This window comes from Polyodon spathula, chromosome 7 (assembly GCF_017654505.1).
Source record: "Polyodon spathula isolate WHYD16114869_AA chromosome 7, ASM1765450v1, whole genome shotgun sequence".
Classification (NCBI taxonomy): Eukaryota; Metazoa; Chordata; class Actinopteri; order Acipenseriformes; family Polyodontidae; genus Polyodon; species Polyodon spathula.
Window position 1 is genome coordinate 46,405,649 of NC_054540.1, and position 72,089 is coordinate 46,477,737.

The window sequence follows — 72,089 nt, forward strand, 5'->3', positions numbered from 1 at the left end:
GGTTGTAAGGCAACAAAATAGGAAAAATGCCAAGGGGGGTCAATACTTTTGCAAGCCACTGTATACTTCTGTTGTATGTACTGTAATAGAGTTATTTTTTTACAGTGTTCAAATAGTTTGAAATTTGTATCATTTATACATATATTTTGTTTTTAGGTATAGTATAAGATTTTACAGACCCTGTGTAAACCAGCACCCTGTATAATTCCTGTATGTTTAAAGAACAACTTGGTACAGATATCAAATATCATAGTTATTTTAATGAATGTATTCTTCTGCTTGTTTAGATTCATTTTATATTTTATTTTCCATTTCCATTTCAATCATCAAGACGTTTAAAGCACCGCTGTTCATCAGATAGCCTCTGAAGCATGTCTTCTCTCACAGTCCAGCTGGTAAACCACAGTAACCTAGACTGCATGGTTCCCTGTGTCACTAAGTTTATAAGGCAAGGTAAATGTCCCAGAAGAGAACTTCTGATAGGTCTAAAGAAACTGGTGAAAGTTATGGGAAGAGGACTGTGATGTCTGAAAGGCATCGATATATGCACAAAATAACCCAGAGTCTGAATTAAGGTGGTGAGCAAGCTTTATTGACTAAAATATTGGACAGTATATAAAGTAAATAAGTGCTGCTATACTAAGTTTTCAAATGCCTTGGTCAAAATAAAATCACATAATTTCTACAGGCGAGAACTACACGATTATAACCACTGTCAACAATATAGGTCTTCCATTATGAATTTGCCCTTTATAATTTACTGCGCAAGAGCACTGCCCTCTATTACACCTTTCCACCAGCAGAGGTCAGTGTTACACAGAGGCTAAAGCACCTCAGCAAAGGTATTATAGGTATCATTAAATAATTAACTAATGAAGAGAGCTGGAAAGAGGTTAAATGGGTGCAGAACAGTAACTGAGGGTGCAGGCGGAACAAAGACCAGAAATTGTGCTCCCCTGATATAAAGTATTTAAAAAAAAAAAACTTCCTATGAAGTCATTTTTAGATCGCATTTCTCTAAAGCTTTTCGAAAACACCAACCGAAGTGTGTGTGTGTGTGTCGGGGGGGGGGGGGGGGGGGGGGGGGGGGGGGGGGCTGTCTTTGTGGCCAGGTCTTACTTGTAAAAGAGATTTAATTATATGTAAAATGTATTGTGAGACTTAAATAATGCATTTGCGATTGAGAAAACAAATAGGTTACTAAATAAATAACAATAAACAAGTCGCCTCTTTAATGATTTACAGATTGAAACAGAGAGACCTGCTCCACTTCAGACACTGTGGGAATGGGCTCTGCCTCTGACTGTGGGAACTTGAACTAGAACAGAAAGAGCAATGTGAAATAAAACAGTGCCAGCTACGACAGGAAACACTGATAAACAAATGCATGTTGCCATTTCTGTTTGTTTTAGTTTGGTTAAAGATAACAATGTGCCATATCTGCCTGATGGTACTTGAATAAAAAACTAATCATTCTGTCCAAAACTGACTATAATAGTTTATCTGGCAGGAGGAATGGAACATTTTGTTTTTTTTTAATGTGTAAATCTACAGCTCAAGAAAAGTGGCACTGGCTACAATGTTGAAGTTAGAAGGAGTTGTGGACTCTGAGGTGGACTCAATACAACATGAAACTATCTGCTGTGTCATCACCAATACCAGCACGGCTGTTTTAATTTCTGACTTTTTAGAGCCCCACGGAAATCTGATTATTAGTGACTGCAAGCAGGGTTTTGCTATGGTCAAAGCTATGCATAGTTAAGGGAAATATTGTCATACAATCCTAAAGTCCATTTCTAATTATTAACTAATGACATGGTGGGCAGAGCAGAATATAGCTTACGCATGTAAAAAAGATTGAAATGTATACATGTATTATGTAAAGAAATGCTGTTTCTCAGATATTATACATTTTTTTACAGTACAGATAAATGAGAAAAGGTACATACATATACAGTACATATATGATATTATGTATACTGTTTTTAGGTTACATTTATTTATTTTGATTTAAATAGAAATTCATATAAACAGGAAAGTTTAGTTTTTTTTCAATATAGATTTTTTGTGTTCTAAAACCTAAAAGTTTTAAACAGCCTATACATTAGTATGGAGCTGTCCAACCTTTTGTCTAAAACAGCCTTACAGACAACCAGAAAGTTTGTACAGAGCCATACAAAAGTTTAAATTACTAAAAAGCTGACACTCTAAAACACTGCTTTAGTAGTTTAAAACACAGCACCCCTATGGTGCATTTTGACTGTACTTGCTTCTAAAACTACAGTTTTGCAGTCTTTTCGAACTTAAAAATCTCAAATCAGATTATTCAAAAGAACGAAATATATAGCTCAAGAGTCATACTTTTGACAATCTTGCATTAGTCGTTTCTCGTTGTCAATCAACAAATTAATTTTTAAAAATACAGTACATAAATGATAAATATTCTCAAAACTTAGCTTAGTTCACATCACAGAACCATTTGTCCCGTAACTGAAAGTTTAAGTCATGATTAAGGTACGCTCACTAACAGAATTGTGAGGGGAAGCACACGTCAAAAATAAAGGTTCTGGTTAAACCCCCCAAAAAGACTGATTTAAAATGTTAAACCCATTCAAATTAAACTCTAGAACTGGAGGACAAAGAAGAACCAGGAAAATACATTACAAATACACACTGTACCAACTTATGTCAGTAAACTACAACCCCCGCCATGGCTGGAAATTCTGAATTGTAGCTATCAGTATGATGAAATACTTGATGGCCATGACATACATCAACAGTATGTATGGAAAAACTTGAAGTGTGCCATACATAGGTACGTACAAATGCCTCCACTATATCCACTTCACAGGAGGAAATAATGAGTAACATGTGGTTTTAAAATGCATAACACAGATGAACAGATGTAACCGGACAAGGAATCACAGATTAGAGAAATAGAACTGTACAAACTGTCCCTTTGAGGGCAAATAAATATACTCAGCTCTGTTTCTAACCCCTTCATCTTGTATCCAGTCTAGGCAAAATGAGACCCACTTCCTGCTTTACTGATAACACTAACAGCAGCATGTAAAATGAGTCAACATTTTAATAAGCTAAAACACTCTCAATGAAAACAGCTGGGTCATCTTTAATTGAAAAACAAAATCCTGTAGTTTTACCCCAGATGAAATGACTCAAAGCCACATGTTTTCATGCATGATTTTCCATGTACTAACACTGTTGCAAGTGGCATAAATAACACATTTCTTGAAATTCCTAAAAAATAAGAAACAGGTTTCTAAGCCTTGGTTATCCCATACTTGATTTTTAAAAACTTTTTATTCTGTAGCTCTCAGGCATATTTAAAAAACAACATTTCCCTGCATGCCAATATTTAAGGAAATATAATCAGCTTTGTAACTCTTCAAGTTTGACAAGGGCCTCTAACACCCATGGAAATGCCTGCTTCATTTTGAATTCTCTGATGTGAGTAAGACGCAGTAAAGCTTCTTTTTTTTTTTTTTTTTTTTTTTTTTTTTTTTTTAACTGTTCCCTTGCCTTTTTATGCTGTTTGCACATTATAAGTGTTTCTAATTGCAATTACTCCAACACTGAGTCTGTGTTAAGGTGCTTTAATTTGAATCCAGAAGCTGTTCTTTAGTTGCCTGCCATATATATATATATATATATATATATATATATATATATATATGGGTAGCCAAAGTCTTTGTAGAAGTAAAATCTGAGCCATCTAGTGATCTTCCACTTTGGAAACTGTGTGCTAGATGCTTCTGGCACTTACTAATGTGTGTTACTAACATACAGCAGATTCCCGCTAATCCGAACATAGTGAGGATTGACCAATAATTCAATGCGACATTTGTTTACCCAGCAATTATATGTTTTGCACGCTAGAAGGCGCTATGTTGCCAGAAACTGGGTTTCAAAAATTATAGTTGAAATACATCTGTTCACCAGCAGATGTCTGATGCTGATCATGTTACTATGGAAGCGGATCTATAGCAGGCCATAGGGGTCAAAAACAAATGTATTCAGGCATGGTCTGACATATATTTAGAACGTGTTCGAAATCGAATAACCACATATTCTACTTTGATCAAAGCAACGAAGTAGATGTCAACCACTATTTCAATGCACTAGCTGTGCTATACCAAAACGGTGAGAACATTTCCCAGTCAGAAAGTTCATCGTTGAACTTCTAAATCCATACAGCTTATTTCAAATTTGCTTTACTGAATGCATTGAGATATACAATTCCATATCATATTATGGACAAATGACTTATAGGACATGGAGTCGGAATAGAATCAATTAAAAACAAGCCACTTTAATCTTAAAACTCCTAGCTGGATGTCTCAGTTTTAAGCAGAAGAGCAGCTTTACATTAAAAAGCAAATCCTTAGCCCCGAGCCAGGATGTACACACCCTGGAAATTAAGTTAACTGAACAGAACTGGTTGAAAATGTTCAAAGCTGAGGCAGGCCACAAAACACACTGCAAGCAAAACATTCATACAGCATCCAAGAGCTGAAAGGAAATTCAGATATAAAATGCATTTTAATCTACTACTAGTTAATACTGTATAATAACTGAGACTGTGACCTGGGAACATTTAGGACTGCAGACTGTCACCATAAATAGTGCTATAGATAGCATTCAGTAGACGTCCTCTCTCAAAAATACAGTGCCTGGCACTTTTTAAAATTTAAGAAACAAAACAGAAAATACTTCAGAAAACACAAAATGTTTTCTGAGAAACAGTTAACAGCCCCCACACATAGTAATGTTAAATGTGCACAGAAACTTGACCCCTTCTCTTTTAAAACTCCCACTGCAGTTCATTAAGGAAACAGCTGATCAGTCAGTTTTGAAATCATAACAGAGATGATCTTGCTGAGAAGTACCAAATGTTAATCTGGGGGTGTCCTATCCAATACATTGAGAACAATAACCACTGCCGCAACAGCAGTACCAGTGGTGTAGAACACTAACCCAGTCAAACCTGCTTAACATTATTCCTTTACTCCTGTGAAACTGTGCTTATTACCACCTCATGAAAACACTCAGAATATAATGGGAGTCAATGGGGACAACCTCTCAATGATATCACCGTGGTTATATGAATCACATTTATCAGCTACACAGCATGATTAAAGGGACCCAGAACCCCCTACAGTGTTTACAAGAAACACATTACTTTACTTTCGCTGTAACACGTGTTGTCTATATGGCAGCGATATATTTTTCAATATAATCTTGTTTGGATATTTTTATTCACACATAGGTAAATCAACCAGGGGATTATTTGTATTTCTTTCACCGGGAAAGCAAAATGATTTCTCTTATGAGCACCCTGGTGTATCCAGTGCATGCTCCCTCTTGCAACAATGCTGGTGCTCTGATTGAAATTGTGGGAACAGAAAACCTCCATTGTTGCAGGAGGAAGCATGATCTGGATGCACTACGACGCTTAAAAGATTTATTTTTTTTCTCCTGGAGAACATAATTAAAAATGTCATAAGAGTCGGCAATATGTTAAAAAATATAACGCTGCGATTGGGACAAGGGCTTAACCAAACATGACATCTAGCCCCCAGACCATTTTATTTTTAGCACATTTTAGTACATTACGCACAAAATACTACATAAGTTTCCTACACAAATTCAGTACATAATTCATAACTAAAAAAAATATATATTGTTTTATCATTGGATATCATTTCTGAATGTAATTTCTACTTGAACCAGATACTGTTAACAGCACATATCTTCCAGTGTATGTACTGGGCAGGCTCCAGGAAGAGATCTACTGTTGGTTGGAGGTTTGGGAAAAAAAGTACAAAAGCTTACCTGGTTAAGATAAATGGCTGCCATGTGTTGCAATTTGGTGCCAAAGAACACATTTGTTTCATTAAAATTCCATGATCTGTTTTCAAGAGTATAGTGTTTGGTGGACAAAGGGAACTGTGACAGGAGGAGATCTGTGCTGGCTATTGGGTTCATGTGTGATCCTGTGGGGGGGAGGCCATAGCCGGATACCATCCAGCGGTAGCTCTGGCCGTAGAACTGGAATAAACAGAAAGCGAAAGTCTACAGACCAGGAAAAAGAAAGAAAGAAACTGCCGGTGCCTGATAAAGCCTAGGTTCCCATAATGGTAAAAATTCAGTCCCTGTGAAGTTATTCATTTGAGCTCGAGGATCTGGGCGACCCCATAAAAGTGTGCTGAGGGAGCAGAACAGTGTCCTTGTAGACCCTGCTTAAAACAGCACTTATTTGTAGTTCTAATTAAAGTGTTTGTTTTTCCCATTTTATTTCTCCTTTTGATTCTGAACTATTATTTCTACACGTACAGTACCTAAGGGCAATACCATTGATGGTAGCAACCATGATCGTGTCAAATAATTACAGACAGTGTTAATAATAAATCCTGTGAACCTGTGTGGTGTCTCAAGACATTTCTGACTCCTGTGTAAATCAGTGAATCTCGCACACACCCTCTCACAGGATCATATACAGCACTGACATGGTATTATATTCCTGACATTATATAGTAACGTGCAGTTTCTTGTAAACTATGCAATAATACAGCCATTATCACAGACAAACTCAATGCTCTGCCTATGGTCTGTTTATATATGTGTACACAGCAACTACAACTCAGTTCCAAAAGCAATGCACAGAAAGCAGTCTTGAAAAATTTGTGTGTATTGACAGCTGTTTTAATCTTTATGTCATCTTGACTGAGATAACCCCCCCCCCCATGAATCCACTGAAATGTGAAATTGCATACTCCTTTTATTCTACTCGCAGCTACCTCATACATTAGGCACCTGTACTTTGGTTTTACATATACCTAGAGAACTTTTTATCCAGTTTTGACTAAACTTTATTTTGGACATTCACAAGTTTTTTAAAGTATTCCAATTGGGGGGGGGGGGGGTGTATGATGAGGTGTCTGAACTTCTATTTTTTTTTATCTAGAGATATGCCTATCCAATTGTGATTAAACTTGGTTGGGACATTATTTCCCACCAGTCTTGAGAGTATCAGTATATCAGAGGTATGTGAAAGGAGGCTGCCCCTCTGTCTGTATGGCACACATTCATTTTTACAGGTGTATACAGTGGATGTGGGTACACCAGAAACAACCACCGGTATAGTTAGTATTTTATTGTTTGTAATTTTCTCCCCAATTTGGTAAGCCCAAATATTGTTTATTTCAACCCGGCTCACCACTGCCACCCCCGCGCTGACTCAGGAGGGACGAAGACAGACACGAGCGTCCTCCGAAACGTGTGCTGTCAGCCTTCCGCTTATTTTCACTCTGCAGGCCCACATTGCAGCCACCTCAGAGCTACAGCGTTGGAGGACCACGCAGCTCTGGGCAACTTACAGGCAGGCCTGCAGGCGCCCATCTACAGGGGTCGCTGATGCGTGGTGAGCTGAGGACACCCTGGCCGACCTAAGCCCCCCCCTCGGTGGCGCTCGGCCAATTGTGTGCCGCCCCCTGGGAACTCCCGTTCATGGTCAGCAGTGGAATAGCCTAGACTCGAACCGGCAACCTCCAGGCTATAGGGCGCATCCTGCACTCCACGCAGCGTGCCTTATAGTGGTTTGTTTAAGTAAATGGAAAGCTAACTAACTGGTGTTGATGATTGTTGTTTTTTTTTTGGCCAAAAAAAAAAAAACATCATTAATGCAGCATATTTGTTATTGGTATTTTTCGTTCTAAATAAAAACGGTCTAATTTATTCCACATCAGATGGATTCCCAGCATCCCTGTTGATAATTTATTATTCACTCTAATGAATCACATAATAATTCCAAATATATTTCTATAAAAACACAGGCAAAGTTCTGCTTTTCAACAAAATGATTTAACTGAGTAAACCTTTGGTTCAGTTAAAGCCGCTGCTTGCAGCTTATGGAAAGTACAGAAAACATTTTTTGCATGGAAACAGAATTTATCAGTCCATGAAATAAAGTGCGCCATCATTCAATCTGCCTTCTTTAAACTAGAAACGTGAGGTTTTAATAGATTCCGACATTGAAAACAGTTATAATTTATGATCACTTTCATTTCTGAGTTTGCATACACTTAAAAGGCAATGCAGCAGCACCTCAGAAAATAACCCAGATATTTGTATCTTTTTCAAAACATGTTTCATTCATTGTTCAACATGGTCTACCATTTCCAGGCAATATATATGTTATCTGTCACCACAGACAAATCATATGCATTAGCATCGCCAGACCAATTAGTTCCACAACCAGTCTTTGCTATGAGTGACCATGAATCAATCCTAGTCAACAATGGTTACCTATGGTTACCTAATATCTATGTTAGGTAATTCCAAATGACAATGTATTTGATTACTCCATTCAAGCCTTTATATCCAAAAGTCCATCAAATCTTCAAAAAATGCTCTATAAGCTGTAGCTCCTAAAAGAGGGAAGTGTTGGTCAAAGTGGGGTGTTGGATGATTTTGCTTTGGAGGACAGGACTTGCCTGAAGCGTCTTTTAAGATCCTGCATGTTGGGTGATTTGGGCCTGACCAGGTGCAGCCCTCTCCTCTTCTCTCCGTTGCTGCTGCCAATGGCCCGACTCACCTCCAGGCACATGTGATGGAAAGCGTCCGACACGCCGTCGTAGTTCTCCCTGGCGGATGCCTCAAAGTGCGCGCCCCCCAGTTCGTTGGCTAGCTGGGCCCCCTCGTTGGTGGCCACTTGCCGTGCCCGCAGCAGGTCTGTTTTGTTGCCCACTAAGATGATGGGTATGTTGCCGCTGGGGTGGATCTTGCGTACGTGCTGGTAGAGTGGTTTGATTGTTCTGTAGCTGCTGTGGTCCGTGATGGAGTAGACAAAGACGTAGCCATCAGCCCAGTAGATGGCGCGGTTGATTTGTTCCTGGCAACTGAGGACTTCGGTATCCTCCTGTTGCAGTGTAAGAAAAGGAACTGTTCAATAGATAATAGATCAACTGAATAAACCCAGCTGAACTGGGTACAGGCAGAACTGATCTAAAAAACACATGATCTTCAACAAAACAAAAAGTAACGGGTGACGTTGTCAGTATTTTAAAATCATTTGATATCTATGGTCCAGACTGCATTGCAAATCTATTAAATGCAGATTAATTTAAAAAAAATAACACATTCAGTTTCTACATGTCATCTGTAGAAACTGGCCAGTATATGTATAGTACGGTGCAGGTCATTTTGAAATATATATATTCAAAATAAACAAACAACTAACTAACTATGATACCATAAGAATGGAGGCCCAAGTTTTCTTTACTCCCGAGTAACCCATAAAGAAACAGTGTGTTGCTGTGGGGAGCCTGAACTCAAAGAGAACCCATTATTGTGCCATGCTTACAACAGGTTTCTTGGCCATTGAAATACAAAAAAGAAACATGCTTTGTAAGGTGAGTAGTATAAAGCTACACAACATAAACTTGATTCTATTGAGTTCTGTTAATTCATCATGATTTAACAACATTTAGGTTCCCCTTTCCCCTCCATCCATTCCTAATGAATTCACAGTTTATTCTTCACTAATTCATAAACTCTTCCTCGCCAACCTGGGGATTGTGAGAAGTGTTCATTCATGCATGATTGCATGCCTTATACGTGTGATCAACAGCAAATGCTACAAAGGAACATTGAATGAATTATGGGTAATTAAACCCACATGAATTAACAGGGTTGAATTCAAAATGAATGACTTCAGAACTCAGAGGAAGTGCATGAGCTATTCAGGAGTTATTCCTGAGGGATTCAGTCAGAATTCATAATGGATTTGCGACCGGTATTTTAAAGTGTTACCAAGACTGATAACAGTAAAAGAGGGAAGGGATGGAGTTGCAGGCACTGCACCCCTAGCAGACCACAGTGAATGGAGCCCACCACGGGCCACACATTTTTCACTGAAGCATGTTCCTGCAATACATGCAAATTGTCATCTGACTGACAGTAAGGTAGAAGTTTTTTGTTGTTACACAACGTAAAATCAAAAATGTCAGCAAATATCACATTCTTGATACACAGAGACACTGTCTCTATTTTTAATTATAGTGGGACTATCCTTATACCATGTTTTTTTTTTTTTTTTTTTTTTTTAAGTATCAAAATAACAAAAACTATGATGAAGACAACAGATGGTTTGGGGCATTTTATGCAGTGTTACTGTAGCTTTAAATAACTGCTCACGGTTATCATAGATTTTTGTTATTTGGTACCTTTAAAAGTGGCTATACGGACAGCATAACCATAATTCAAATGCAACTGTAGGGAACAGCACTGAAAACGATCGGTTATTTTAAATTGACGATTTTACCTGAAGTGAGACACAGGGCGTGTCTTGTATTTGTAAAGACACCTGCTCTCCATCTATGCTGATTTTTCTTGAATACAGGGCTCCTAAAAAAATATGGACAATAGTTAAACAGACCCACCCAGGAAAACAATATACCCTCTAACAAGTACCGGACAGATGAATCACAACACCTGGGGCGTTATTTTTACCCCTTATTAAATATCTTAGTATTCTTGAGTAATCTTTAGATACATTCAAAAGATGCAATAAGCAATCTGTCCCACAGAAGTTATCCAATTAGTACCCATGTAGAACAGCTGGGCGGGACATTTGTTGTTGTTTGCACCCCCCAAATAGGAATTCAGCCTACAGTCCCACTGCTCTACAGACCCCACTAGTCAACCCATGGGAATTTCAGAACAATGCCAGTGCAGCAACACTTGAACACAGCAATGGAAGTGTACTTCAGGTCATTCATGTCCTTTTAACCTATTAAATACCATATACCTGCTTTTCTTTGAAAAAATCAGAAGCTGTATTTATGTAATTTGATACATTCTAAATTAATATTTATTCACCGTTTTTTTTTTTTTTTTTAATCCTTTGTTTTGGCTACAAACTGCTGCGTCCTATTTTGAGAACAGTCAAGTCAGATGTGCCTGTAATCAGACCAGCGAAATTTCACACTGGAAAACAAGAAGAAATTCATAATTTTTAGGTGCCATTTTATATTGAGGCATCATTAAATCACCTGAAAGGCTGTATTTGCTGAATTAACAGTTACATTTAGATGTTACTTTTGCGGTTAACAGAAAGATAAATTTACAGGACAATATAGTTAAAAAAAAAAATTAAATAACAGCTGCAAGTAAAAAAAATGCTCCAAAAATGACAAAGTAGCCTGTCCTTAAATGAAGACAATGGCACTGACTGGGTTAAAGAGCCAGACGCTTCACATGTCATTTGAATTGCTTTTGTACATTTCTCTTACTATGTTGTTTGCTATCATTCTTACTGGCTCTGGGTTCCGTTTCTTCCTTGAGTTAGAATTGTTCTTTAAATCTACTTTCACCTGCAACAACCATAAAACACATAGTAAGGGAACTATAACGTTTCAAGTTACCTATTCTTTCATTTAAGTCTCGACAAGGCTGTTTTTAACTTGACGATATTGGTGATAAGGGTTCATGTTTACAAGTGGTTGTCTTGTTTAAAATGTTTTGTTGTTTTTTTTTACTTATTATATATTTAGTGTTCATTAAAATTTATTTGAAGGACAGCACCAGCTATAGTCAGATGATACAACTCAGCATAGTCTGAGATATTCCAAATTTTACTGTGGGTTTAATTAGGCTCAACTGAACTTATGGTCTATTGTGTGCCTAATTAACTCCTGAGCACCCCCTGCCATTCAGCCCTGGGCCTCTCTCAAACAGATTGCCAATGCGTGCTGGTATGTGATGTGGACATGTGTTCACTGGTCGGATGAATGCCATGAGAGGCCAATGAATTAGCCTACTGCATCACAGAAACTCCTGTACTTATTATACTGTAATACTATTACAAATGCACTAGTGTAGAACTGTCAGATGCATAGTGTACATTATGTGTGATGTTTAAATTCAAAGAAAAATAATTTTTTTTTTTTTACAAAGCTAGAACCAAACAACTCTGGAATATAATTTCATATCTTAGTGCGTTTTGCACTAGATTGGAGACTACCAATAAGCTTATCGGGCAGTTACATTACTAATTACAATAGTCAAGCCGAGAGGTTATAAACGCATGACACAGAATCTCTGCATCCCTTTGGTTTGAGAAAGGGCAGACATGATAAAGGCACACCTAACCACAAGGCAGATATTCTTCTCCAGTCTGCAACCATATCCAGGGTGACCCCCAAATATGACTCAAACCGATTATAACTGTAGTCAGATTTTCAGCCAGTCACTAAAAATGCTACGATCACATAACCTCTGTATAATGTTACTGTTCAGAATAATAAACAGAGAGCACCTACCGGTATTTGCTTCATAGTCTCCTATGAATCTTTTGGTAAGAAATCTCACAATTAGCGCTGCATGAGAAAGAAAACATACATTCGTTATAAGGAACATTAAAAAGTAGTTGCTTCAATTACAGCATCCATTGTTGGCAGATCATTGCAGCGCTGCAAGAGCCACGGCATATTAGTGTTACTCTTTTTAACATCAGTAATATTTAAATCCCGCTTTCTGAGGCAGTTGGGCTTGGTATGCTCCATGCAGGTTATATGTATTAGATTTAGCTCTATAATTGCTCACATTTTTTCCATTTAGAGCTGTTTAGGTATTAAGCCAATATTATTCAATAGACTACACAAACACTTAGATTAACAGTGTATATGATTATGGAAAACAAACAATAAAAACTTTGTTATTTTAAGTACAAACTTTTTAGACGTCTCATTTAAAACAAATTGGGGTACCTCTTATTATGTACAGCATTGTACACTAACATTTTAATACATGCATGAAAAGACAACCCACTCCTCCATTTTGATATGAAATACCATTATTGCGGACCAGATGTGTTGGGGTGTGGACGGGATAGACTTCTGCAACTATGTCATCTGAAACTAGAACACTCGTTTAAATTAGTATTCAAATAATTTACTCACTGTTATGAGAATAAAAAAAAAAAGCGTACCTGTTTTCCCAACACTGCTTGCACCCAAAACAACAATCTTCACATTTTTGTTGGGTACGCAGTCCAGCACTGGATACTCCGGGATAGGAACTAGCAGAAAGTTGCTAGAATAGCTGGACATTGTGCTCTGATTATTGACGAGTAGACGCATTTAGACAACATCAATTCATCCACGAGTGTAATCCGTAAATATGTTCTGTTTCTTCCCATTCAACCCAAAGACCATCTAGACTTGTTCTGCGTTGTGTGCTTTTATTAGCCGCGTTTAACGAGTGAGATCCTTTCAACGATCGCTCTCGGTTTAAAGCTCAGCGCTGAAGTCTAGGAATGATTTTTTTCACCGAGATTCAGGGAAAGCCGATCCCGTACACTGCAGACTGGCCAATCGCTGCAGGGATTGGGTCTCACTGCAGAAACCAGAGAATATTCTCTGATGAAAACTTTTTCTCATTTTGGACAACTTGAATGCACTCTAAAACAATCGCTTAAACAATATACAACAAACCCGATAGTGTATTGTGTGTGTGTGTGTGTGTGTGTGTGTGTATATATATATTATATATAGATATATATAATATATATATATATATATAGATATATAATATATATATATATATAAGTATAATCAGTATTAAGCCACCACACCAAAAGTACTATGTTATGTGTGGTTTTCTATGATTCAGACACTGACTATCATGAATTTATAAGGAGCAATACTCCGGGTGTTCTTTGTTCTATATATATATATATATATATATATATATATATATATATATATATATTAATATATCTATATATATATATACTATAATATATATATATATATTATATAATCAAGAGTTTGGGCGACGGAGTGTTCTTTGTGGGCACGTGACCTGCAGTGTCAAACACTGTAAAAATAAATAAATAAATACCAATAAAAAATACTCCCAGAAAACACTACTACGATTTTGTTTGTAATATTGCAAACTTTAGTTTAAGTTTGAATTCATTATATTAGTGTTTTTTCACACAAATCTAGAATGATTTTTCATGGCAATTTTGCATTTTAGATTGTCAAACATTATTAACCATGTATCTAAGGCCAGCAACAGAAACTTGATTTTAATAAAAAAAAATTAATTAAAAAAAGAAAATCCGTGAACATTTTCAAAACATGTTATTTCCTCATTTCAACAAAGTTGTCTGAAATTACCTTACACTTCATAATCACCAATTTTAAATACTTGATTCTTCATTAATAGAAAGGCCATTTTCATGAGTGACATTAAAGGAGGGACAACCAAAGTTTTAAAATCGAAAACTTGCACCATTTCCATTAGTACCCGTTTTTGTATTGAATGCATTTATGCTCTTTTTTTGTTTTTATATACACTGATTTAACAAATGCAGATCTGTCTGCCAATGCCTGTCTAATGGCATAGCTACAGTGAGTCCATGTCACCTTCAGCACACAAACTGATTTTTTACTTAACAAATTTGGATTTATGTTTGATTTACAAATGTACTTTAGTAACCTGTATTTCGTTTTAAAACTCTTTAAAGCTGTTAAGCTGAGGGAACACAAAGCCACTTTTTCAGGAACAGTGGCTTGAAACCTGGTTCCGGGAGACCGGGAGACCTAATTTGAGGAAATGTGTTGTAAACCCCCCAAATCTCCCCTGGTGTGCCTGGTCTCCTGAAACCAAGTTCCGAGCAACAAAGGGGCTCTGGGTTCCCTCAGCTAAGAGTTCCCAATATTTCATTCAGAAAACCTAATTGTGGTTGTATGTATGGTTCTGTATAGACATGTTTGGTCTGTTGAACCCATAAAGAATATGTTTTCCAGAAAAAAGGTCACCTAAGAAAACATTGAGACCATAACCGTTTTATATAGAAATGCTCTCTTTACCTTATTATTATTATTATTATTATTATTATTATTATTATTATTATTATTATTATGATACTTTGTCTTCCCCTGTGTTGGTCTGGACCAATTGAGGCCCATCGTGTGCTTTTCCCTGGATAATGTCTCTACATGATTGTGCAATCCTTCTATAATTGGATCCGTGGACAGTTAGGTGAAAACACCATAGTTTAGTGGAATCAGCCTGCAATGTGGACATTACTGTTACCAAGTCATAAAACCAAAATACAGTTTTGCATAATGGTCATTCTATGCTTGAGAGAGGTGTAAGGGTATTTCTCAAGATGCCTGACACTCAATGCCCCTGTCTCTTAACTTGAATGCATTCTCTAATGCATTCTAACCTGTCCCAAGGTCAGAATGTAAAACCTTAGGACGACACATTTAAACTGCAGCTCTATGGTTAAACTATTTGCAATTCTAGTTTAAAAACCTAGAACTGCAACCCACTGTGCATGGTTAAACAAGCTAAGACTAGCCAAAACATACATTTTGATACCTTCGTTACTGAAAACACGACAGCTGTGGGAATGTGAGTGTAAACCTCGTTTTCAATACAAGATGGCCGTTCTTTTGAAAACGCCCTATTAACTGCCGTATGTTTTGTCGGATATATTTTCCCGTAACACCCTATAGGAAATCCTGGGCCGGCTGGACAGACTTACCCGGAACTCCGGCCGCTGCGGCTGTCAGTTTGGTTTGTGGTTCGGTCCAACATGGCGGCAGACGGATGGAAATACTGATGACAGTCCGAAAAATTGCCTCGATTTGTACGATGGTGAGCCCTTAATTCTATTCCGTCCGATTCTGATATAGCTCATAGTGATTGCATGTCTGTGTTGAACGAGTTTGGAGATTGCGGTATTTTTGTTTTTATAGTTTCAAGCACAGATTGTTTTCAGGGAGTATCCCCGCCCCTACCGCTGAACTGCAGGACACGAACTGAGAAGAGAAACCGTGGGCAGAACATTTCATTAAACCGAGACTTCTTAAACTCGGTCTTCGAGGTTACTGTAGGTTATTCATCGTGAACTTAAAACAGGTTAGTTTGCCCTTTGAATGACTATTCCTGAAACTTCATTTATGAGCCAACTGAAAATGTCCATGCATCATTTGCTTAATACATTATTATTACAGCGGGTTTCCCTAGCCTATTTAAAAAATAAAAAATAAAACTGCAGCCTAGAATTAAGAAATTTATTAAGAATTTCTTTCTGATTCTGTTTACGGAGTTAGCATCCTGCAAGCGAATTCATACTAGTTTAAGGTGGGTCATAGTGTGTACGCGCTGTCACAGCACAGACGTGTTAGCCAATGATAGATACGGATAGATAGACACTGATGCAGGTAGAAACAGGTTAAAGAGGTTTTGAGTTGGTTCACAAAATATGAAAACTGTGTTATCAAAGTTTTATTAAAGGCTTTTTTGCAATGTTAACAAACTGCTTTTGTTTATTTTAAAAATGCCATTAAGAAACGGTGTTTAATCAAATGGTCAGTTAGTTGAAATAGGGATAATGTTACAGTAAACTAAATAGATACAAAACTCAAGTGGCGAGGGTAAAGCAATGTATATGGAAATGTGCTAACCAAGCTTTTAAAATCAATTTTCTTATAGCAGTTTGCTTACTTTTCATAATAGTATATGCAGATAATTAAAGTACAGTGTTATATAAGATGCTGCTGTTTCCTGGTACAAAATTACTGCCTGTGCTGTATCTCCAGTTCACTCCAGTGGTTAGTCCAACTACAATTAGGCCACATGACTGACAATACGAAACAGGAAGTCCGAACTACAAACTAACTACAGTGCTGTACGTCATGCCTTCATTTAGGGTCATGCACGCTTGGCTGTGATTGCAGGGTTGCAGAGTTCTTTCCTGTTTTATTAGTCAGCAGGGACACAAGCTGGAATATAACACAGCGGCTTCACATGAACTCCAGTGCAATTGGGCTTGCAAAACGTGTTCAGGAAACTCTTGTTGTCTGGCAAAACTGCCTGTCTGCTTCTCTTAGCATTATGATCACCCTTGGGCTTACAATCTGTTTGCTGAACTTGCAGAACGTCTAAAATGTAATCTTCTAGTTTTTGAAATATGCAATTTGGCAAAAGTAAGCTTTCTGTATTGCCGGACTGCTGAACTGCTATTGGAATAAAAAGTAAATTTAAAAAAAAAAAAAAAGCTTAATGTGACTGTCATTATTCAGTAGAATGATTTTGCAACTGGCAGGGAATCGTTCCAGATACTTGCAAACTGTGGGCCTCCCCTCCTCCCCCTTGGGAGAGGAAGATCCAAACTTCAATGCCAAAACTGCTTTGGCTTTTGTACACTGCATGAACTGACATTAACAGACGAGAGCTAAGACTCAACTGTTCCAGGTGGTTCAGTATCAACATGCCACTATAAACAGTTGAGTATTCAACAAATGCAATGGCGTCACCTCCTTGCTGCAGGTATGCTATTGCACTGTGACTTGTCATTGTGTTGGCCTCTCTTCCCTTCTTTCAGGGAATGATCATCAGCTATGTGGCAATTAGCTGGAAGGTATTTTCAAAGGCAAGGTGCGCTTACAAATAAGTGCTCTTCTGCTGTATTAATAGCTGGTGGGTGTGGGTTATTTGCAGTGTTTTGTGGGAATGGTTTGTTATAAAAAACTGTAGCTGTGCCGGTGTCGTTTCCCCATGATTAGTGTCACGCACTTTCAGGTTTTAACCTGTTCCCAGAGGGATAAATGTGTTGAATACAGGACAGCATTCAAAATGTTGCATTTTGAATAACTGCACACAGACTAATTAATACCAGAAAAAACATGACACTTACTGGACTATTGTATCTAGCTTTTTCAGCAGAGTTACAGTCTATCGACTGCTTTCACAGAACCCACTTCACACCAGTCCAGGACTACCTTAGTTAGCATTAGGTACGATTAGTGCAAATTTAGTGAAACTAGGTATATGAGGTGAAGTTATTAATGGTAAAGCTGCAGGGGCTTCTCTCTCTCGAGTGGTTTTCTACAGTAGGACAACAGTGGATTATCGCAATGCTATCAGTTATTTTTTGTATCTTGATTATTTGTTGTGCTGAAAATGTTATATTTTTTTGCTTCTCCTGTAATTTACTGTACTATTCCTGGATTTGACTGTAAAGAGATCCTGGGGTGGCTATTGTATCAGCTCCATGTAATTCAGTTGCGCAAGGAGAGACCATGATGACTATAATTAAGTCTCCCCTCCATTGTGAGCACAGCAGCACTATGGCTTTATTGTTTGAGGCCAAAATCAGAAACTAAAAAGAGTATGAGGGGGAAAAAAGTCTTGGTTTAATGGAGGTTGGAACTGATCTAAAAGAACCCGCCACTTTGTTTGTCAGCAACTTTCTTAGAAAGTGTTAATGGAGTCAGTTGGTGATTTGATTAGTGACACACACACACACATACACACACACACACACACACACAGCTGCCTTCTGTACTTGGTGCTTGGTGATTCGTGTCCAGCTTTCTTTCTTGCTGTCAACAAATGATTCAGCGTTTAGGCCCTCCATAGTGTAGTCAATGCAGCGTTCACTTCGTTGCTTGTAGTGTATCCTGCCCTGCTCTTCTACCAGGAAAGTGCATTTTTTACAACGAGTAAGAAAACAGCAGTGATTTGTTTAGATTTTTCTTAGCTAATGTGTCCGTAAATGTTTGATTTTAGGTCTGTCAGTTTCTCATGAACCCCAGCACTGTAGGTTTCACCACGTGGATGGAATGACCCAGTACTAAATATTATTATTATGGTGATGATGATGAATAACTCCATACACAATTATAGATTGTAAAATAAAGTAGATGAACATTAACAGCACAGATGGAGGGATTAGCCAAAACACTAGTCTGCTTGTTATAGTTTTAACTAAATTATTTTTTAGGTTACAGAGGCCCTAAAATTGGAAATGGGAAATCATTAGGAGCAATTTTAATTGAAGCTAAAAATAATTAGCGGCCACATGTTTGACACGACAGTGAAAATATGAAGCAGGTTATTTTGTTAAAATGTAACCTACGTGGGGACAGGGCACATTTTGGCATTACAAGACCATTATTTCCAGTGTATTGATTGCTTGCTGCTGGTCTGGCTCAGATTTGAATAAATATTCTGCAGCTGCAGTTTGCTGCTTTCCTTCTGTCACCTCCCAGTGTGTATCTGTTTGATTGCTAATTGCAAGGCTGCAGCGAATCATTGTTCCCAGCCAGGGGTTCAACCGGGGGTGGGGGCTTGAGGGCTCGTGCGCCCCCTCACAACCATAGACGTGATTACAATTGTGTTTGTTTTGTATTATTACCAACTACAAATTCACGATAGTCATAGACATGTAGTGTACGGAGATACTGACTGCGGCAAACATCGCTTCCCTTCCACCCAAAGAAACCATTTACACACTGACCAAATGTGACCAATGAAAACCACACATAAAAAGGCTAGCTGACAAAATGCAACCAATTAAAACTATGTATGTAGGTGATACCAGCGTTTTCCAATTTAGAAAAATACACGGTTCACTTCTACTTAATTTAAATACGACGAAAAATAAAACAACACTAATATAATTAGCCTTATCAGAAAGGCATGTTTTGGTGGTTGAATTTTCTTTTGAGCTCAACCCTATGGTTGCTACTGAGTACATCCTTGCTGCATAAAAAAAAAAAAAAAAGTTAAAAGCTATTGATCGAGTCAAAAGTGGGGCTAAACAACTGGATGTTGTTTGTGATTTAAAAGTTGTCAAATGCTAATCAGTTGTGAGAGGATGGATAAATGTGTTTTGTCTCAACATCCGTGTGAACAAGAAAAATAAGCAGAAAAAAGTAACTGAAAGTACCCCATTGTACACTGCCTGACTGACTAACAAGTCAATGTATATTAATTGAAAAAGGGAGAACCAAATCGTTATTGTTTTGGTTTAAAATAATATAGCAGGTTAATGTTTCTATTGAAGTAGGCTACAGTGTGGTTTTTTTTTTTCATTAAAAAGTTGTTTTTATTTGTTGAAATTAATGTTCAGCTTTAATATTTTGTTATGTACTACTATTTTAATCAAGCCAAGTAGTGTAAGAAGTTGCTTGTATCGTTCATGACGTTTTTCAAATCAAGTAAGCTTATTTTTATATAAAAAAAATAACAATAGAGTTGCAGCCAGTGTCGTCTTACTTAAAGGCACTCAAGCTGAAATCATAAAATAATTTTAAAGTAGGCTACAAACGTGGCAGTGCACTGTCTCTCTCTAGCACAGGAATGCGACTCTGCATGCCCAGAGGTTCCGGGGCTGTGCCCTGGCAAGCCCCAACACAAATTAAACACTGATAATATATGTAATATATGTGTATTCATATGTGTATTATTTTTACCCCACTGTAAGCAGACCCGACCACGAACTGACAATTATTTACCCGACCATGAACCGACAGTTATTTACCCAACCACGAACTGACAATTATTTACCCGATCCGACCACAAACTGACAATTATTTACCCGATCCGACCACTAACTGACAATTATTTACCCGACCCGACCACGAACCGACAATTATTTACCCTACCCGATGTCTAATTCTTATTAGACCCGGCCCGAGAAAACTGGAGCGTTTTCCTTTCCCCAGCTTAGTATAAGCACTGACTAGATACAGAATTAATGCAGTGTTTTCTCCAGTCAACCTGGAAATCTGGCTGATCTACAGACAGTGTTTATTCCATCATGAACCTACACAGAGGACTGTAAAATTAAATATATAATATGTTTGTGTAAAAGATACAAAGATAAATACATTATCTGAAAATCAAATGAACTGAAGTTCGACCTCGTAAATGCATGATTTTATTGCACTCAAGAGCAAATGGAATTGAGATGTAAAATTTGTATTGTTTGTTTTCCTCCTTTGTCCACAATAACAAATGATTCCCACACCGCAGACTTGCATTTTTCTGTGAGCTTTTGTTCATGGAATTCATTTCTTTCATGTCTTTCATAAGCAAATCCATTACTCCAACTTTTAAGAATGCTGTTTCTTTTACCCCTTCGATGTGAGTCCTGTGTCTGCGACTGCGCTCTGCAAGCCATGTCATGTGCTACTGGGGGAAGCCAATCCACGCAACAGGAATTATAAACAATGATTTTTAGTACCAAAGAGAGCCTCTTTTAATAGTAATCGACAGTTACTGAGTAAACAAAATCGGACCCGACCCGAGTGTTGCATGACCATTTTGTTCCCGAAAACCCATTTGATACGGTCAGATCTCGGGTCGGGGTTGACCCGTTAAGACCTTTACTTTTGTATTAAGCAATCACTGTGGTACAGTGCAGTTCAGAGGATCTGGGTTTACATGTAGCTGTTTTGCTGTAGGAATGACTCTGAATGTCCTGCCTGCTGACTTTTCACGTGTAATTTTGTATTCCCTGTGAGCTCCCTGAATCAATGTATCCACAATGAGGCTTTACCCAAAGCAGCCTGAACTTCCATACAAAGCAGGTTCATTATGTCTTCATTATTCTCGGTCAGGCATGTGTGCTTTACCTGAATATGGGTATCCATGCAATCTAAAAAATACGACATTCAGTGCAAACTGTTTAGATTTTGTTTCACTATACAACAACTTATGCTTATTCAAAATAATTATAATTTGCATACAAATCATTAGCAGTAATTATATAAACAATGTATTGTTTTATCACCATTCTTCTGCTTTAAATAAAGCTTAGGTGACATTTAATTTGCAGTTATTTGTGATTTTGAAAATGGTTGTTAAAATGGATGCAAAACAAAAACATGTCTAATCCTACATACAGCTCAAAGAAACAACAAAACAACTTGCTATTACCATCTTATATTAACTTTGGTTTATCTTACATTGGTGACGAGGATGATCCGCGTCCTCATGTGCCATTATTTTTACATGAAATAAGTTTTTCCAGAAGAAAGCTGATTAGTTAGTTAAACAGCAAGACATTCTTAAATCTCAGAGAAGGAAATAAGTAATAATAATCGTTATTTTTATATAGCACCTTTAATAGTGAACCACCATCACAAAGAGCTTTACAAGAGCCGAGATTAGGGTGTGTGAACTGTGCATCAGCTGCAGAGTCACTTACAACAAGGTCTCACCCCAAAGACTGAGCATATGGAGGTTAGGTGACTTGCTCAGGGTCACACAATGAGACCACACAGCCTCCCATGAATGTATCCTACCTGGTTACAATGCATATTGCAAAAAACAAAAAACTGCACAACTGACTTGTCGGTATGTTTGCAGTGCTTGATGCTGAATTGAAGAGTAAAACTGGTATTCATTATGTTGCAACACAATTTTAAATTGATATTGTAACGTGGAGGTAAAGGAAGCAATCCAGGCAAGTATTCTGGTCTCAAATGCATGGTAATATTACAAGAACGAGCAGTTCAATAAAATAAATGCAATAAACAACAACAAACACAGTATAAAATAAATAAAAGGGTAAAATAAACAGGCAGGTAACACACATAAAGCTAACAGTCTCTGCGTGTCTGACTCAGGAATTAAAAAAAACAACAGGTTCTCTCCCACAGCTCAAACTCGCAGGGTGCGTTCACAGAGCTCAATTCTGTGCAGAATCTGACCAATTAGCCAATGTTCTTCTAGGAATGATCTCGTTGAACGCACCCATTGGCTAAATTGGTCAGATTCTGCACAGAATCTGCACAGAATGATCTCTGTGAATGCAGCCACACTCTTCACCCAGCCCCTCCCTCTGCCAGGCTTACATTTCACTCTGTCTTGAGCGCTCCCCCAATCACAAGCATGCATTCCTGTCCACCACCCATTATCTCAGTGTACCCAGACAGTACACCAGTCCCCATGGGGGCTCTCCTGCAAGTGCCTGCCTGTGATCAGCTGCAGTCCCGTTGTCTGTGTGAAGGGGAACTCAAAAACCTGAGCTGGTTGTCATGGTCGTAGAAGTGGCACCCCACCCCCCCCCACCCCGCCCAGGTTCATTTCCCTCATTGTTACAATATGTTAGTTTAATACTATTTTTTTACAAATAATTAATTTGATAAAAGCAAACAATTTAGCAAGCTGTAAAACTATCAAAACCTGAATGCTTATATAGTGAGTTTAGTTACAAATAGATTTTTTTTAAGAACATAAGAACATAAGAAAGTTTACAAACGAGAGGAGGCCATTCGGCCCATCTTGCTCGTTTGGTTGTTAGTAGCTTATTGATCCCAAAATCTCATCAAGCAGCTTCTTGAAGGATCCCAGGGTGTCAGCTTCAACAACATTACTGGGGAGTTGATTCCAGACCCTCACAATTCTCTGTGTAAAAAAGTGTCTCCTATTTTCTGTTCTGAATGCCCCTTTTTCTAAACTCCATTTGTGACCCCTGGTCCTTGTTTCTTTTTTCAGGCTGAAAAAGTCCCTTGGGTCGACACTGTCAATACCTTTTAGAATTTTGAATGCTTGAATTAGGTCGCCACGTAGTCTTCTTTGTTCAAGACTGAACAGATTCAATTCTTTTAGCCTGTCTGCATATGACATGCCTTTTAAGCCCGGAATAATTCTGGTCGCTCTTCTTTGCACTCTTTCTAGAGCAGCAATATCTTTTTTGTAGCGAGGTGACCAGAACTGCACACAATATTCAAGATGAGGTCTTACTAGTGCATTGTACAGTTTTAACATTACTTCCCTTGATTTAAATTCAACACTTTTCACAATGTATCCGAGTATCTTGTTAGCCTTTTTTATAGCTTCCCCACATTGCCTAGATGAAGACATTTCTGAGTCAACAAAAACTCCTAGGTCTTTTTCATAGATTCCTTCTCCAATTTCAATATCTCCCATATGATATTTATAATGTACATTTTTATTTCCTGCGTGCAGTACCTTACACTTTTCTCTATTAAATGTCATTTGCCATGTATCTGCCCAGTTCTGAATCTTGTCTAGATCATTTTGAATGACCTTTGCTGCTGCAACAGTGTTTGCCACTCCTCCTACTTTTGTGTCGTCTGCAAATTTAACAAGTTTGCTTACTATACCAGAATCTAAATCATTAATGTAGATTAGGAATAGCAGAGGACCTAATACTGATCCCTGTGGTACACCGCTGGTTACCACACTCCATTCTGAGGTTTTTCCTCTAATCAGTACTTTCTGTTTTCTACATGTTAACCACTCCCTAATCCATGTACATGTGTTTCCTTGAATCCCAACTGCGTTCAGTTTGAGAATTAATCTTTTGTGCGGGACTTTGTCAAAAGCTTTCTGGAAATCTAAATAAACCATGTCATATGCTTTGCAATTATCCATTATCGATGTTGCATCCTCAAAAAAATCAAGCAAGTTAGTTAGGCACGATCTCCCTTTCCTAAAACCATGTTGACTGTCTCCCAGTACCCTGTTACCATATAGGTAATTTTCCATTTTGGATCTTATTATAGTTTCCATAAGTTTGCATATAATAGAAGTCAGGCTTACTGGTCTGTAGTTACCTGGTTCAGTTTTGTTTCCCTTTTTGTGGATCGGTATTACGTTTGCAATTTTCCAGTCTGTCGGTACCACCCCTGTGTCAAGAGACTGCTGCATGATCTTGGTTAGCGGTTTGTTTGATTGGTTAAGAAGTATTTCAGTTAAAATATCGAAGTGAATAATTTTGGGTTGTGTGCTCATTATTCTTGTGTTTATTTGGGTCGCCAATCAAAAAGTTTGGGAAACACTGTACTCTCTTAGAGATTATCCCACTGTGATGCAACTTGGTAGGTACATTCTTCAGCACGTTATAATGAGTATCTGGAGATACACTGTATGGAGTGGCCTGTATTTGGTTGCATGATCCAGGCAAACTTTTTGCCTTAAGAGCCAATGGCAACAGACAAAATAATCTGTTTGTGTTGACTCAGAACTTTATTGAGGCACCTAATTGTCTGGCTGGAGAAAGGCAACCATCTCACTTTTTTTTTTTCTCCACATTTATAATTCTAATTATTTAACGATTTTGGGGCATTTTGTCAATGGGACGTGTAACCCTTAGTGCATTTCTATGTGTTTGTTTTTTTTGGTGGTTCTTGTTCTAAATTTCTCGAAAGCAACTGTTCATGTTCTGCTGGCGCTAATTTTTGCAATATTTTTTTTTAGCTGCATTTGTGACTGTTTTATCACAGTCTGGAGCTGTTATGTTTAAGTCTGTTTGACTTGACACTGGTTTCCATTGACCTTAAGTGTTTAAACTGATCTTGCATACAAACATAATACCTCAGGTTAATATGACCCAATGTGTTTATCTACAGTATTTATATGCATGAAGAAAAAAATGCTTTCCCTTGGTCTTTTATAACATGGGCAGCATTTTCACATATAAATCAAGGTAGGCTGTCAAAATCCAATGTCATCGAAGTGGTTCATGGGCCTAACGCTGTTACTGTCATTCATGATATAGCATCCACGTTTTCTCTTCCCATACCACCAGCAATCGCAAATGCAGGGCTCGCAAAATTCTGGTAATGGTACTTGCCCTTCGGGCAGGCCATTGTAGACATTTGGTTGTCCAAAAAAAAATGTCAAGTTGCCCATAATTGACCTATAGACTGTGATTTCTACAAAGCATACTGTACTTAATATAGGTACGGTATCTCAGGGTTCATACACTTTTTCAACATAAAAATTCCATACTTTTTCCAGACTTCCATTTGTTTTTCCCAGATTTGTGTTTTAGTTTCTACTAGTTTTTTGATAGTTATCCATATATGCGGGCAGCTGCAGTGCATTATAGCTTTTTGATCCAGAGCAGAAGTTGCTCCTGGTTTTCTGAAAGTATTTGTCAGAATCTGGAGGTTCATATCTAGGAAGAGACAATGCAGGTGTGCAAAAGTGAAATAAGATGTATAAGAAATAAGAAATGTCCACTATTTGAGAACTACATTGCATTATTTACAAAAAGAGTATACAAAATTGTATATGGCAAGTATACTTGTGCCAAAATAGGATAGTATAGTGGCACCAGTAGTATACTAAAACCAGACAATTTTGGCACAAGTATACTTGCAGTATATTACTTTTTTGTAAGGGATGATATTGGATTCTGATCCAAATTTCTTTATACCCTCTGTTAAATGTTGAACACTATGGGAAGTAAAACATAACAAAAAATAAAAATGTTATATATATATATATATATATATATATATATATATATATATATAGATAGATAGATAGATAGATAGATAGATAGATAGATAGATAGATAGATAGATAGTGAAAGATCCTTTTACTTGTCATGTTTGTTGCACCTTTAAGATAGACCCAGCATACAGAAATGGAATTGATTTAAGCGCCGATGCGCACTTTTAATAAACACCAATCAAATAAATTAAACAAAACAAACAAACTAGCTCCTTCTTGGAGCACTAACTATACAGTCTGGAACCTAACTCAACCAGGACAGCTAAGCTGTTTACCTGTAACTCAAACACAAAACGCACACGGTTTAACACAGCACTTTACCTTGACTGCTTGGAAGCAGACCACAACTTCTGTCTCCCTACACACAGCAGCCCTGAACAAACTGCCTGTTTCTCTTAAATACCCTGCACCTGGCTTTAATTTCCAACTAACACCAGGTGCAGGGGATTACTAACCAATAAAACAATTAAGACAGTTGCATTTTCACATGTTTTGGCAGGGAAGGATTTTAACCCCCTCCCTGCTACCTTTACAATATATATATTAGCCTTTTGTTCGCTATAGAAAAGGGACAATCCAAAATGAACAATAAAAGTTGCTGGAGTATGTTAAGGAAGTCACCTTGGATAAAAGCATTAGCTAAATTATTAATAATAGTTTTATTCCTTGATTTTCTTTTATTACAGTATTTGTCACTACTAGCACTAATGATACTAATATCAATGAGATTGTGAATAAAAGCACAATTACAAGTACAGTACCCAACTTGTGGCATGCTGCACCCAGTATTCTGGCTATATCCTATTCAATCCCCTCCCCCTCGAACAAAGCGCATCAACAAAGTTTCAATTTCATTTCAGTTGCGAATGGTAATTGAAATCTTGGTCCCTTATTTAAAAAAATAAATAAAATGAAAAATCAAATGTTGCCAATATAAGTATATACTTTGGCTGTCCATTTACCCTTCGAGCAGAAACAGTCATGTGACACCAGTGCGCTGACTAGACGGGATTGCTTGTTGTCAGGGGTGTTACACGGTGCAATCCTCGCGGAACTTCGTCACAAGCAATGTGTACATCACCCCGGAAATCACTGAAGCATTACCAATGAAAAACATTGATCCCTCTAAATGTGTTTTACCAGGATGATCTGTGAGTGGAATCTCGATTGAGAAACCTCTGTTTGATTAAATTACAGAAAGTTACCTTGTTATAGAGGGGTGATACAACAAAAAAAAAAAAAGCACGTCCGACAGATTTTTTTTGGTTGTCTCGTAATGCAATACCTGGAAGGCAAACGTGTACTTGGTGCAAATTGGAAAGAAGTTGATCATGTTGATATTCATGCATTGGGTTACTTTTGTTAGCTGGAGTGCACAGATCCAAATAAGAAGCAACTGCTAGTTTGTGAAATACAGCAACCGGTAGGGCTATATTTCCAGCTACGATGTCACTGGAAACATGTCACATCATTTCTAGAGTGATTCACTGTGATGGTTGCGATACCAGACCCAGCCAACATGAACAAGATGAATTACCTGTGATCAGGGGTAAATGGGTAGAAATGTTGCCTTTGCTTTATACTCAGGACTACACGTTACAGTGGATGTACGTCTCGTCCCCTTCAAAGGATGCTGTCCCTTCAGGCAGTGTATGCCTGACAGTCCCACTATGGACTATGCAAGTGTACATAGGGGAACTGCCTGGAGAAGCACCTGAAAGACTGATGTGAGTAGGGTTGAAAATGACTTCAGGACTCCATGGTCATAATGTCATGTGTGACAGACTTGGTGCTCAGCTACTCAAAAGAAAGTTGACCATGCTTGGAACAGTGAGATAAAACAAGCTTCCAATTGAGAACCTAATTGTGCACTCTTGAAATGTGCTTTTACACAAAGCATAGCAGGCAGTGTGGTCCAGTGGTTAAAGTCCAGGGCTTGTAACCAGAAGGTCCCGGGTTCAAATTCTCCCTGCTGCCACTGACTGACTCTGTGTGACCCAGAGAAAGTCACTTAACCTTCTTGTGCTCCATCCTGCGGATGGGATGTTAAATCAGTGTCCTAGTGACTCTGCATATAATGCACAGTTCACAGCCTACCTCTGTAAAAAGCTTTGTGATGGTGGTACACTGTGAAAGGCGCTATATAAAAATAAAGGTATTATTATTATTGTTATTATACTGCCCAAAGAATAAATAAAAATAACAGTCTTATTGTGATGAGGACGATGTAGAAGGATGCAACCGGAATGACATTATGGTGATGTGGGATTACAATTCCTGCAAAGGTGGAGTTGAGAACCTGGATAAACTGACAGCAACCTACACTTGTTAACGCATGACTGCCTACTGGTCATCTTCTACAATATAGCTGAAGTGTCAGTATACAATGCTTTTGTCCTTTGGACTGATGTGGTTTGCTGGCAAGTGGTGTCGACGCAGAATTTTCAAGGAGCCGGTGCATCTCTGTCTGCAGCAACTGGCGTTTGCAAAAAATGTGCAAGATGCAACTCTTGTCCTTCAAGTAATGACAAGAAGACAAACATTACCAGTGTGAAATGCAGAAAGTATCTGTGTAAATGTCATAAGTCTACTTTCCTGTGCAATGTGAACTTACAGTTGTGTCCTTCATTTATAGAGGGACCTGTACATATCATTCATCCTGGACACAAATGGTCTTCATATAACTAACCCTAGAGTTATTTGAGTAATAATTTATTTGAAGAATGTTATTTACTGGATATAGCTCATCCTGGACACAAATTATGTTTTGTATATATCCATATTTTATTGGGACATTTCTAAAGAAATGTTGTTGAAAATGAATGTACCATAGTTTTAATTGGTACTTCATGAAAACTATTATTGTTATTTTACATATTTGAAATTCTGCACCGTGCTCAAGCTTCATGAATTTCCTTCTCCAAATATTAAGGTCAATTAGAATTTTGGTTTCTGTGTGTGCAGTTAAATATATCTTTGAGTTCATTATAACTCATTCATTGTAGTTTACATTAATTTCTACATACGATAATAAAAGCTATGCAAAGAAATACAGTGGCTCTCAAAAATATTCACCCCCTTTGACTTTTACACAGTTTGTTGTGTTACAACATGGAATCAAAATGGATTTAATTAGTTTTTGCCACTGATCAACACAAAAAAAGTCCATAATGTCAAAGTGAAGAAAAAAATCTACAAATTGTTCTAAATTAATTACAAATACAAAACAGAAAAGTCCATCACACTTGGGACTGGTTTCACTTAGTAGTAATCTTCGACTAGTTCTAATCCAGGTCTGTGAAACCAGTCCTCCGTGAGATTTGTATATGAAATGCACTGATGATTATAGATGGGCAAGAATCCACAGTACAGTATAATCGTAAATCTCGAAAAACTACTCACTTCTAAATCTTTTCTAGTCATTTTTGTATTACTTTAGTATAAATGCATGTTAATTTGGTGAACGAAAAGACACACATTTGCCCGTTTTCCCATTGGAAATAGTGATATTTTGAAATATCACTGTGCTGGTCACAAAAGCAAAGTTTGTGGGGAATAATAGCCATTTTCTATACTTTTGAGGCATAAGCAATTAGGAAATAACACTTACTACCCAGGAACAAAAAATGTGTTACATAGTGTAATTCCTGCCAGTGAAAGTGCTTTACATGAAAAAAAAAAACACACACGCAACTCGGGGGGCAGTTGAGTTTTTCATTGCATTTTGGTGTAAAGACCTTGATACAGTATTTCTGTCCCAAACCTATGCTGTAGTACAAGCTTTCTGTTTTACTGTAACAGTAACATGGGTGTTTGTCGTCTTTATCAGGGCGCCAATGCCTCTGCTTTGGAGAAAGAGATTGGACCGGAACAGTTCCCTGTAAATGAACACTACTTCGGCTTGGTCAACGTAAGTCTTGTTTTTTTTTTTTTTTACTTGTTCTTTTTTCTGTTTTCTGAACCTTAAGCCAGAAAGGTCCTTGACACAGGTGACAGTGTTTTGGCTCGTTCTCATTAGTGCTGCTTCAAGAACATTGCTGGTAAGGTCTGTCTGTAACTTGTTTGTGTGCTTTGGCTGAAATCAATTTGGAAATCATTTTCATCCTAAATGGCTCTGCTGAAAGATTTTGGCTTTATATTGAAGCACAGTTTGATAAAAGCCACAGGGTAATGATGCAAAGCAAAACAAAACACTAAGAACACTTTTCTGTTCATCAATGGCTTCTCACAGAGCCATGAGGTGCTGACAGTGTAAATTTGACCTGCGATTAAGTGTCCTGACAGCTTCATATACAAGTTGTTCCTGACAGCGCTGTGGTTGAATGCAACAGTAAACAGCTGTCCGTTTTTATGAGCGTGGATAGATCTTGCTTAACGAAAGACTATGGACAAGGGTGCGATGTAATTTTTGCTCTGGGAATATTTACAAAGGAAGTTGTTTCACTTTTAGTGGATATACCGTGGGGTATATTTGAAGAAGTGAAGTCTTTGCCACTTTCTTTTCTTTCCTTATATGTACTGAATGCTATGTAGGCTCAGTTGTGCAATCTTGCTAATTTTCTCTACAATGTTCCTAGTTTGCACCATTTTTTTTAATATGAGCACAGTCTTTCAACAAACATGTATGAAAGTACTTGAGTAATGCTTTTATTAGCACATTCCATTACTGCAATAACTACTGTACAGTCAGGGATGCAGTTAAGATTTCAAATAGCAGCTAGGGAGATAGGGTGCCTGGGCAGGTCTTTGTGAAGCTCTGCAAAGGCCACCTATTTTTTGCTGTTCGATATGTGGCTCAATATGTGGCTCAGGTTACCATAACATATTCAGTATATGCCGACAGGTCGGGTCGGGGTAAAAGGTTTATTTTGAAATTGCAGAAATGGTTTATTATGTGTTTTTGGTCATCAGTGCTGAATTGCAGTACTTCTAGACCAGTGCATTCAGTGAGGGATACTATCGACGGTACAGTATGGTTTTATCATATCTTCATAAGTGGAATTTCTATATTGCAGGCTTGTAAATCTCTTATGTTATGTTGATATGAACCCTAAGCTTTGCAGCATGCTGCAAAACAAACATTTTTCAGGAAGGTATTTTTCACATTTTATGAGCAGCAGCTTTAGTTATACCAACAGTAAGGCATAAGAGAAAGCACACTTTCTGTAGTTATCTGTCAGTCTGCAGAATTGTATTTAAATATTAGGTAAGGTTGACAGATAAAAATTCTCACACAATTTATGTAAGTTAGTTAGGGCGTGGGAGTTTGTTTAAATTGTTTTTAAATATTTGACTGGTGAATGTTTTCCTAGACAAATTAAGATTTTCCTCAGTGCAGTGCCAATGATATCTCCATAACATCAAATAAAACATCAGCAGATGTTTTTACATCTATTTTTGCATGTGCTGTTGTGATGTTTCCATTGCATTGCAAATGAAAACATAAAAACCTTTGTTTCAGTCTAAACATACATTTATTCTCGGCATATGTCTCTCACAGTAAGCATTTCAAAGGATGAAGTGAGCAAGGGGTGTGGGTGAAAACGAGAACAAATAACCCGCTTCCAGTCATTCTGCCTTCTTCATTAACCCCAAAACTTGAAGGAAGTGTATTTTTAAAACTGGGCTAAATAAACAAATACTAAAGTACTGGAAAGAACATGAGGAGTCTAAGTCTGTCAGGTTTGCTACTCAAGCAAGTTCTGTTTTTGTCACAGTGGGATCATTGAAAAAAGGCCTCTAGTCAAAACTTTGTCATCGAATGTATTATGTTTCTTTAGTATTTCTAAATGTAGCACTATTCAGTATTTTAAGTTATGGATAATGTTGCATTGCTTTTTTTTATATATATAACTAGTTCGGCAACACCTGCTACTGCAACTCGGTATTGCAAGCACTTTACTTCTGTCGACCCTTTCGGGAAAAAGTTCTGGCATACAAGGTCCAGCCCAGGAAGAAGGAAAGCCTGCTGACCTGCCTGTCTGACCTCTTCAACAGCATCGCCACACAGAAGAAGAAGGTGGGAGTCATCCCACCCAAGAAGTTCATCTCCAGACTGAGGAAGGAGAATGGTAAATTCCAGAGATGCATCAATCGCATGTGACCGATTTCAGTTACTTTTTGCAAAGAACGTCCTTTGTCTTGGTCTGATTTGCAACCCTTCCTATGTTTCTATGCATATTGAACCGATCATTTTGTAATTGATTACTTTTAATCTGAAAACAAATGGACAGTTTAAATGTGGTCTGGTTCATTGGAATCAATGCCTCTGAATCCGTCTGCACTTCACTCCCTTCTGAATTTCAATAGATTTCTCCTACCTGTTTTATATGCTTGCAGTTATTCTGTATTATAAAAAGGCTTGGATAAATTAAGTGCTGTGATTGGCTGAACAAGATCACATGACCATGCTGTAATAATTGTCTTGCCGCACGGCTATGACATCGTAGACCAACTTACTTACCTGATCTATTAATATTACTACGCCTTAATAGTAACAATGATGTAAACAGTGTTTCTGTAGGTAAAAATGTCAACATACAACTGAAACAGCATTTAAATCACCCAACAATCCATTTTTCATCTCTGTTACTAAGAATTACAGAAAAATTGGCAAATATACTGTGGTATTTATTTAGTCAGAGAACAGAACAAAGAAAACTCTGAGGTAAGCAGTAGCAGCAACACTTTATTCAAAAGTCGTCTGAGAAATCACCACTCAATTCTCACTCAGCATATAATATACTGTAAATGCAGCAGCAGCATCTACTTAAACTAAATATAGCCTTATAAAACTGACTAGTGAGTATGCAACGTTTAAATTTGACACTACAGATACATCTCACCACTACCCTCCGATTTCAGAAACATATTTAAAACAAAATTAAAATCTCTTGCTCTCTGCTGACACGACCGTTGGGCTTTTAAACAAGGTCAGGTTCAATATAGAATTCTATTATGCTCACCGCGGACGGGAAGAACTGTGGCACTATGCAAACTGACACGGAAGTCGTTTAGTCCACATATCTTCTAATGCTGGTTTACAATCTAGGGAAATTATTGGCGGTTACAGGCATCGGTATGAAAAAAGCCTCAGAAATTATTCGTCAGCTTCTCTTGAAGACTGCAAAGCATGAATAGGATAATTTCTTACACAAAAAAGGAGGTGCCAATGCAGTACAGTGCTTGGCTGTTCCTTGAATCCTCTCTCAGAAGTGGGAAATCAGTCTGCTTTCAATTCACAAATGCCATTTCATCTCAAAAAATGTTACATAAATGGCAATGTTCAATGTAATGTTTATGGCAAATAAAAAAAGTACAAAATATATGCTACAGTCAAACAGGGACTATTTTTTCTCAGTGGAAGGATACAGAATATATTTCTGTTTTCATTAAAAAAGACTGGCACTTTTTCTGCCATTTTATAAGCGAAATAACCCACTCCAGGGTGTGCAGCAAGACAATTCTTACTGCACTTCCTGGGTGGTTGAAGGCTCTCGGCCTGCAGCCTCGTGCCTCACAACGCACCCAGGGTGTGCGGTAAGAATTGTCTTACCTCACACTCTGTCGTGGGTTATTTCTTACTTATTCTATATAAATGTACATGACATGCTATTTCAAATTTTTTGTCCAACCATTTTATACAGAGTGTTTGTACTGTAGCCGCAGACTCCTGAGAAATAAGCAAGTCCTGCCTTCGTATACACAGGAAAACCATGACGTGCTCCAGTTCTGTAGAGCGTTACCTCATGTACAGTAGATACATGGACAATTGTGCTAATGTATGTGCATGTCCACAGTGTTTTGTAATGAAACATTAACTCCTATTAACTTGTGTCACAAGTCCACCCCACTAGGTGTTGGGAAACGCACACATTCCTGTTCACGATTGCTCAAGCGAATCAGTAAGCATTGGCCACACTCTTCTGTGACTCAAAGCATTGAGTTTTTTTTTTTTTTTTACTTTTCATTCTTCACTTCTTCGTTAATACTGAAAGGAACACAGTCGTCTATACCCTTCACTCACAAAATGGTGCAAAAATGTGCTGTGGCCTATGTTTTAATTTAATTCGGTTGTTCAGTTATAACAAGGCTGACTCGCAGCTTTCAAAAGAGGACAAAGTTCCTACAGCTAAACCCCATTTTCATTTTCTTTTTACATTTTCCTTACTATGTTTGGGTTCTTTTCCTCATATATCAGTTGTAATGCTTGCTCTCAATAGCTTTACTTTGCTTCTAGCTGATTTTGAGCTTACTTAGAGAATCCTAAGTGACAGAAACACATCTTTCTCACTCATTAGTGTTGGTACCCACGCCAATTATAAAGAAGATTTCACTTTTATGATGTGGTTTGTGCAGTCCTTTACATTTTTTATAACTTTTTAGTGAAAAGAGAGATGTGTTAATTTGAAAACAGAACCTAAAAGTTCGAGTGAAGGTGGTGGTTGTTGGAGCCAGACTGAGTTTGGCTGCTCTGTCCTCAGCAGCACCCTGCCCAGTGCATAGCAGTGACTTCCTGTACCAACAGCAAACCAAGTGGAAAAGTTAAATAAGCGCGCAGTGTCCACTGAAGTCTTAATCTAGCATTTCAGAATCGTAGTATCGCACAGCTCCATGTTGGCCAATTGTTATGATTTTCACCAATGCTGTAACTGAGGAAAAAATAAATAAAAGTTGTATTGTCTAATAAGTCAAGATATTCTTTATCCTACCGGGGTAAGGAACTGGTAAAATGGTCAGCCTTACAGTTTTATGGACAAAAAAGTATTATTCAGGTAGCAGGTGTTGCATTGGTAGAATATTAGTCTTTCTTGGGAGTCGTGTTTGTCATAGTACAAACCGTGTAAAATGCTTGTGCTTCTCCAGAGCTGTTTGATAACTACATGCAGCAGGATGCCCATGAGTTCCTCAACTATCTGCTAAACACTATCGCTGATCTACTGCAAGAGGAGAAGAAGCAGGAGAAGCAGAATGGCAAACTGCAGAACGGGAGTGTGGAGAGCGAGGAGGGGGACAAACCTGACCTCACCTGGGTCCACGAGATCTTCCAGGGAACGCTCACCAACGAAACCCGCTGTCTGAACTGTGAAGCGGTGAGTGGGATTAGGTGTTCCAAATGTCGGGTTTTGTATTCATACCGTCACAAAACTTTTATATCTAAATATAAAAAGCTAGGAACTAAAGACAGTTGACTGAACAAGGCCGTTGACAAAACACCTTTCTACATGAGAGTTTTTTGAAGATATGAATACAAAACCTGATATATATAATACACATACAGTGGTTTGCAGAATTAGTTTGTGTAGATTCCTCATGTAAAGTCTAATTTGAAACCGTTGTGGAATATGCGCAGGTGCCAACTGAAATTTTCAGGGTGGTGAATACTTCTGCAATCCACTCTGTGTGTGTGTGTGTGTGAAGGTCATCCAAGTTTTAGCAAGTACCTTTTATAAGAAGGTATGTTTAACATAGTAAACTGTAAACTATATCTCCAGGGCTTCAAACTTGCTTCACATTCAATTCAATGAACCTGATGCTTTTAAAATTATGTTAACCTTTATATATACATTCACCCTGTATGTTTACAGGTCAGTAGCAAAGATGAGGACTTTCTCGACCTTTCAGTAGACGTGGAACAAAACACTTCAATAACCCACTGTTTAAGGCAAGTGTTGAGATTCCTTTTCATTTGATACTTTGTGATAATGTAGTTGTTGGTTAAATGAACAGCAGATGAACTTGTCTTATCTCTATTCTTGTGCAGGGGTTTTAGTAACACGGAGACGCTGTGTAGTGAGTGCAAGTATTACTGTGAGCAGTGCCGCAGCAAGCAGGAAGCACAGAAAAGGTGAGTCGAGCTGTGGAAAGATGTGTGTGGCTGGAGCAGTGTGTTCTTTGAGGAAACCGGTTTGGTTCTGAGTTAAGGAGTGATGACCAATTCCTTATAATCCTATTCGCTTCGCTACATTGCAATTGGTCTCTGTGGCAGGGCTGAGCCCTGCACACGAAGAGCGTGTTTTGCTTATTTTCATTTGTGTTTGTAAGTACTACTTAGAAAACTGGATGCTCTGTCTGGGACATCCTACCTGCTGTGTTTGGTTGCAGGGAAAAGCAGCTGGTGATTGGTCAGCTACAGATCCCTACCCATCAGGCGGATGTGTTCCAGCGAAGTGTCTGATTTAAAGGGGTCAGCTGACACATCTCGGGGCTGCCATAAACCAAAGGACTGATACTGTCCACGCTGTCACAGTTCTCCGATCACTGTGTGTCTAACAGGGATCAGAGTTTTAGAAGATGATGCCAATACCACAGCCGACCGTGTGTGTAACCAGTTTCAGGGTTTGTTTAATTGCAGGTCCCACGTAGAGGTATAGGAGTGAGTCTTGTTTGTAGTTTTGTTTTAAAACATATTCTGTAAGTAACCCCTGCATGTCTGAGGCTTTCCTGCTGAAGCCTGTGAGGCGTTTTCCAATAACACACGAGGAGGTGCTTGAATGGATTGCTCATGTTTCTATTTTCAAGATAGACATGTCCTAAAATGAATATTTTTATTTTTGTTCTCTGTTAAGAATGAGAGTGAAGAAGCTGCCCATGATCCTGGCGCTGCACTTGAAAAGGTTCAAGTACATGGATCAGCTGCACCGATACACCAAACTATCCTACCGCGTGGTCTTCCCCCTGGAGCTGAGACTCTTCAACACCTCCGGAGACGCCACCAACCCCGACCGCATGTACGATCTGGTGGCTGTCGTCGTGCACTGTGGCAGGTAGGGGGGCGACAAAATTACAACAGGCACTGAAGCCATTGGGGCAAGTGCTGTACAGTTAGGTGTATAAGTCTACTTTCCAGTCGGAAAATAAAGACAGTCACTGATAAGACAATGTGGCTTAAAGAGCTATACGGCTACATGCCGGCTGGTAAAATAAATGCTTTGTGGCAGCTTGGTATGGGTATGAAATATGACTTTGTTGTAACTAATGTATTCTTGATCATTTAGATACACTTTGTATCTTTTGCTGACTGCTAATACTGGTGACTTTTTTAAAGGTTTAAAGCACCCCGTGTCTTCATTATAGCTCTCGTAATCGTGGCTGAACTCTACATTAAGTACACCACAGTGTAACCATTAACCTGTTCCCCTGCAGCACTCTGCCCCCTAGTGGATATAAGAAATACTCTACATTTGGTGGTGGTGTTTCTTACTGATGTAGAACAAATGTATTATGTTATGAGGGCAGATTAATGGTTACACTCTGATACACCAAACTTAGACATGATTCTTAGGCCATGTCCACACTATGCCTTTAAACCGTATTAGTTGCCTTTTGAACCGGCTTAAAAGTGCTAAATATGGTTAGCTTACACAATGCAGCGTTCAATGCTATACTCGAGAACCGGACTCGAGACCACCTCAGGGGATAGTCTCGAGTCCGGTTCTAAGTTAGACCGCAGCAGGTAGTGCAGTTTGTCAGAAGCATGGATGCTGTAATACCAAACAATCCTCCAATATCCCAAAATGCTTTAGGATATTTTTTGGCGCGTGTACATTACAAATACAGTACAGATGCCTGAAGGAATTGAGAACGAATATCAATACTGCTGTACCATATACCATTTCTGAGGCTTGTTGTAAAATGGTGGATCACGGAGTTAAGTGATCAGAGGCCGTAATCAAGGCACATTGATATCTGGAGCGATGAAATCAGTCAAGGAGAACTTAAGAGTTCAAAACGAAACACACACATTATGATAAAATGTACCTTGTGTTTGTAAGAAACAAAGCCATAACGTTCATGCTAAGAAGCACTATGTCTTCTGTCGGCCCAGGCTTCATATTTACCGGGTTGTAAACATAAAATACAGTTGTTGGTGGGATAATGTCATTAAATCCCACAATCCATTGCGCTGCTTGGAACTGTAACCAGATTATTTTATAGTGTTTGTACGCATTAAGCCCAACTAAACATGACACAAACATCCTACTTTAGTGTGGACGCTTTGAGTGGTTTTGAGACAAAGATCGGTTATGTCGTGTGGGCAGGGCCTAAGCGCTCTAGCAGGACTAAATTAGTATTACGGCAAAAATATATATTTTGCTTAGAAAAATCAAGCAAATGTCTGTCATGTTATTTGTTTGCAGTGGTCCGAATCGTGGTCATTATATCACAATTGTGAAGAGCCATGGGTTCTGGCTGCTGTTTGATGACGACATTGTTGAGGTAGGTTCCAGCTGTCTGTACCTGAGAATTAATCAAGCACACTGCTCATTACTTCTGTCCCTAGTTAGCTTGATATTAGACTTGCACCACATCTTAATCCTCTGCTATTCAATCATGGCCTGTCTCAAGCAGAGACTGTTGTGCTAAATTGTGAGTTTGTTTTGATATGTATGCAATTTTGGTCCTGTAGGTCCACTAAACTAAGATATAATTGAGGATAATTGGTTGAGTTTAATAATTAGACACAATTGGATCAAAGACCTGGACTGGAAGGGTCAATGATGCCTACATCTTGGGGCTCAGTGAGACAAATCCAACTTGCTTTACTGAGCTAGGTTTGAACCCAGCATGGTATGAAAAGGCTAGTGAATTAGGAGACACACCCATATAACCCTTACTATGCTACCATGAAGTGTGCTTGAGGTTTCACGTCCCAGAAATTGTTTTAATTGCATGCATTGACAAGATGGATCTAGACATTAAAAGAACTGAGATTGCAACAGATTTGCCCATGATGCAGTGTGTGCTAACGCACACACTCGCATCCCTAATCCAGTACCATATTAGCACTTTCATTTTACGACGTTCAGTGCCTATCAAACTGGGATAAAGACCAATGTCCTACCCATGCCTCAATTTGTTGTGAACGTTACATCCCGTCGAGAACAGCATTGGGTGTTTAAGCGTATTAATTGCTTTGCCAGTGTTGCAGTCAGACTTAATAACAGTTAGTAATAGCCGATTTGTAAGCTGGGGTGGGAATAAGCTTTTTTTTTTTCTTTGGTAGACAGCCAGTCTTGCTGAATTAGAATTCTGCCGCTCAGCAAGACGTTTCGCAAAATTACTAATTTGAAACTTACGAAGCAGAACTTAATTAGTTTTCATGAAGGCTGTGCTGTAACAGTTTGTCGTTGGTGTGTTTTTACAAGCTTGTCTTTGCCAGGCCCCCAGGGTGCAAAACAATCAGATTTCTAAATCTGGTATCTAATCCCACTCCAAGTTTGTAGGACAGAGAACATATTGCTCATTGTTTGGCTTTTATTCAACGTTTTCTCATCTGGCCATACCAAGGCCAATCAGGGCAGTGAAGCAAACAAAATCACTGCTTGAAGTGCATCACGCCATGACTATAACGAGTACCCATATGAGTATGATGTCTTTGAGTACCTCTACAAAGGGTAACACATACATAAAAACACACACCCACCCACAAACATTTCTCAGTGCATTCCAAACTGCCTTACAAAACAGGAGATTCCACCAAAAGAAAGCCCTGAAATGGTCTGTTTCTAATTCATGTTCTGTGTGTTGTAAGAATAGACCAACAAACAGGTTTCTGTGGCAAACCCTGAGAATTCTGTGAAATGATGTTTCGAAAGAAAAAAAAAGCAAAGGCAATCTGGCCCTGCAGTGTGAGCGCTCCCTGGGGCCTAACCCCACTGGAATGAGGAGTGCTTGAGGTCGGCCTGCTCCATGGGAAAGAGACTCGGGCTGGGCTAAGGTTATCTGCAAGCCACACATGTCTTTCACATCCTGTCTGTCAAAAAGCCACTTAGTCTGTTATCTTACCAGTACTGTAATGTAGACTCCTAGAGTAACTGCCTGCTTTAAGCATTTGGCAGACTCACAGCTAGATGAACGCACACACGCACACGCACACACACACACACACACGCACACACACGCACACACACACACACACACACACACACACACACACACACACACATATATATATATATATATATATATATATATATATATATATATATATATATATATATATATATATATATATATATATATATATATATATAATATATATATATATATATATGAATGAAAGTTTACATTTTAGAATTTATTTTTATTGTCCCCTAATATTTTTATATTTGCTGCAATTCTGAGAGGTTCTTAATGAAAATACTGTTTTTTTTTTTTTTAAACTATACCTAATATCACATTGGTATTTTGTTTGCTGTCATCACGATCTTGAAATAACATGTCATAGACTTCACAAGGTGTTGGAAGGAGTCTTGAGGGATGTTAATCCATGTAGTCATTAATATTTCATGCAGCTGGTGAAGAGAAGTAGGCAAGAGGGCTGCCATGATGAATGTGTTGTTGTAGTTCATGTCAAACATGCTCAATTGGATCGGAAGCCAGGTACTGTGGTGGCCATAAAGATGCCTGCAGTCTCTGTCCTGTCCCTCAAGTATTTAGATGTACCGCACAGATGAAGCTAGATTTAAATTTAAACCTTGGAGACTGGTGGACTGGAGACTGAGGTCACCGTGCTCTTGTTGAGGTAGTGGTGTCCGGTTTAAATCGTGTACATTTTAATGTGTAGGATTAAAACTGTGTTGTAAAGCTAATGGGTCCTGGCTCATTATTGACTAAAGCAGCCTTATATTCTCTTCTGCTTTAGGTAGCTGTCGTCACCCCTCCCCTACATTACCACAACACACGGACGCACACACGCAGAGGATTCTGTAGTTACATGCCTTATTAAACTATTTGATTGTTAATTAGCATTTTTTTATTTTGAAAGGGACACAACACCCCACCCCCCCACACTCCCAGGAAACGGACAGTATTTGCTACTATACCACTTTGTGAGCCAAATACTACCTCAGTAGTGGGGGGTTAAAATACCACACCAAAGCTGTAATAGTTAAGAAAAAAAACAGGTCTGTCTTTTATCCCAAAAGACTGTTGATTTGATTGCAGTACATTTTTGGATAATCCCTCTTGATCACGGTGACCCTGAGGCATGTTCGATGCTGTTTAATTTCACAACTGTTTAAACATCAGAACTTGAACAGATCTGGAACGTTCATAACCATTATCGCCCATCATGAAAGTGCATTGAACACACTAAATATAGAAATACAGTAATGGCTAGTTTCACAGACCCTGATTAGCTCCAGTCTTGGATAACTTTACCTAAATTAACCTTGAGTAATGCTAGATTAGCACTAATAGGGGTTTGTGAAAGTAGCCACATGTTTAATTGCTATGTTAAAGATAAATGCTTAATTCTAAACATTTAATAGGTAGCTAATGTTTAGAGAACAGAAAAAAAAGCGCTCTTGCTGGAAATGTATTGGCTTCAGAGTAACAGCAGCCTCTGTTTCCCTCTGAGGCTGCAACTATACAAGACATGACACAAGGAGACCCTGCCTGGGAAATCGAACTGTTAAACTGAAGCACTCTGGGGCAAGGAGTTTATATCAGGGTGCTGTAGGGTCAGCTGGGGTCCAGGAAACTGTCAGGTGATATCAAAGCCTGCAGACTTGTGAGAAGAGAGTCAGACTAGAGGCAAGCTGTGCCTCTTCCTTCAGCACCCAGGAAATCTCTAAGCAAACTTTACAACATCCCTCATCTGCTGAGATGGCATTTGTAGCTTTGTAGTTTATTACTATCACTGCATTGTTTTCATAAGCTGATGTATTGATGTCCTTTTAAAATGGTCACCAAAACTAACAATATGAACTGGATCTGTAGTCAAAGATTGAGGGGGGAAGCTCCATCAAACTTCTTTCACAAAGGTTAAGTGGTGTAGGGGCTTGACTGTCTATGGTGAACTGATGGATTGATGCATGGCATCCAGCCATCATCATTTCTGTAAGGAATGTGAAGGACCCTTGGAGGATGGCTGTAACTCTGCAGGTTCTGCGTCCTTTCCTGGATCATTAGGCCACAGTTTGGACTCCAGCTCTGAGCTGGATGCAGATCACACCAGATTGAATGATTCCTTATCCCTGTGTTCTATACTGCACATGCAGAATGAAAATATTGATTAAAATTATATTCAAATCAGTGCACTTGTTTTGTGGAATTTTCAAACGATGCACACTCCCACTGGTTAAAATGCTACTGTATGCTTTACCAACACAGTTACAAAAAGTTATACAAATGCCATGTTCATGTTGAGTATGATAGTTTGAAATAAATAGTGTTTACATGGTGCCTGTTCTCTTTCACATTGCTAACCATGCCTTGTTTGTCTTTTTTATTCTGGTTCTTTGCAGAAGATAGATGCTCAAGCCATAGAGGAGTTTTATGGGCTCACGTCTGACATTTCAAAAAACTCAGAGTCTGGATATATCCTCTTTTATCAGTCACGGGACTAACACATAGGAACAGTGTCTGGTCCTCCTGGGGAACTTGGGGAGGCCCACTGAGCCACAGAGCCTGGAGATATGGTGTTCTTCAGTGCGTACAGTGAAACCCACTTAATAGAATTGCTGTTTAAAAGAATCAACTGCATATTGTAATCAGATATTTACCCCAACACAAAATTATCCCATTTTATTGAAACGGCTTAAACCACTTACTGTGATCAAATTGACTCGGCTTGTGTGTTTCATCAGTCGTGCGTTGCCCCCCAAAAGAATACCTCATTTGTTTGAATTTGGCAAACCACAAAATAGTGTGCTGACACAGTGAGGAACTTTATTCACCAATATCAACATTTCACTGTTAATACAACCGGTTTCCTCTGCGTAACCTGAAGTGCTGCTGTACACTGAATGATTTTTGTTTCTATGTTTTCTTATTTCTTCCAAGAAATGAACATACCTCATAATTGAATCAGTCAGAGGATGAAAACTGCTTACTTGATTATTTTGTTATCAAAACAACTGCAAACGTGATCACATTAAGAGGCTTTCACTAGTCCCTGTTTCAAGGTTCAAGTTGAAGTTATTTTGGCTGACGAAACAATTCCATTTCCAAAGGTCTCCAATGTACAGTTTGGAAAGAAATGACAGTTAACTGGAGTTCCCAGTTTTATTCGCTTACAGGAAGTCTGTTATGCTTTACTTCCTCGCTCATTTGACCCTAACAGTGTTTTCTGGGTCAAATGATGTTACACGCTGAAGACATGTCAGTCAACAGGGGAAGCAGCTCACTAAGTATGGACAGGGAAGAAGCCAGTGAAGGGGTGGGGATAATTTCATGATTTCATGATTGTGGTGAAATTCACGCAGGAAGTGCAAGTCTAAAAGCATGCATTGAATTCCTACATTTCTTTACCCTAGTTTAGTATCAGATGTCTGTTCTAAAATGAAATTATGTTTACTGAAGTATTTGCTTCTTTCAAAACTGCCCATTTGGGACCGAGATAATAAACGAATATTCACTGCAGAGAGGATGTGTGGGGTGCTTTTGTTAGCTACGCTCACTTTAATCAAGCCACACTCTAGGAAACTGATTTTTTTTTTTTTTTTTTTTTTTTTTTTTTTTTTTAAATATACAAATTAATTGGTTTAGCTACTTTTATCAGAGAAAAATCTGAAAATGGTATCATTTTGTTTGAAGAAATAATTACTTGTGGTAATATGTTCTTTTAAGCAAATGTTTTATATTTGGCACTTGATTTAAATGTTCAATTTTGATATGTAAGTTATATTCTGATTATAATAATGGTTTCTGGTGATGTATATAGAAATGTGTCGTCGCTGTTTTTCTTTCCCCAGGGAGTCGCCTGCACAGCATGTGATTTATTTCCCTGACTTAATGACTTGATATGTTAAGATAAGGAGATGTGAGATTTTCAAGGTTTTTTTAGTGGGGTCTTCATAAATTAATTAGGTTGAGATTTCCTCATAGTTTTACATACTATAAAACAGGATATATGAGACACCGACGTCTATACTCTGAATGGCTTCAGATTTGTTCTTATAAGTCATATCTATATATATATATATATATATATATATATATATATATATATATATATATATATATAATATATATATATATATATATCTATTATATATATATATATATATATACAATATATATATATATATATATATAGATATATATATATATATAGCATATATAATATATATATATACATATATATATATATATATATATATATATATATATATATATATATATATATATATATATATATATATATATATATATATATATATATATATATATATATATATATTATATATGTATATACATATGATATATATATATATATGACATAGCATATATATATACATATTGTATATGTATATGTATTTTGTATAATGCCAGTCTTGGACTGTGGGATCTGAAACAAACATTATTATTATTACGATTATGATTATGATGTGAAGCCTGTGTGGAAGTGAAGACAAGCTGTTTAATACCTCTATTTCTTCTTGTGATCTGCTTATGCATTGTGACAACATAGAACTGTCCCACACATTTATTATGAGAACCTACTGACTTTTTCAATTTTTCTAGTACTGTAGTTAAGTAGTTGGTGCTGGACAGTAGTCGATTTACTAGATAACAAATTGACCAATACAGGACACTTGACAGATTAAAAGAGTGAATTTCTCTTTTCTTTATAGACTTCAAAATATGAATTGTGTTGTACATTTTAGTATTTTGATTTTGCAATATAACAGCTATTAGTTGTACAAAACATTTGTGCTCTCAAAATGTATTTACAGTATTTATTTAATATAAAGTTCCTAGTGTATTTTTTTTTCCTTAGGCAATACCTACAGCTCTGGAAAAAATTAAAATACCACTGCAAAATTATCAGTTTCTCTGGTTTTACTATTTACAGGTATGTGTTTGGGTAAAATGAACATTTTTGTTTTATTCTATAAACTACTGACAACATTTCTCCCAAATTCCAAATAAAAATATTGTCATTTAGAGCATTTATTTGCAGAAAATGACAACTGGTCAAAATAACAGAATGCAGTGTTGTCAGACCTCGAATAGTGCAAAGAAAATAAGTTCATATTCATTTTTAAACAACACAATACTAATGTTTTAACTTAGGAAGAGTTCAGAAATCAATATTTGGTGGAATAACCCCGATTTTCAAGCACAGCTTTCATGCATCTTGGCATGCTCTCCACCAGTCTTTCACATTGATGTTGGGTGACTATGCCACTCCTGGCGCAAAAATTCAAGCAGCTCGGCTTTGTTTGATGGCTTGTGACCATCCATCTTCCTCTTGATCACATTCCAGAGGTTTTCAATGGGGTTCAGGTCTGGAGATTGTGCTGGCCATGACAGGGTCTTGATCTGGTGATCCTCCATCCACACCTTAATTGACCTGGCTGTGTGGCATGGAGCATTGTCCTGCTGGAAAAACCAAGCCTCAGAGTTGGGGAACATTGTCAGAGCAGAAGGCAGCAAGTTTTCTTCCAGGACAACCTTGTACTTGGCTTGATTCATGCCATACCTGCCCGATTCCAGCCTTGTTGAAGCACCCCCAGATCATCACCGATCCTCCACCACATTTCACAGTGGGTGCGAGACACTGTGGCTTGTAGCCCTCTCCAGTTCTCCGTCTAACCATTAGACGACCAGGTGTTGGGCAAAGCTGAAAATTAGACTCATCTGGGGGTGCTTCAGCAAGGCTGGAATCGGGCACATTTGTCTTTGTGAAGGACGCATGAATCAAGCCAAGTACAAGGTTGTCCTGGAAGAAAAATTGCTTCCTTCTGCTCTGACAATGTTCCCCAACTCTGAGGATTGCTTTTTCCAGCAGGACAATGCTCCATGCCACACAGCCAGGTCAATTAAGGTGTGGATGGAGGATCACCAGATCAAGACCCTGTCATGGCCAGCACAATCTCCAGACCTGAACCCCATTGAAAACCTCTGGAATGTGATCAAGAGGAAGATGGATGGTCACAAGCCATCAAACAAAGCCGAGCTGCTTGAATTTTTGCACCAGGAGTGGCATAAAGTCACCCAACATCAATGTGAAAGACTGGTGGAGAGCATGCCAAGACGCATGAAAGCTGTGCTTGAAAATCAGGGTTATTCCACCAAATATTGATTTCTGAACTCTTCCTAAGTTAAAACATTAGTATTGTGTTGTTTAAAAATGAATATGAACTTATTTTCTTTGCATTATTGGAGGTCTGACAACACTGCATCTTTTTTGTTATTTTGACCAGTTGTCATTTTCTGCAAATAAATGCTCTAAATGACAATATTTTTATTTGGAATTTGGGAGAAATGTTGTCAGTAGTTTATAGAATAAAACAAAAATGTTCATTTTACCCAAACACATACCTATAAATAGTAAAACCAGAGAAACTGATAATTTTGCAGTGGTCTCTTAATTTTTTCCAGAGCTGTATATACACAGAATTCTTTGATAACTACATTTAAAAAAAAATCTCAAGCACATTGGTACCCTCTAGTGGACAACAACAAAAACCCTTTTTGCTTCAGTGTAGTTTTAATGCTTTCATATTAGCAAGCTGAGAATCTAACTAAAACAGTGCCACACAATTTTCAAAGCAGAAATGTCAGCTGCATGGATTTGCTAGTCGATTACCCCAAGGATTTGCATTCCTACATAAAAAGGCTTGGGAATCTCACAACAATGTAATCTTTATCTGTTACTGTTGATTGGATTCAATTCTCAGACATGCATGAACACAATACAAACATTTTGTCCACATGTGGATCCAAACACTAGTTCTGCAACTTTCAATCAATTTCTCTTTCTTCTGTCCTACCTTTTCAGTTCTGAATATAAATTATGATTTCCTTTTCCATAAGTTTCTTTTTTTAAGTTCTAAAGCACAATTTGTGGTCTATAGGGTTTCAATAAAATCGGAATTCCCTTGAGAATGTGTATGAATTGTATGGGGCTGGATTCTAGCTCTGTTCACTACCTGTTAAAAGATTGAAGACTGATCCAGTAGAAGACGTCTTTATTTTAGATTATTAAGGTGTTTGTTTCTTTTACTGTTTAGAAATGTCCGTTACAACATTAGTAAACATTCCTAGACTTTTTGAGCATTCTCACTAGTGCTGTAGTGATCTGCATACTGTTGCAAATTTCTTTAAAATGATCAGCATGATCCTGGATCATAAGCTAGGGCAGATGACCCCAGCCTTTGGGCTGTGAGTAATTCCCTGGGTCTATCCATTTCCAAGCACAACACGGGTAACCCAGCACCTTACCAGTTCAGTTCTGTGCCTCCTATTTATTAACTTCCTAGAAGCTCTCCATCCATCGTTTCTATAATATTTCTATAGCTAAAATCAGTCAGTCGCTGCTAAAATGTACAGTAAACAAATGTTGCCATTTGCAATAAAGACAAGATCCAGGCACATAAAACGGTGTTCTTTAAATCAATGTCAGGAAGTCCTGTTGCCTCATCATTGAGAACCGTTGAGTTAGCAAAGCTTCCCTCCCCATCCCCGGTATGCCATCGAATCTTCCATAACGTTGACTTGCAAATGCTTGTATGTAAATAAAAGCTACTCTGAATCGCATCTTCCTGAAACGGAAAACTTTTGGATTGAAACCGAGGCCTGGTTTGGCAGGGGTTAAGTTTTGTAGCAACCCCTGGATGATTCTAATTTATGGCCAGTGGATTTAAACAATCACCATTGTGTTTAAAAATAAATCTGCAACAGGAGACGGCAGGTAGAAGCAGCAGTGAGAATGACGTATGTCAAAGCGTGCTCACCATGGTTGAAAGCAGCTGTGTGTCGCGCCATGCTCTCCGGGTTTGGAGATGCAAACATGGAGTCACCTCAATATTCAACAGAATACTTAAAGAAACTCTGTTCCTGTTTTATTTAATGGAGGAAATGGAAGTTTAGCTTGGTTTCTGAGAGTGTAACTGGAAGCTAGTTGGTATTCTGAACAAAATCATTATTTTGATCAAATTAAAGAGCCAAATGGTTGCTGTTTGAACCCATTTCAAGTCAAAACTGACATGAAAAAAATAAGCTTTCAATGCGCGAGAATAAACGCCATACATGAATGTTATATTTTAATTCCCATTTCCTGGATTGTTTCTTTCTGCTTTGACCTGTTCTCGACGCCTGCTATAGTTGGAGTGTAAATAGCTTCATCTCAATTGCATGTCTGTTGTATGTTCCCCTTACAATTGTATGGTGCTTGTAATCATCAGAATGGTCATTTAACTCTGCCACATTAAGTAAAGGCAAATAAATAACAATGTGACCTCAAGTCTTCCAGCCCCATCACTCTACAGATTAGATGAGGCTGGCAGAGTGGTAAGGTCACGTTGTCATGTAATTGAAATGAAATGAGGAACTGTGTTCAGTCCTGGCACTTCGGATTCTCCAGACAAGCTCAAAGCAAGAAAGGCAGATTTAGAGATTTAGGACTTAGGACAACAACTCAACATAGGAGCAGCCACATCAAATAATATATGAAAAAAAAAAAAAATTCAAATTATAGTTGCAGCTACTAAACTCTTAGGATTATTCATCTATTAAGTACCAGAAGGGAGCTAGTTGTGTATATGGTGGGGTGGGGGGGCAGTTGTAGCTTTGCGTTGATAGTGGTGGAAATGGGTTCAACAGACTAGTTGGTTTGCTGTTACCCAACTCCAGTTGGGTAGAAACATGTACATGAGGTGGGAGGGTGTTAATGAAGACAGAACTTTTATTAGAAGTTTAGGACTGAATTAAACTGAATTAAAGTACAATTGTATTATCAATTTCAAGATACTGTATACTGTAACACTCTTTGATCTCTACCATGTTGAATGCTCTTATTCAAGGTGATATTATTACCACTTGGGAAATGGGGACAGGTATGTACTGCATAAGAAATGCCATCTTGACAGTGCTAGTTTTCAAAACAGCTAGTGGGTAAACAATGAAGAAAAATGTATTTTTCAACAACTTTGAAACAAGTTAATGTTGCTTAATGTTGTTTACTTTGCTTCCTTATTTCAAATTCCAATACTTTACACAGTAGTTCTTTTCGTATTTGAGTGGTGATAATATGAATGTGAATCGGAGCATTGTGCATGCAGTAGATAGACGTGTGTCTATGCTTTTGGCCACCGCTGTCTGTCTCTCAGGATCTTGACAATTCAGTTTGTTTGAATTTGTCCTTCGAGAATAGACATGAACCTGGCTGTACATATTGCTTATTTCATTGTAACTATAAGTAATAAATGTGTATATAATCTCCAGAGTGCATGTACATATTTGAGTAGGGTACAGCAAACCAACCTACCTTTTAACAGCTGTTGTTAGTGCTGCTGGAAGCTGTTTTGAAAAGACTTTTCTTAGTGGCTTTTTAGAAGCCTCTGTTCTGTTTGACCCCTCACTGAGTAACTGCATTGTTTACTGAGGGTAATACTTGCACGGTATCATTAACTGCCCAGTCTGAATTATAATTGTTAGATACGACAGTAACTGACAGAATCAGATCATTTTGGATTGTTATAGTGATGCTACTGAGGCTTAAATAAGATTGGTAGCTATTGAGATTATCAGAATGGGGAAGTGAAAATTTGAAGTTCTGGTAACTGTTGAGCTTTTAAAACTAGTTCAAAGCACCTTCCCAGAACATACCAACAAAATAAATATATATAGATAGATAGATATATATATATATAATTTGAGCAACAGCACTCTACTCAGAACGGTTGCAAATATCATAAGAGGCAAAGGAATAATAAAGAAGGTAAAAAAATCAATTCAAGCTATTTGTCTGTAAATACATATTTCTGACCCACCAAAATGCTTGCTTTCATAAGGGCTAATATATACCAATAAGTACTGCTGTTCAAATGCAAATACACACTGTATATAAAACCTTGATGTAGTTATCAGCTTGTGAAGTAAGGATGTGTTTCATGTGTTAAAGACCAAACCTGGCTAGGAATCACAGTACAGAGCCAGTGCAGACCAATGATTTCCAATGATTTCCATTGATTCCCTGCCCCCAGTGTTACTGAGCTGGTGAAAACAGTGATACTTAGAAGAAATTACTGAAATCTTCATTCAGGACATTAATAAACACATTTATATAATTGGTTGAATAATTTTTACAAAATAAGACTGATCTGAGAGATACAATATTGGGACAGATTATCAAGTGCACTTTTGATACAGATTTATAATGTGGGAACAGGTGTAGATTACGGGGTACAGCACGCCTGTTGTGAATTTGAAAGGATCTCACCTGTCTCAATAAAAAGCAAACTATGGGCAAAACTTGTTGTCTCTGTCTTCTGTTTGTGGAAAACTACTGATGCAGGTCACTGCTTATAGAAAAGGATGGAGCTTTTATAACTACCATGGAGTACAGCTACAGTATGGCAGTGCCATACACCTTGGCTTAATTCAAGCCCCTGAGTGCAGGTGTTTGTAGATGCTAATTATTGGAAAAATGGCTTGTAGTAGAATACAGAGACTTGAATTAAATCAACATTTTCACTCCATCTAGTGTCACTATTAAGGAGTAGATTACATTAAAAATGTGTTTTTGCTCTTGTGGATAAATGTAGACTGTCTGGAAGTTCAATTTAATTGTGCCAAACAACAGAGAAATAAAAAGTTTGAAGACGTGTTTCATAGAATTATCTAGGTAGCATAATTGTGCAAAAGTTATGACTTTAACTATTTTGTATTTATTTCTGAGATCTACCACATTAAACTACTTGACTGAGAGGTCACATAGTGAGTACCTGGATCACATGTTAGCAGATTTAATATCGGATCAGAAAGGTTTGACAGACAAGATTATGAGTAAATTAGACATGAACCCCCCTGTAGGTCCTTATTGGAATATTGTACCATTTGATTGATATCCAGCCTTCATGCTATCAGCTTGGTCCTGTCACCCCATTTATTCTAGTGTAGTAAGCAAGTTTGTTAAATTTGCAGATGACACAAAAATGAGGAGTGGCAAACACTGTTGCAGCAGCAAAGGTCATTCAAAATGATCTAGACAAGATTCAGAACTGGGCAGACACATGGCAAATGACATTTAATAGAGAAAAGTGTAAGGTACAGCATGCAGGCAATAGAAATATGCATTATAAATATTATGTGGGAGATAATGAAATTGAAGAAGGAATCGATGAAAAAGACCTAGGAGTTTTTGTTAACTTAGAAATGTCTTCATCTGGACAATGTGGAAAAGCTATAAAAAAGGCCAACAAGATGCTCGGATATATTGTGAAAAGTGTTGAATTTGAATCGAGAGAAGTAATGTTAAAACTGTACAATGCATTAGTAAGACCTCATCTTGAATATTGTGTTCACTTCTGGCCATCTCCCTACAAAAAGGATATTTCTGCTCTAGAAAGCGTGCAAAGAAGAATGACCAGAATTATTCTGGGTTTAAAATAATTGCTTAGTCATGCTAAAATAATTAAATCTATTCAGTCTTGAACAAAGGAGATTACTCAGTGACCTGATTAAAGCATTCAAAATTGTAAAAGGTATTGACAACGTCAGGGACTTTTTTGACCTGAAAAAAGAAACAAGGACTAGGGGTCACAAATACAGATTAGACAAAGGGGCATTCAGAACAGAAAATAGGCACTTTTTTACACAGAGAATTGTGAGGGTCTGGAACCAACTCCCCAGTAATGTTGTTGAAGCTGACACCCTGGGATCCTTCAAGAAGCTGCTTGATGAGATTCTGGGATCAATAAGCTACCAACAACCAAACGAGCAAGATGGCCTGTTCTCGTTTGTAAACTTTCTTATGTTCTTATTGGTCAGGCAGTGTTGAGTACAATAAAAAAATACAGGATTTTTAAAGGCTGTCACGTTGGTTGCACAGTCCACAGCTTTCACGATGTTTCGATGAAGAACCAGAACAAATGCACTCCTCTAAAAGGTGAGTTATTTTTTACGGTAGTTTGGGTACAAGTTAAAAAAATAAGCCCCAGAAACTTCAAGCTCTATCTATAATGTTAATTACATGTATTTTTTTTTTTTTAGCCCTTGATCACTTTTTCTTTTTTTTCTTTCCATTTTGTCTCGAGTGAACTAAAGGGTTCATTTGACTCTGGGATGAAACACCGCTGCTGAATTACATCACATCAACCACGCCCCTTGCTTCTGCAGGGATTGCACATTAACACAGGCAGTTCATGAACTGAGGGGAACGTTCTAATGAATTCCACAGTTTGAGGAAGTAGTTTGACTTTACCCATTTACCACCTGTTTTATACAGTAGTTTGCAGAAGTAGTCACCCCCTACCAATAATGTCACATTTTGTTGAATTACAAATAATGCATGCACAGTTTTTCAAACAAACTTTTTTTCAAAGCTGTAGTGGTTAAACTGAACACTTACTTGAGGAAGAGGTTAAATATCAGCAAAACTTGCAAAGAAAATGTACAAAATGAAATTTCCTGGTTGCATAAGTATTCAGCCCCTTAAGTCAGTACTTGTTAGAAGCACCTTTTGCAGCAATTACTGCTAGGAGTTTTTTTGAATAGGTCTCTACTAGCTTTTGCCCATTATTCACAGGAAAATTGCTCCAGTTCTGACAAGTTTGTTCGGGATCAAGTCTCGCCATAAATGTTCAATTGAATTCAAGTCAAGACTTTGACTGGGCCACTCAAGAACACTAATTTTCTTCTTGTTCAACCACTCCAGTGTGGCTTTGGTTTTGTGCTTCAGGTCATTGTCCTGCTGAAATGTGAATTTCCTCCTCAGTTTCAGAGTCTTGGCTGACTCAAACAGGTTTTCCTCAAGGATATGCCTTTTGTACTTTGCACCATCCATTCTCCCCTCTATCCTAACAAGCGTCCCAGCCCCTGCTGAAGAGAAGCATCTCCATAACATGATGCTGCCACCACGATGTTTGACAGTTGGGATGGTGTTGACTGGGTGATGTGCAGTGTTGGGCTTGCGCCAGACGTAACGCTTGGATTTTAGACCGAAAAGTTAGATTTTTGTCTCGTCTGACCACAAAATCTTTTCCCACATTTCTGCAGTACCATCTACGTGCTTTAAGATGAAGCTTTTTGAGTAATGGCTTCTTTCTTGCCACCCATCCATACAAGCCAGCTTTGTGTAGGGAATTTTGTGACCTTTCAAACAAATCATTTGCACCTCAGTTGATTTAGGGCTGCACTAGCAAAGGGGTTGAATACTAATAATAATCCAATTTATTTATATTCTATATGCATTTTTTTTTCCTTTATCAATGTCGAGTAGTTTGTGTAGATTCTACATGTAAAGTCTAATTTGAAAGCGTCGTGGAGTACGCTCAGGTGCCAACAAAATGTGAAAACTTTGCCGAGGGGTGAATACTTCTGCAAACCATTGTATATAATAGGATCCCTTCTTAACACTTTTCCAATGGTCATCACAGAAAGCTTAATAAGTGGTGTGTTATGTGCTTAAAGGAGTTTTGACAAAAGGCTTGAGCAACATTACCACTGGTCCCCCATTTCTTATGTTGAAGGCCTTTGTGTCTTTGCTTGTTTTTATACCTTATAGGCCATGCAAATATTCCAAATACAGCCGGATATATGAATTTCTGCTGTTGCTCCTAATCCCTGTCTGCTCTGGTCCAGCTGCAACCAGATGATGTGACCTGCAGCACGTGTACCAGGAAGCAGCAATTTCATTGTTTATATTTGAAGCTGTCTTTGAAATGTCTGTAGTGAATAACCAAAATAATGCTACAAATAGGTAACAAATTACATTTTAAAGACTTGGTTAGCATTCTTAATGAACACGACTCCTTTACTGCGTTCCCAGGTTTCAGAACCGCACCCCCCACCCCCCCTAATTCTAGGAACAGCTCAAACTTTTGAACTGCATTTTAGATTAATTTATGTGTCCAGTGGAGGACTGTTATCACATTTCTTTTTTTATATGATGCATAGATATTCATAATACAGCCTTTTTTTTGTACGATATGAAAATTAAAATAAACTTTATTGACAAAGGTAGCTCAAAAATGACCTCTGAGAATTCCATGTACAGTCAGAGAATTCCTGCCTGTCTTGCTAAAATATGTGTTTGTTTCAAAACTGCACATTTGAAAATACACATTTTCAATAACATATTTGAGACATGCAGAATGGGTAAGATTTCTGGAATGATTTTGTTAGCTACAGCGACTGTATATCTTTTTTTTTTTCAGTTTTCCAGTTTTTGTCATTCCCATGAAATGTAAGACTGACAGGTTGTGGCAGGATTTATATCAATCTGCTCAAGGGCTGCTTATATCTATCTTACGTCCTTTATACCCAGCAGCTGACCCCTGAAGCCAGGAGTACTCCTTTACAACCTCATGGGGTTTTCTAGACATAACACATATGGGAAAATGATTTAGAATCTTGAATGTCACACAGATAAAAACCCTTCACAACTGGCCAGAAGTACACCACATGGCAAAAGCCCATTCAGTTCTTTCCACAGCATTTATTTCAATGTGGCTTGCATCTGTGTAGGAATGAGCAGATATCATAGATTAACCAATAACGACAGATAAAATATGTTTCAATTTCAAGGAAATATCTAAATAACTTTTATTATTTGGTATTTAGTTAGACGTTCTCTTAAATTGAAAAAATGTTTTGCTCTGTAGTTATTGCTAATTTCACTATGCAAGAAATGTGAGCTAATGCAAAGTTTCCATCTGCCACTGGGACTGATTTCAAATGGTTTATTTCCATCAGCAGCAGATCAAGGTCAAATCAATTTCAATTGGAACAACCCCAGTTAGGACTGCGTGCTGGCAGAACTCCATCTCTTTAACTGGTGCTGATGTGCATCCAATGCACTAGACGTGAGAGGCGGGTCTAAATCTCAGACTTCAGAAAAAGCATGTTGCCGTTACATTGCAGATGTGACTATTTACTCTCCACATGTGTCCGGACATTAATAAAGGCAGTCAAGAAGGAGCAGAGAAATGACTTTGGAGTGACACATCATTGCTAATCCATTCCACAGCTGTGAAGCTAAGCCAGTGTTAAATTACACATACTGTACCCAAACTTTGATGTCCTCATTTGTGGACCTAGGGCTCAAAGGGGATATTCCATGACATTTGGTGTCTGTTTAAAAACAAACAGGGGAAAATCTGTGCAAATAATGTATTTTATGTTCTTTGTTTTTGCATGTATGGGATATTTGTTCTTCATTTTACACCCAAAAATAGGTTACTGCAATGGTGATGGCCAATACAGGTATCGCATTGAATATTGTACTATTACAAAAAACAATGTTGGAAGGGTAAAAGGAAGAAGAAATATCCACTCATTCTGCACTGATAGTAGGTGGATTTGGGGTGCCACTGGACTAAAGGCATGCTTATGATCTGTTTTTAAACAGGAATGTTATCTACTTAAGGATACCAAGATATTCAATGAGTGTGATACAAACGGGCAACACACTTCCAACACCAAAGCACTACATACCAAAATATGTTGGCCTGGATTACAACTGAACAGTTCAAGAAATCTTCTGGAACTCTGCCGTGATGAAGCTTTTCCTCCCAACTCTGTCAAGTGATAGTGTACAGTAAGCTGTCCTTGAGCAATCAGCTGGTCGGGACTCAGAGTCACATCATTTCAGTGGTGGCTCAGCTGTCACAGCCAAAGACTTGAGATAAGCCTCTCCTTGGCCACAGGATAAAACAGACATTGAAGGAGGTTATTGGAAGTACAGAAGGAGTAGTGTTTGAAGCATTCTCCAACCACAGTGGCCTAGTAAAGACAACTGTACGGCTGTATTAATCATTAAATAAGACAAAATAACAATCTTTTGTATAATTTTCTACATGGTCTGTTATCGCAGAAGGGCTCACAATTCTGCTTGCGGTCTGTTTCGAATCAAACATAACTATGAAACACTGCTGGCTATCTTGGAAACATTTCAGCATTGCTGGTTACCTTGGAAACCTTTCAGCATTGCTGGTTAACTTGGAAACTGTGCAGGCTGGAAAAGGGAAAGATTTCAGTTTGTACAAATTTATGAAATGAGTCAGCTGAGATCATGGTCAAAGTGATGTTACGCAGCTTGCTCTCAGATTCAATTCCAAGACATGGGCCTTTAAATCACAATAGACAGAAACTCTTAAAGATAAAAACCTGTGGGTCTGTTTTGGGGTAAATTATAACCCCGTTGTTTGCTTGTAGATCACCACACACACATTTTCCACCTACCATATGTGTATCACACTCTACAAACGTCTATAAATACACAGGGCTTCTAGGGAAATCCTGTTCCACATCAATCTCAGTCATTTTGTCCAAGACTGATGCCCGCTTGTGTTTTATTGTCCAACAATTAACAAATCAACGAGGGTTAACAGGGAACTATGGTACCCAATAATTTAGATTAACCATCTGAATGTTTTGATTTAAAGTAAACATCTGTATCCTCTGCATAGATTGTAATGTGGTGGTTTCACATTCTTGGGGCAGGGGATTAATAAATAAGACGAGATGTGTGCTCAGTGTAAACACTGTTAGCAACATCTGCTGTATGTAATAATACACCTTTGACTTTACAGCTTGTTCACATTCAAGAAATAATTCCAATACATGTATCATTTATCCCAGTCCACTACAGGACTTGGTTAAACCTTTACACTGATTAGCCACAGTTGTTTTTTATAGCATTTTCCAGACCAGGGGAATCACCTTGTAGTGCTCCAATCACCTATCTGTGGCTATCTAGAGGTTACCTCTATAAATAACAACCCAGATGGATTCCCTGATATTGTTAAATGCTTAACCCAGGGTGCGGGGTGATCAACCCCTAATTCAAGATAAAAGCAACAGCCCTCTCCATATTTAGACATATACCTTGCTTCAGTAATAACTGTTTCCTACAAATACTTTTCAATCCTAACTTTTTTTCCCCACTAAAGAATGGCATAAAATACAATGCTCCCTCTATAATTTAAAAAGCTGGCGTTGATAGGAAATAAGGGCTCTTCACTAATTGACGTTGTTCTGATATTTTTATAAAGTCAGAAATAAAAGAGGGAAGACTGCATGTTATCAGTGTTGTAAAACTGGACCAATCTATCATTATTGCACAGAAGTTGTTCCCATAACTTCAAAACTCCAACATAAAAAGGGAAACTTACCTAAAATAATGGTAATAATGTGCTAATAATTACTAGACCCAGTAGATGGTGCTCTCTGACTATTTATTCATCACCACTGGTTTACATGCGTGAGACAGGGATTGAGTTTCTTATTTACACTCATCCTCACCTGTGACATGCTTGTTTTTATTTCAGTACTCCACATAGTGAATGTTCTTCAAGCCTTCCCAAGCTGCCTGCTGGTTAGTTGTCAATTTCTGAGCTGCTTTGGTTCATTTATTCAACCCAGCAGATGTGAACGCTGTTCATTCCAATATCCGTTAAACTGGATGTGCCACATGGCAACGCTGCTGTGGAAAAAACATTCACCTTGGAGCAATGAAGCTTTGCAGTTGAAGGCACCAGACAATAAGATTTCTGCAGTGACACCTTCATGTTTTATATAAATGTTGATGTCCAGTTATTTTAGCCCTGTTTTTCTTCCTAATTGAAATGTCAACTGCAGGACTAAAGATCAATCGGCAACCTCTGTTCTCACTGTCAAACCAATCCCTTCTGTAAACCCAACGAACCTAAACTGTTACCAAGCAACTACACCCTGGAGGTGAGGCCCAGCCTGGGTTTTCTCAAAGAACATTAAACCAAAACTCATTTTATACCTGGATCCAAATTAAGAATTGTCTTGGCTTCCTGGAGCCAGGTGGTTTAAGTCTTGTTTTAATAAATTAGAGAAAAATATTCTTGCATTTCCTTATTATAAGAATATCGGATTCTGCGGATAGGGGAGTGTCTGTCCATCCATCCACCCATCTGTATGTCACACTGAAACAGATTTTAACAAAGGGGCATTTTCAACACAACTTAATGAGGGGCAGTGGAAAGTGGAACTTGCAAATCAATAAACATTGAATATCATCCAAATCTTCCAAATGGACTTTGCTGCAAAAAATGAAAAGCAATGTGAAATTGAAGTATTCAGCTGGGAATAGGTTATTTACAGTAAATGTGAGCCTTTTTCTGAATGTATTGGTGGTTGGTGCCTCCAAGTGGACAAACAGAGAAATGTGCACTGGAGTTGTAAGATACTGTACAGGAACATCTTACTTCTGCATCTTTATTCAGAAATAAAACGACATGTAAACTAGCTGGCGAAATGTGTGCTTAGAGGTTAGTTCTTCATTCTACACTGCTGAAAGTTTTTTTTTTTTCTTCAAATTTAGCTTGATAACGCACTAGTGGCCATGGTGGGAATTCCACGTTCAATTAAATCATAAAACATATGTACACCAGCTCATCTCCATCTCTACAAGTATTTCTTCAACAAGGACAGCAGAAGGAACACGTTTCCATTTCTGACAGCTGATGTCTTTATCTAGCAGAAGATATTAACATTTAGTTTTGCATGTGTCTTGAAATCTTTTTCAGCTGTCTTGCTTTTTCAAAGACGACCCCATTGCTTCTGTAGCTTGTTCTTAGCTGTTACCTTTTAGTTTTCTAATGTGAAATCATTTTGTTCATTACAGAAAAAAAGGTTAAACTCATTCATAGCAGGGGACTCATTATATACACAAATAAGGAAGAATGAGTTTGAAAATGATTGTGCAAGAACCCATCAACAAGCCCATTTCAACCATGGGCATAAGAAACATGTAAACCTGGTAATTTCTTCAGAAATGTATGATTTTCAGATAAAAATCACCCTGAATAGAATCTTGGGTAACAATTTAAATGAAGTGTATCTAACTACTGTGCATTTACATAGTAGTTATTTAAATACATGTGTACTTACTCATAACTACAATGCTATTATGCATAGCTACAATGTACTATCAGTGATAACACAAATTGCATTTTGATGTAAAGACCTTGATAAATCTGGTCTTACGTAAAACATTAATTATATACCAACTTTGACTGTTATCGTCCTGTAGCTTTCCCTCAACTGAAATATCATAAAACCAGATTAAACAAACTGACAGTGTTGCATTTCCTTTGCATTTTTAAATCTGCACGAGTTGAAATCATTCCACTTTGGCATGAACCTGCAAGTACAATGTACTTAATATTTGGAAACCATGCATTTAAAATCTCACCTGTAATGCCGTAGCACACCTGTCAACTGAAAAAAATATATATTCTAGAAACAATTAGCATTTTTATTGACTGCATCCAGCATCTCCCAGCATATATAAATACCTTATTTTGCCTAGCTTTTGTTGACATGCATTGTAAGCAGTGTGTAGCTCTTCAGTGCTCTTGTGTAATTTATTAGCTGTGAAAGCTGAGCACCATGACCCTCTCTGCACAGTCAGTACCTTCTTTAGGTTTGAGTGGTATTGACAAAGCAGCTGTGTGGAAAAGCTCCCACTGAGACTCCCTGCACAGTGCCTGCTTGGTGGATAATTAGAGGAAGACCATCAGTCTGGTACAGTTAGCAAGAATCACGTCAAAATATTCCTTGGTGTTTGTTTGTTACATTCATCTGTGGTTCAGCATATTCTGTTTTCAAGAGGGTTTTACCTTCTTCAGTTTTTACAAACAAAACCCTGGGTTTTACAAAGGCTATAGTTTTATTTATTTATTTATTTATTTATTATTTATTTATTTTTACCTACACAGAAACTGGGAAGATTTTCAGATTTGTTTCATTTTACTGATCAATTCCTGGCAAATGTTAAATAAAAAATGAAAGCAGCACTTGTATACCGGCCAGTCAGACACAAAAGTCATGGTGAAAAATATAAATGAACAAATAAGTAATTCGTTTTTTTTTTTAATGACAACAATCATGATGCATGTATTTATATTGTTACAGCATTTATTTTATCACATCACATCTGAGAAGATAAAAAAAAAAAAAAAACTATTCAGATTTCTTTGCAATTCAAAATCTTGTCAGCAGAGGGCAGCAGACAATGCAAACCCCTTGCATGAATGTGTCAGAGCCAGGCTGCATAGAAGCACAGTAGTGTACAACCATGTTTCCTATTGTCATCGGAAGACTGCATCTGATGTAGATCCACGTTTGTCAGAAAAAGCTTGAAATCATTGCTGGTAGCATCACATTTTGCATCATGCATATTTATCTAAAGACAGTGATGTCCACACAATGTTAAACATTGATATAGAGGGATAAACCCGTAGCATATCTCTGCAGGGCTCATGCACTACAGTATAAATGCACTGTCAGGGCTGGACGATACTTACATGCTCTACTAATGAGGATAAGAATTCAGATTATTTCAAATCATGTTTTAATTATTTTTCTCCCACTATTGAGGAGACACTGCATTCAAGTCAATTTTAAGACTTATATTGATAATATCATGATAATTGATTATGGTCTCCCTATGTCTCCCTTAGGACCTTACAGCTATGGACAAAAGTTTTGCATCACCTAGAATTTTAGGATTGAGACATATAAATTTATAGAGCTTTTATTTAGCATCATTTAATCAAATAAACTACAAAATGAAGTCTACCGGAAACCTTAATAGAAGTACAGTAGTATTTCATCTTAGATTTCTAATTTTATTTTTATTTATTTTTTGTTTAGTATATGGAAACCTACAAAGCAGTATGTAATTCAATAATTTAACGTAACATTATTCAGCAGCTTTCATTCAGATTTATGAAGCACAATTAATTAATTCTATAGGGTGATGCAAAATTTTAGGACATAGTTGTATATCAAATTGACCGAATGAGGATTTTGCCCTCATAGCCTAGTGCATAGCCAATATGATGCTCCCTGTAGAATGCCCAGTGCAAATTGTCACCTTGCTCTCCCCTGACTGTATGAGTCGCCCTGCACACCCCACAACTGTGCCTTTACCAAGTGAGCTACTCAAGGACCCCTAAACTTTGGCTTTCTAGAACAGTTAATAATTGGCTAATTAATAGTTTCGATACTATTACCTGTAATAGAAGCAGGATTGATCAGGTAGTTGTTTCCAATCTGTATAAATTCCACTGGAATAGCAGCTATTTACATGATATTTTTAATTTCTTTTTTTATAAACTTAGTTGTCGCCAACCCTGTTTTTCCCCTTATTTGGAATGCCCATCCTGATTCACTTCTGAAACACGTCTCCTCTGAATGGCTCCACTGCAGACCCACAGACACCCTATCAGCCACAGAGGTCACTGGTATGCAATGAACTGTGGATTGCCCTGCTGACCTAAGCCTTCCTTACCTGGGCAGTGCTTGGCCCTCTAGGAACACAGTTGGCAACGACATAGCCTGGATTTGAACCTGCAATCTCCAGACTATAGGGGGCATCCTGCACTCCTCATGGAGTGTCTTTACTGGATGCGCAACTCGGGATATTTTATTGTTAGCACCAATATCTATGCTTCATGCTCGTTGTAGATTTACCAGCATCTTTAAACAATTTACTAGAAAATAACCATAAGCTTTTTATTATGTAAATATGAATTTGCAGCTGTTATTGTATAAAGTGCATGTTTTAATTTGCACAAATTGTAATCCAAAAACATGATCCTCTATATCAAGAATGAATTTAACTTGTCATCCTTTACTTCATAAAGCTGTTTTCTCAGAAATATCAATTTCACCCCCCTGCAGTAGGCCTTGCTTATCTAGCAGCAACAGAAGAAAGAAAGTCATCCCACCTCAGTGAAAATGCGAGACCCTGGGAAACACTTTCACGTATGACTTGCATACTTTTATTTCATCATGCTTTAGGTTTTTCTGTTTCCTTATCTCCAGTTCTAAAAATAACAGATGCATTGCCTGCTTCTAAATCCCAAAGCACTTTGTCCAGTTGTTACTGATTTTAAAAATGCATTTGTAAAGGTTAAATTCCTTTTTTTGACTGGTTAGTATTTTTGTATTCATTTTGAATTATGAAAGTGCACTCTGTGTGCTACCCTCAAATAGCATGTGTTTTTAAAGGGGAAGTAGCTTCAAACACCCTTTGATCAGTTTTTGTCATAATCTGTTTACAATCATGGGTGTTCTGAGTAACATTCCAATATTGAATTTTAATTGTTTCTCTTAATCAACCTGGCATTATCTGTGCCTGTTGAATTCCACGTTTGCTTCTACTAAATGTGCTGCTACATAAAATCTAAAGAGTAGCTTGTATTTTCACAGAAAGCAATGTACAAGTATAATCCCATGTGCCTATCATGTGATTTCTTTGAAATCAGGAAATCAGGGAAAGAAGACGGCATACTTTAGTTATATCCCTATATATATATATATGCCATATATATATATATATATATATATATATATATATATATATATATATATATATATATATATATATATATATATATATACATACAGTACTGTGCAAAAGTTTTAAGCAGGTGTGAACAAATGCTGTAAAGTAAGAATGCTTTCAAAAATAGACATGTTAATAGTTTATATTTATCAATTAACAAAATGCAAAGTGAGTGAACAGAAGAAAAATCTACATCAAATCAATATTTGGTGTGACCACCCTTTGCCTTCAAAACAGCATCAATTCTTCTAGGTACACTTGCACACAGTTTTTGAAGGAACTTGGCAGGTAGGTTGGCCCAAACATCTTGGAGAACTAACCACAGTTCTTCTGTAGATTTAGGCAGCCTCAGTTGCTTCTCTCTCTTTATGTAATCCCAGACAGACTCGATGATGTTGAGATCAGGGCTCTGTGGGGGCCATACCATCACTTCCAGGACTCCTTGTCCTTCTTTACGCTGAAGATAGTTCTTAATGACTTTCGCTATATGTTTGGGGTCGTTGTCATGCTGCAGAATAAATTTGGGGCCAATCAGATGCCTCCCTGATGGTATTGTATGATGGATAAGTATCTGCCTGTACTTCTCAGCAGGGAGGAGACCATTAATTCTGACCGAATCCCCAACTCCATTTGCAGAAATGCAGCCAAACTTTCAAGGATCCTCCACCATGCTTCACTGTTGCCTGGAGACACTCATTCGTGTACCGCTCTCCAGCCCTTCAGCACAGAGCACCTGCTGCCTTTTTTCTGCACCCCAGTTCCTGTGTTTTCGTTCATAGTTGAGTTGTTTGGCCTTGTTTCCATGTCGGAGGTATGGCTTTTTGGCCGCAAGTCTTCCATGAAGGCCACTTCTGACCAGACTTCTCCGGACAGTAGATGGGTGTACCAGGGCGCCACTGTTTCCTGCCAATTCTGAGCTGATGGCACTGCTGGACATCTTCCGATTGCAAAGGGAAGTAAGCATGATGTGTCTTTCATCTGCTGCAGTAAGTTTCCTTGGCCGACCACTGCGTCTACGGTCCTCAACGTTGCCCGTTTCTTTGTGCTTCCTCAAAAGAGCTTCAAAAGAGCACATCCGGAAACCCCTGTCTGCCTTGAAATTTCTGCCTGGAAGAGACCTTGCTGATGCAGTATAACTACCTAGTGTCTTGTTGCTGTGCTCAGTCTTGCCATGGTGTATGACTTTTGACAGTAAACTGTCTTCAGCAACCTCACCTTGTTAGCTGTTCCTCACCCAGTTTTATTCCTCCTACACAGCTGTTTCTGTTTCAGTTAATGATTGTGTTTCAACCTACATATTGAATTGATGATTATTAGCACCTGTTTGGTATAATTGTTTAATTATACACCTGACTATATGCCTACAAAATCCCTGACTTTGTGCAAGTGTACCTAGAAGAATTTTATGCTGTTTTGAAGGCAAAGGGTGGTCACATCAAATATGGATTTGATTTAGATTTTTCTTCTGTTCGCTCACTTTGCATTTAGTTAATTGATAAATATAATCTAGTAACATGTCTATTTTTGAAAGCATTCTTACTTTGCAGCATTTGTTCACACCTGCCTAAAACTTTTGCACAGTACTGTATATATAGAAATGGGCTTGTAACCAGCAGGTACCGGGTTCATATCCCAGCTCAGCCACTGACTCATTGTGTGACCCTGAGCAAGTCACTTAACCTCCTTGTGCTCAGTCTTTGGGGTGAGACGTTGGTGTAAGTGACTCTGCAGCTGACGCATAATTCACACACCCTAGTCTTGTATCTTGTAAAGTGCTTTGTGATAGTGGTCCACTGTGAAAGATTATTATTATTTACTACAGAAGACACAGTTTGCATTTAAGACCTGCATTTTTCATTCTCATGTTTTAATGTTGTTTTATAAATATCATAATTGATAATAAAACTGGGGTTGAAGACAACCCTGAATACTGCATATGGCCTATACAATCCAATCTTGGCAACATTACAGAACTAAACCACCTTCCAACAAGCACTGGTATACAATGATGTTGGGTTAGGAAATATTTGACAACAGTATTATGAAATTTCCCCTTGGAGTTGATCAATAGCAGACTATAAATGTGTATTTTTCTACATAGAACAACTATGCAACCACAGAATATGTTGTAATAAACCAGGTTGTATCCTACTGGTTTCACATTGTTTTTTTGTCCTCAGTATGTTCTGAGCCAGTACAGTGTGATGAGCTGCCGTGACCGGTCCTGATCCCTGCCTGAGATCAGGTTTGAAGCGCTGCAGCTGCGTTGCTACAGACTAAGACATTCGTTTGTGGTGTGCATGGTCTGCGCAGGCTGGTCATGTTGAATCCCAGATGGAAGCGCATCACACAACACTGCCTGTTACCCTTGCAAGAGTAGGATTGACCAGCACAGCTTTAGGCTAGCAGTAAGGACCGCTTCTCAACATGATGTAAAGCACCCCAAGTACTGAAAGGGACACCATACTGCACAATGTTCGAACCTCGGAAGATCATTTTGAGAACGGTTGCTCTCATCTACAGCAACCGTTTTTTGTCTGATGGGGGTCAGAAATCATATCCCCTGAAGAGACAAAAATAAATTTCAATTAAACAAAAACAACAAAACTTGTTTACTGTATGATACAAAATAATTCCTAATAATGTTTTAATCAAAAATGTATGTGTTTCTCTTCTGATCTTGTCTGGTCTGCCCCTGCTGGTCCATGACCCATTTCAGTATGTAGGTCAAAAGTTGTCTGGTAGCTTTTTCACTCACCAATGGTTTAAGTATCTCTGTGTCAGTTTGCAGACAGGCTTCAGGGCAAGGTGTAGGAGAGCGACTTCAAGGTTCTAAAACATTCCATACTATATGAAGTTCACAGTGGACACGGCATCATAGTACATAATGGGACAGAAAAATTAAAAAGAAGCTTAGAGGGATGTAATATGGGGCTAACTGTAACTATGTGTTCGGATGATAGATTAAAATCATATTTCGGTTGTGTTTTTCTATTTGCATAGCGGAGTGAACATTCTGTTCACTCCTTTGAATGCAACAGTATTGTACTGCTATGCAGATTTCTATTGAATAAAAACTACTCTGTTGAGACACAATTAACAAGAGACTTGGTGCATTTTTTCTACACAACTACACCTACACAAGATGCTATAAGTTATAACTATCTTTCCAAAGAAACACCCTTTCTTTCAATATAAACATCTACATTTTATGTCAAAAAAATGACCAGGCTGAGCTAATTAAAATGTTTGTTAACAGTGAACATTACACATACTTACTGTATATATGAATATGAGGTACTTTCAACACAGTTTGAATGAAAATATATATATATATATATATATATATATATATATATATATATATATATATAGATAGATAGATAGATAGATAGATAGATAGATAGATAGATAGATAGATACACACACACACACACACACACACACACACACACACACACACACACACACAAACACATTATATCAAATATGGAAGCACAAAGCTGACAGCTGATTATGTTCTGCAGCAGGCTTTGACAAAACCAGACTGCAAAGTGGATAACTAGCAGCTCATGAAAGGATACAGAAATAGAACAGGCGTTCCCATGGCAACTGAACATACCAGTGCACCCTTAATAAACCCAAGACATTAAAACATCCAATATACAGTGCCGCTAGTCTGGGCAGCATCTCGTAACGGGCAGTGTGGTGTCATGATGCTGGTCAGGGTTCGTTTGTTTATTTATATGTTTATTTAGTTGCTGTCTTGCTGTTTTAGGGTGCTCTACAGTTCATGCCCACCCTCAATCCTGCCAAACATGTAGTTCAGAACTCAACAGTAGACCCTACCACAAGAAATTGCATTAAGAATGAATGGGTAGATTGCCAAAGGTTTTTACTCCAAATTGTTATTAGCACTATGTTTTTCAGAAAGGAAAAAAAAAAAGTGCTGTTTTCTCTTTTGATTGGTGTTTTTTTATTAAAAAAGGAGAAAAGTCCAATGAGACCAATTCATTTTTCAACACAATGCAGATGCAAAGAAATTGAGTTTACTTTTGTGTGTGAAGTTGTTGTGATATTATTATTATTATTTATTATTATTATTATTATTATTATTATTATTATTATTATTATTATTAATAATAATTTGTCATTTAGTAGCTATTTTTATCCAAAACAACCTGCAGAGACTAGGGGGTGAACTATGTTTCCTCAACAACTGCTGCAGCAGAGTCGCTTCCAATAGGACCTTGTTTGTTTTAAGACTCATCTGAAGGATGTGATATCAACCTGGCTTGCAAGTTTGCGGTTGGTTTTCTCTTTAGCCTTTAGAAGCATTAAACTAGTTTAGTAAGCTAGCCTAATAGACATCTTTTCAGCACAATAGCCTACTTTTCTGCTTCTAATTTGAAGATATTTAAGATGTCTAATTAAAGCACAGTGGTCTAACATTTTCATTTCTGTATCACTGATTACTGACCGAAAAGGTACATTCATGTGGTTTTCATGCAGGTAGGTATATAAAGGGTATAAATGATCCGTCACAATTAAATGTGGCACTGCTATATATATATATATATATATATATATATATATATATATATATATATATATATATAGATACCCCTTGCTAAATCACTTGAATAAAGACTTTTAGGCTTATAGGCTTTTAGCTGGTCCCTGGAGCTGTTCCTAGAAAAACACACATTATTGATTACATGTGTCCATGAAAATCAATGAAAATCACCGCCAATCCTGTATGCTATGTGTAAAACTGACTTAACTCCTGTTTCCGTTTAATTGCAATGCATTTGGAGGCTCAAAAATCCTAGTGTCCCACTTCGGAAAATAGGAGGGTCTTTGTTGGTGTTTTTTATTACTTTAAAACCCAATGGAAAATGATTACAAAAAAGACATATACTAGCATCAACACTTCACTGTGGAGAGGGTGTGTTATCTAACCCCCAGTTAACTGAAATCCTGCAGTCCTGCCTGTCTCTCGCAATGTCTGCTGCTATTTATGAAAACACTGTTTTATAACGCTTTGCTGTTGGTGTTCTAATTTAAAACCGCCTGCATTTTATAGAACTATATTAATGTCCTAAATTGTAATGTATATGTTAATGAGTTGTAAGCGCAACGGCGCACATGCTTTCTTTCAATTTCAATTTGTACTTTGAATGCAAATAAATAAAACGGACTCTGCTATTTCATAATTACTATAAACTTTAAACACACACACACACACACACACAACAACACTACTACGGTAACTGGGTTGGCGTTAAGCACTAAATGGTGTAATCTAATTATTGTGAAACAGAATGGACGCTGTGGTTGTCAGTAAATTTGCAATTACCTTTAGCTTAGTGTAAACCAGATAAAGACTACATGTGATTAGTTGACTGTCACTTTTCTGTCTGACTGGTCGACAATACGGGGCGACCCCTAGTGGCCCATTCTATTCTAACCAGCAAACGCATGTTCACTGCACTGCTTGCTGGAGCTCTATTACGCCGACATTGTTCCTTAGGTCTCATATGTTCCTTTATGATAGAATCAGCATTACAGTACAGATCAATTCAAAATTTTATATTTATATTTTTAAAGGTATTTATCAATAAAGAAAATGCATCAATTGCTCTGGAGTTTGAGTTCTTGTAAAGAAAATAAATAACAGAGATTTAGAATGCTTCAAGTTCTAATTTGTAGTTTTGTCTTGAGAAATTGTTTTCTGCTTTTATGCAGCAGGCGCTAGAATTCATTTTTTGACACTGAAACAGCTTGTGTGGAGGTGTAGGCCAGCTGGTACTGAAAGGGGTCATGTGATACTGTATGCCCAGATAAAACCATTTTATTTAATAATGTTTAAAAAAATATTATATTTTGTATTACTCTTGTATTATTGCCATTTGTTAAAAATGGTATTTTATAAAATGTAAATGGTTGTACATAATACACTGCACATCCATTGAATGGGTACAAAGAGAAGCTGCTGCACCCTGCAAAAAGGCTTGTCTCTGATCTGTGCTTCAGTGAATCCCATGAGATAAGACCGAGGTGACAGCATAATCTCTTCCACAGAGTGTACTGGTGCTACTGCATAGCCAAGCTAAAAAAAGAAACCAAAGCCTGTCTGTGTTTTTTTTTCTTTTTTGTTTTCTCTCTTCTGTCTCGAGCTCCCTGAGGGCCCTGTGTGACGTAGCTTTGCAGAGCACAACTAGAACAGAACTGCTGTCAGACTGGGAGGTGCTGAGACTAAACTTCCATTCAGTCCAGGTGTGAGTTGAGAATCAACCCAATCTGTATTGCTTGAGAAAACATATCACCAACCAGTCAGATTGTGCCTCTTAGTTCAGTGTACTGGTACCTTGCTGGTTTGTCAAGCTTTCACTTTTAAGTTTATTTACAAGGCATGATTATGTAATGCATCTGTGATACATCCAAGGATGTCATTGATCAGTAAGTGAATTGAACAAAAGCAGTGTTTCATTACTGAAACATGTGGAAGTCTGGTAACTATTCAACAAGTTTTAGAGGCTTTGCCACTGAATCCCATAACTTACATTGAAATACACTGTACTTGACTAAGAGGATGGATACTGATCACAGAGATAAACACTGATCAATTCAAGATCTATAACTACAACCACTGAATGTAATACTGCCTAGGGGATTGGGGGCTGTACCATTCGGACTTGAGAACTAATATGCTTGGAATCAGTAGCCGGCAGAAAGACTTTTATTTTCGTTTGTCCGTCACTACGCTTGTATTCCAAGCAGCCATCTGCATGCTATTAATGCCTCCTTCTACACAGGGTGGCAATTACCCTGCCAATTAAAACAAAAGAGGATAAAAAGGATCATTTTCCTCATGCTTCATGGAATATTATAACACAAGCATTTTGACGCCGGGAAGCTGTTTGACGTTTGTTTGTTGTTCATGTATCATTTCCCCTATTCTGGAGTATATGTATTATGGCATGTCATTTCTAAAAGCTGTAACCATTGTTGGAATTCAGTTTAAGTCATGAAGGGTAAGACAACAACTCCGATATGCGTTATTAGAAGCCAGGTGCTTGACTGGCCAGTGCGTCTGCATCCAAGTCTGAAAATGGAAGCCCCTGTCAACCAAGCACCTATTTTCTTGTTCCGCTGTCAAATCATAGCTTTTAAACCTGCAGTCTTTTTTTTAAGCGATTTAAAAAAAAAACTCATCATACACACCATACATTCCAGCAATGACTATATATCGCAATTAAATGCAACTTTAAGTACATATAACAAAACATTGTATTTAAATATTTTTTTACACCTCAATTTTTTGAGGGGTCAAATCCATGTAAAAAAAAAAACCACTGGAGACACAAACATGTAAGCAAGATAACAGAGAGTTTGATAGAGCAGGTTTATTTGAGCGTCATTCAGAATGATTGCAAACGAAAGATGTGTTAAAAGCAGTATTATAGAGTACATATCAAGAGTGCCTTCTGCTTAGTCATGTGAGGGATAGTGCACTTTCACAAAAGTGTGTGCTATAGTTTGCAGGTGTTTCTTACCTCAATAATAATATAATAATAATAATAATAATAATAATAATAATAATAATAATAATAATAATAATAATAATAATAATAAAGCACTGTCTGAACGAAGCCCACCTCAATAGCACTCCTATACTCATTGAAAGCACTTGTCCCCAGAGAGTGTTTTGGGGTCTCATAAGCAGTTTTGCTCCAGAGAGCAATCAGGTGGGAATAACCAATTTGAAATTAAAGAGAAAGTGACCCAAGACCAGGGGTTAATTTGCGTTTAATTGTACCAGATTTGAGAATTAAACAGTTTGCAAACCCCCCCCCCCCCCCCCAAAAAAAAAAAACCAGGAATAAGCCAACAATTATATTAGTAAATGAGGTCTCGATATTCTAGGGTGGCGATGATCAGATCTGTCACTGTTTAAATCATTAAAATAGACCCCATTAATAACTCTGTTTTATGTATAAAATGAGGTTTGATATTTAGACTGTTGACCCTGGTTTAAAATAGTTCCTTAAATATCAAACAAATCACACATAGCTAGAAATCCCAAATGCTTGTACTACTCTTCTCTATTGCTCAGTACAAATGCCTGCAGTCTTGTATTGCAGAACTGTGGAGTTTTACCATGGCTACCTGCTCCCTGCTTGATCACAAACCATGTGGTATTGTGATCTTTCGCCATGCTTCTATACTGAAGCAGGGGGAATCAAAAGAGGTAAAAGGTCACAATTTCACATGCTCTATAACTTATAACAGTATTACCTGGTGATTGATAAAATACTGTGTGGCAGAGCAAAGCTCTGTCCTTTTAAATTGGCAGGGATGGGGTTAACTTCCCCTGCCTGCCTGGGTTTATTATGTTCAGGTGGCTGGGGTTGATTAGTTGATTAGGTTGATTAACGATCAATCAGCGCCCAGCCACCTGATATAAAAGGAGGCCTCAGCTTCTCATTTGGGAGGAGGGAGCTGAGGAAGCAGGTTGGTGTTTGTTTTGTGGTTTTTTGAATTTTCTAAATCCAGTGAAGGCATTGCCCAGCCTGGAAACTTTATTTTTGTGAGTTTTGTTTTTGCTTTATTTGTGTTTGAGTATCTGTTATTTTGCCCTTGTGCACTTTATTTTTGTTTATTTATAATAAAATAGTTATTTTTTTGAACTGCAGTCTGTCTCTGGGCCTCTATCCACTCGCCAGCCTGCCACATACTGATTATTACTGATTACTGCCTGGTTAATATAAAATATAATGCATATTATACAAATCCAATTACTTTACAGGTGCATGTAATGAAGAAAGGTATTTGTCATACACAGTGTTTCCTGTGCTTTACTGTGAAAACAAGCCAGTAGTTAGAGATGGCAAACCAGCAGTTGTAAAACCTCTAACCCTGTTTTCAACCCTTTTTTTATGATCGTGGCTCCCCCACATCATTATCCTGATCAACTCTCACATGGAATTATTACTGTTATATAGAAGCACTGTGGCTCACTCGTTTGACCATTTTCACTGCAAGTATCCAGTGCTTGGGTGCACAGAGTAGCTGACACCCCCTGTCCCTTAACGAAACCATTGCTTCTGTTACATTAGCTGATTGGGGCCTCAGCAGAAGGAAACCCATGTGAAACAGTTATTGAGGGACAGAGGGTTAAGACGGTTTTGAGAAGAATAGAATCAAACACACTTACTGTATGACTGAATCGTTTAGTCACAATGTCAGCATTATCGCAGTTTCAAAAATGAGATATCAAGTCAAAGGTTAATTACTATTCATACAAATATAGTGTACACATATAAATATATTTGGCAGAATTATTCAAAATATTGCAAATATATATTTGTAAAGAAAATTTCAGGTTGGTATATAATAAGCCTGTACTTATAAAGCAGATGCAAACTCAGGTATAATACGGTACTTTATTTATGGATAATTATCCATGATGTCATGTGATTTGCCTGGACACAATTATCACGTGACTAACCTTAACAACATTTTCTACTGGAGGAAACTCCTAGAAACACCCAGACAAAATGCAACATCTGCTGTAAAAATAACAGTGGTTAATTACCTCTGCATAACAGCAGCACATACATCAACATGACCTTGCCTGCCAGTATATTAGAAAGTAAAGCATACCTGATATTCAGTCTTAACAGTTGAA

General features: G+C 37.8%; 2 protein-coding genes across 3 annotated transcripts; one reads left to right on the top strand and one right to left on the bottom strand.

Annotated features, from left to right (window-relative positions):
• Nucleotides 1–7,530: 7,530 nt before the first annotated feature.
• On the bottom strand, nt 7,531–13,489 carry LOC121318671 (ras-like protein family member 11A-like). The gene is made up of 4 exons (XM_041255597.1): nt 13,010–13,489; nt 12,342–12,398; nt 10,343–10,425; nt 7,531–8,938 (listed from the first exon to the last, which is right to left on the bottom strand). The coding sequence occupies exons 1-4, from the start codon at nt 13,158–13,160 to the stop codon at nt 8,468–8,470; spliced, it is 762 nt and encodes a 253-aa protein (XP_041111531.1). The 5' UTR covers nt 13,161–13,489; the 3' UTR covers nt 7,531–8,467.
• Nucleotides 13,490–15,587: 2,098 nt separating this feature from the next.
• LOC121318670 (ubiquitin carboxyl-terminal hydrolase 12-like) lies at nt 15,588–55,751 on the top strand. 2 transcript variants are annotated; one of them, XM_041255595.1, is made up of 9 exons: nt 15,588–15,696; nt 29,936–30,016; nt 31,964–32,177; nt 34,972–35,198; nt 35,694–35,770; nt 35,870–35,953; nt 36,675–36,872; nt 38,247–38,325; nt 55,415–55,751. In XM_041255595.1, exons 1-9 carry the CDS (start codon nt 15,649–15,651, stop codon nt 55,592–55,594), a joined length of 1,188 nt encoding a protein of 395 aa, XP_041111529.1. In that variant the 5' UTR covers nt 15,588–15,648; the 3' UTR covers nt 55,595–55,751. The 2 variants fall into 2 exon arrangements, with proteins under 2 accessions (XP_041111529.1, XP_041111530.1); XM_041255596.1 differs by lacking the exon at nt 55,415–55,751 and adding an exon at nt 42,360–43,476 and having other exon boundaries at nt 15,590–15,696.
• The last annotated feature ends 16,338 nt before the right edge of the window (nt 55,752–72,089 follow it).

Bases quoted from the DNA above. Each gene is read 5' to 3' on its own strand.
- LOC121318670 (XM_041255595.1), top strand. From the start codon at position 15,649: ATGGAAATACTGATGACAGTCCGAAAAATTGCCTCGATTTGTACGATG. The intron at 35,199-35,693 runs GTGAGTGGGATT...GTATGTTTACAG, and splicing joins GCTGTCTGAACTGTGAAGCG to GTCAGTAGCAAAGATGAGGA. The intron at 35,771-35,869 runs GCAAGTGTTGAG...ATTCTTGTGCAG, and splicing joins TCAATAACCCACTGTTTAAG to GGGTTTTAGTAACACGGAGA.
- LOC121318671 (XM_041255597.1), bottom strand. From the start codon at position 13,160: ATGCGTCTACTCGTCAATAATCAGAGCACAATGTCCAGCTATTCTAGC. The intron at 12,399-13,009 runs GTACGCTTTTTT...TTTCTCATGCAG, and splicing joins AAGCAGTGTTGGGAAAACAG to CGCTAATTGTGAGATTTCTT. The intron at 8,939-10,342 runs GTAAAATCGTCA...ACACTGCAACAG, and splicing joins CGCCCTGTGTCTCACTTCAG to GAGGATACCGAAGTCCTCAG.